The following is a 72,089-nucleotide window of genomic DNA, read 5'->3' as shown; positions in this document are numbered from 1 at the left end:
ATGCGTTCCAGCTGGAACCTGGTCAATGGCGCCCCATCTGCATGGATAAGGAAATGCCCTGCTAGGACCGGTCTGATTTTCAAATATTCCCTGACCGTGGCGACAGGGCAGTATCTGGGATCCCCTAAAGCCTGGAGCACTATTGTTGTGCCCCTACCAGCCTGGTCTGTCTTGGATCTGCGAATGCGGAGTACCAGGGCGTCTGTCGCGCAGAAATCCAGCATATCCAATGCTGCCCCAGTCCTATCTGTCTTAGCTTTAGCTACGAGCTTGCTCACCCTAAAGGCGCCAAAGAAAGCCAGCAGAAGGCAGTAGAGAAAAGCCGAGCCTCGAAAGGGGAATTGGTGACTAGCAGTAGGGATTCTATCATGCGCTGCAATACGGGGAATTCTATTGCCGATCTGCTGCAGCCGACTTCGTCTCCTCACGTGCCCACCCTCTCAGTGCTGCCCTCACCCTGAAGGAACAAGTGGGGTCATCACCCCCATTGAGTCTGGTGTCATGCTTAAGGGCCGCAAGGTGGCCACACACCCAGGAATGGGTCTTGCCAGTCTCCTTGGCCCAAACCACAACATTCTCGACCTGTTCCTGAAGTCCCAATGACGCCGCTTCTAAAGACTCTGTCACTGTTCTGAAAGTGGACAGTTGGGAGGCATATTTCCTACGGGTAGCAGGGGCCAAGGAACGCTCGCCCATCTTCTTCAATCGCTCCCCCACCAAAGGAGTCGCCATAGTGATGCCGGGAATGGTGTCATCGCCGCCCTCGCCCGCGGCCAGGCCTCTCGGAAACGGAGCCACTGAAAGCGAGAGAGAGCGTCAGCTGCCACATTCTTTACACCTTCAATATGTTGCGCCCTAAACTCTGTGTTATTCTGCAGACCCGCCCTGACTAATTCTCTCAGTAGACTCAAAACAAGGGGGCATGTGGCTGATAGCCCATTGATAGCCTGAACTACGGCCATGTTGTCTGACCAAAACACTACCTTTCTGTTGCCCAGCCCCCTTGGCGTTAAATGCAATGCCGCAACTATGGGAAAGAGCTCAAGGACAGTTATATTTGCTGTGATCCCCTTCTTCCGCCATGGATTGGGCCTGCGCATCACACACCACTATTCTCCAAAGTTAACACCAAAACCTTCCCTACCTGATGCATCTGAGAAAAGACAAAGGGGCATATTAACAAGCTGAAGTATCACCGCTTTCTCTGCACAATTCGCCGAGAAAGCGGCGATACTTCCAGCGCGCTATTAACAAGGGCATTGCAATGCCTGCCACAAGCCCACTTTGCATGTCAGCGAGAAACATCGCTAATGACATGCAAAGTGGGCGTTCCCACGTCCAACCACATGTAAAATGTGGTTGGAGGTGGGAACACCCTATTACCAAGGCAGGCGTTGGGAGGAAAAGACCTGCGATAAACTTGTTTATCGCAGGTCTCCCAACGCCTGCTCTGACCAGGCGTTAGGCATTGTTAACATGGGGTTGTGGATCATACAGCTGAATCCACCCCTCATATTAACAAGGCACACATTAGCGCGTGAAAACAACGCTTGTTTTCACACGCTAATGTTCACTATCGCAGGATTTACTATCGCCTATGTGTTGCGCGTTGATGATAACGCGCTAACAAGGCGAAAAAATTCAGCAATAGCCGGCGATAGTGAATTGTGCGATGTGCGTTTTCCAACGCACATCTTGTTAATATGCCCCAAAGTTCTTGGCTGCATTCCAAGGGGGCCCTCCAAATCACCGTACCGTTGAAATTCTCCAGAAATTCGTCCCACATTTTAAGGTCTGCTTTCAGACCAGGACCCAGGTGCACCAGGTGGTGTTTTTTGCTTATGTTGGCTGTGGCTTTAGCTAACCTGCGGGAGAAAATTCTGCTAGCTGGTATGACCCGTGCCGCAAAGTTCAGCTTTCCCTAAAGACTCTGCACAACCCCCAAGGTCGCCTTGTCCCTGCCCAATAGAGACCGAATGTCCCGCTTCAAATCGCCGACCTTATCGGTAAGGAGCCTGGATTCACCCTTGATGGTGTCCAGCTCAATGCCCAAAAAAGTCAGGACCTGCGCTGGACCCTCGGTCTTCCCCGGGGCAAGGGGCACTCCAAGGTGTTGCGCCATCGTCTCAAAGGCCCGAAGACCCTCTGTGCACTCCTGAGTCCCTACCCTGCCGAAAAACAGAAAATCATCCAGGTAGTGTGTCACTTGGGATATGCCATGCAAGGTGGATAGTACCCACTGAAGGAAGGAGCTGAAGGCCTCAAAAAACGCGCAGGAGACGGCACAACCCATCGGCATGCAGCGGTCAAAGAAGAATTCGCCACCCCACCTAAAACCTAGCAGGTGTTGACTGGCTGGATGTACGGGCAGGAGACGGAACGCGGATTCAATGTCGGCCTTTGCCAACCACGCCCCCTTGCCAGTCCTCCTTACCATGTCTATAGCCATATCAAGTGAACAGTAAGACACAGAGCAAGCCCCCTCGTCCAGCCAGTGGTTCACAGAGTTGCCCTCGGGATAGAATAGGTGGTGTATCAAGCGGTATGCCCCTGGCTGCTTTTTTGGCACAACTCCTAACGGTGAGACCAGGAAGTGCTCAAGGGGGGGAGGAGAAAGGGCCCGCAATCCTCCCTAGGGCCACCTCCTTCCTGATCTTCTCACTGACTACTAGCGGGAGTTCTTTTGCTGATTTGAGGTTTAAAGCATCCCTGCAACCCAGTGGTCCCTTGTATGGTATCCTGAAACCGTCTACGAAACCCTCAGCTAGTAGCACTTTTTCCTTCAAGAGTGGCTATAACCTTATTAGTGGTAGGAAGTTCTGCATGATAATGGGGGAAGGACCCTTGCTGTACACATGGGGCTGATCCTGCCTGTCGAGAATGGGTGGGGCCCTGTTGTCTGTGATCATTGTGGTCCGGCCATTACTGACACCCTCATTGGTGTGGAGCGTCTAATCTGTGGGCCTGGGAGGCGGGGGGCAAGCCTTGGCTGGTTGTGCAGGCAACTGCTGCATGCTGTGCACCGCATTTGCTGCAGCTGTGGGTGAACTTGCACGCCCTACCCCAGGTGCACACTCCTCCATTGAACAGTCTGCATGTCCTAGAATTGAAATGTGTAGGTCCCGCCTTTTGGACCCTCCCACGGCCCCCTCGAAAGGACTGCTTGAACGGCCGCCGAGAGAATTGCTCCCATTTCTTGCTGTCTGTCTCACCCTGTGCTTTGTATGATGTGTCTTTCTTGCCGCTGACTGTTCTGCACATGTGCTTGATCCAGAGTTGTGTTTCTTTCTGGTCCCAACCTAAATCAGGGCATATGGCCATTGTCTTCCGAAAATCCTGATCATAGAGGAACCAACCCATCCCCCCTGACTGTCTTGCTTCCTGCTGGATGGTGCTAGCGTATTCCATCAAGGCCTCACTCTGGCCAGGGTTTTTCTGTACTATCACTGCCGCTAAGATGTTGAAAGCCTCTGTCCAATTCTCTATTGTTTTCTCGGGCCAACGCTGATACCTGGTCTTCTTCTCATCATCCTTCCCCCCATATTTCTAGTGTCCGCCCCCGCAGTACCATACATCAGTAATGTCAAAATATCGATGTACTCTCGTCTCCATATACCTTCTTTCGCTGCCTGAGGTACCTGCTATGCTAGTGAACAACGGCCTGAGGCCAAGGGTGCCTGGGTGACTGCCGATCTTGGTACCCCTCCTCCGGCTGCCTTTGCTATCTCAACCTGGACCGGGGAGGCCCCGGATGGGCCGGGCTCTACCACCTCATCTGAAGCATTTGTGCCTATTGCGCCGGCGCCGGGGGGTGTTGTTGCACTGGGCAGGGCGGGCACCAACCCCGGTGCCACAGTAGGGTTTGTTACGCAAGTGCTGGGGGCGGGGTCGCGCCGCTGAGCTGGTCAGGCAGCCCTACTGCTGGGGTTGCGGGAGCGGTGGATACTGGGACCAACATGCTGGAGGCTGTGGGCCCTGCCCCAGGGGTCAATGCAGCCGGAGCCCCCTGTTGGGCCCACACCTGCAGCACCGATGTCGGGGCCGCTGGTGCAGGGGCGAGTGGCAGTACTTGTGGTACCGCCGTCACATCATCCAAACGTTTCTGAAAGAGTGCCATTAGTCCCAGCATTTCGTCCATAGCCTTACCCATTCGGGCCGGTCAGTTAGGCCAGCGGCCGATTCCTGCACCACTGCTGGTGCCCTTGCTGGTTCGGGAGCCAGTGCTGCAGGGGCGGCAGGGTAGGTTTCGTCTTGGCTCGCGGTGCCTCGGCCGGGAAGTCTTTGCGGGTGTGTTTCCGGTTGCGTTTGGACCTCCGCGACCCTCCAGTTGAAGGTCCAGCCACGTCATCCGGTGTGGGGGCGACTACGACTCCGGAGTCCTCCTGCCTACGCGCCTCAATAAAACCTTGGGCCCACGCTGGTCCTTTCGCCTGAGCCAAGGCCAAGAATTCGGCCCACAAACCCTCCTGTGGTAGCGGGGTTCCGGGGGGGTCCATACTTGTGGCTTCTACCGCTGCGGGTCCCTATGGGTGAAAAAGTACGTGAGCTGGTGCACTTCCTAGAATTGACAGTCGCATGGTTGCCCTGGGTTCCCGCAACCGGCCCCCCCACCACAATGATACGCCGTGTCCCTTTGTCGCCCTAACACGTCATATACCTGTTCTCACTCGCGGTTGTTGACTGTATCCGGGCCGGCCAGTCCTTTCCAACCTTCGGAACACGACCTGAAATGACAATGCAAGGTTAACAAAGCCCGCTCCCATCTTGCCTGAACAGCCATACCCGCCAAACCCCCTTTGAGGCCTGCCCGGTCCCGACCCGCTTGACATAGCTTCGGCACACACTCAAGCCCAGGACAAACATTACGTAGGCAATGGTGGCACTTGAGTTAGTGTCTTAAGCAAACATATCGTCGCCCCACTCATTTCACTTAATTTAATAAAAACCCTGACCTCATTCTTAGTTTTGGGTACCGCAACCTGCTCCCCAGTAAGAAATCGCCTTGGAAGAGCAGGCTGGCGGACGGTGTCAAACTAGTGACCATTGTCTGATCGAAGGTATGTGCAATAGCTGGGATCTAAAAATTAAGATTTATTATCTCCGCCCTAGCAAGGCGCTATGTTCTTAAATGGCAGACCACGTCTAACCGCACTGCGTGAACCAGAAGAAAACGCTAGGATAGCAAAGGCAAAAGCCTGACCACGGGTGCTACATGCAACCGCCCACCATTGCAAAACCCATGAGCGATGGCCGCCCTATTTTGCAGCTAGGTCAAATGAGTTAAGCAACAATCGCTGCACAGCCTGGGACAGCAATACCTGCTTACATGCATGTCTTGGGATCGTATTTCCAACCGTGCTGGTGTAGGCCCTGCTATAACTGAATGCGCCCCAATATCCTTGCCCATCGCTGGGGGGGGGCCTAAACAAACGTCACCTATCCAGCAACATTCGGAAAGCGCGTAACCTTAGTTTTAGCCTAAGCTAAGTCCCGCGGTTATGGTGTACCGGGAGAAGCGATTACAACATCAACCCGAAGACAGCTTGAATACTAATGGCAAAGACACATTCCTTATATTTCTGTGTTTATTTCGGGCTTTCTGTTGCGCTGGATCCCGGGGGCATAGAAGTGCTAAGCGCAAACACAAGGAGATAAATAGATGACTGCCTGGAAGATATGAACATCTAATAAATGGAGGCAATGGGGGTCTGGGATCAGGGGGGCTAAACATACCCCTTCTTTGACATATGCACCCACATGCATCTTTGTAAGAATTTGCGATTCTTTATTTGCAAAAAATAGCGAATCGCAAATAAAGAATCGCAAAATGCAATGCATCATTTTTTTTGCGATTCGGTAAAAATCGCAATTTTTACCGAATCGCAAGAAATATGCGATTTTTTAAGTGCGAATTCGCAATTTGCGATTTCGCAATTTCATGCATTTCAATGACGACACACCCAGGAAGCCAGGAGACTGATTATACACACCTGAAGCCTAGTTCAAACTGCAGGAGTGGCTTTTGGCAGTTGGAGCTCTGCTTGCAGCAAGAGGAGTAGTGTTTTTGGTGTGCTCTTGAAGTGGAAATGGCTACTGAAAGTGCTGTAGAAGACCTGCATGCCAGAAAAAGGAAAATAAAGTTTAGTGACCAGGAGCTGGCGATTTTAATAGAAGAGGTCACTTTGAGGCATGATCAGCTTTTTGGCAAAGATTCCCTTAAGGTCCCTGAAGGAGTGAAGAGAAGACTGTGGCTGGCAATACAATCAAAAGTTAATGCTGTGGGGGTTGCCCACAGAAACATCACCGATCTCCAGAAACGCTGGTATGATTTACGCAGTCATGCCAAAGAAAAAATTGCTAACAGGATTAAAAGTGCAAAAAAACTGGTAGTGGCACCCCAAAGGATAGACCAAATACCCCCCCGGAGGACATGGTTGAGGGGACCCTTGTCACTGAAGCAGTCATTGGAGTGATTGACATAGACACCTCTGAGCATGCTGGCACATCTCAAGGTAAGTGTGTTATATTCATCATTTTTTTTTAATATGTGTTAATGTGTAGCTGCCTATTTTTATCTTCAAGTAAGGATTTAAACAATCCCCAGCATGTAACCTTAAGTACACATAAAGAGGGTGGTGAAATAGTCATTGTATGGCAATGAAGCAATGCATTATGGGAGATGTAGTTTTTTCACCATATGAAATGGTACATTCTGAGAAATATGATTTCCAAAAGCAAAATTAAACATTACAATTGTCAGTGAACGTTTGGAAGCATAATGGATGTTTATTTGAAATCAAATGTACATTTTGTCAATAGACCCACATTTTCAAAAATAGGACAGTAAACATTACATACATTTTTTTATTCATAGAAAATGAAAAGGAAGGTGAAACAATTGATCTGGACAACACTATCAATATTGAATTGCAGAACACAGCAGCACAAAATGATATGACTTCCTCACCCACAGTGCAAAGACAAAAAACAAGGAAAAGAGTGCAGCAACTACAAGACTCATACACCGAAGAAGAGCCCAATGCACATGCACATAAGCAGCAGACTGTTGAAATCACTGCAAATCAAAAGACAGAGATAAGTTGCCGTTCTAGAATACAACAATTCTATTGAAGAAGGGCACGTTCTGCAAACCAGAGATCATCCTCACAAGATGAGTGCCATGCCAATGTAGTAGAGATGAAGCTGCTCAAAGTCCAAAGGCTGCAAGGGAAAGATATAAGGGTAATGAAGGGCAAACTCAATCATATCAGTCAAGACATCAGTGCCATGAGTAACAGTCTAAGTCAATTGACAAAGGTAATTGAAACTGCACATATGGCGTCATGTAATAAACTGGACCGCATGGCAACAGCCATGGAAACCATGTGTGAATCAATACAGGCACAGAACATTGCCAATTGCAATAGGCACTTGAGATTAATGTCTAGCATGCACACTTACACCAGAGCATTAAATCGTTTGACCAATAGCAATGCTCAAATAATTAAACATGAGGGCCCGATTCACAGAATGAATTTAAGACTAAATCCTAAACGTACTACTATTTGATATTCACAGAATGCACTTACTACTTTCGGGATTCACAGAGTGAACTTACTACTTTCGGGATTCACAGAATGAACTTAATACTTTCGGGATTCACAGAATAGATTTAAGACTACTAACTTTACGTCCACGCTCGGGCTGTAAATTCCGGCCTGAAGGCGGAGCTTACGGCTTGGGGGTGGAGCTTATGGCCCGGAGGCGGAGCTTGCGGCTTGGAGGCGGAGCTTCCGGCTCAGAGGTGGGTATTTAGCCATGGCAGAAATCTCCACCTCTGGGCCACAAGCTCCGCCTCCGGGCCGGAAGCTCTGCCTCCTGACCGAAAGCTCCGCCCCCAAGCCGTAAGCTCCGCCTCCAGGCCGGAATTTACGCCCCGAGTGCGGACGTAAAGGTAGTAGTCTTAAATCTTTTCTGTGAATACCGAAAGTAGTAAGTTCATTCTGTGAATCCCGAAAGTAGTAAGTTCACTTCTGTGAATACCAAATAGTAGTAAGTTTAGGATTTAGTCTTAAGTTCATTCTGTGAATCGGGCCCACAGTGTGCATGCAGAAGGAATTAAGTAAATGTTGTAGTAAGCTTTCTGAAGGAATGATGTCCCTCAAAAGTACTGAGGATGTCATGCATCCAGACATAAGTGTGCTTCAGTCAGTACAAGGGGGCAATAGTGATGAGAGTGTTAAACCCAGTTGTAATTCAAAACCTACTCAAGTAGTTGAACGCCGCAGCTCAAGACATCTTGAACAGTAAAGAAATACATCTATGGGTGTGAGCAATGTACAAAGCAAAGCTTTAGGTGTGCGAGGAATAAAATAAAGTTTTTCAAAATAAATTGACTGCCTTCTGAAGGATTGACAAAATGAAAATACTGCTCAGAGACTGGAGAAAGTCAAAGCAAAATATTTCTATCATTTAAACTTGACATGCATTAATGTGTCCTGTGTTTCTCCTTACTTCATTGTATGTTTCAAAATAAATGTTACTAACATTTGCTCAAAATTGACATGCTTCTTACCTTTTTTTAAAGTAATGTGCAGTAATTTCTGCCCTTCTTCTCCTTCCTTCTGCTGCATCTGGTCCATGAAGTCTTGCATGGGGATGTTGTGGCTGGTTGTCAATGTTTGGTAGTATATCCTCAAAATCCAGTTCTAAGCCTCTCCTAGTGGCTATGTTGTGCAGCATGGCACATGTTGCAACTATTTTACAGCACACCTCAGGACGATATTGCAATGCTCCACCAGTTTTATGCAGTATGCGAAACCTAGACTTCATGACACCAAAGGTCCTCTCTATCACATTGCGGGTGGATATATGGGCATGGTTGTAGTGCTGTTCTTTGCGGGTTGCTGGAGTAAGATATGGTGTGAGTATATATGACCTCACAGCATATGCACTATCACCTATGGGGTAGGAAAATGGTAGACATTCAGTTAACATATCATGCCACTGCATGGTACACAATGAAATTAATGCAAAAATGACAGTATTTACCAAGCAAATATCCATCTCCAAATTCTCCTGAAAGCAGTCGAGCATGGATGGCACTATGTTTGAAAATGTAGGAGTCATGGGCACTCCCAGGGTAACTTGCAACTAAATCTGTGATGATTGATTTTGAATTACAAATTACTTGGATGTTTAAACAATGATAACTTTTTCTGTTGCGAAAAATTTACTCATTCACAGTTGGGGGACTAATGGGAACATGTGTGCCATCTACACAGCCTATGACATGTGGAAAATTAGCCATGTTATAGAAGTCTAACTTTGTTTCCAGCAAGTCCTGCTGTGTTTTTGGAAAAAAAATGTGATGCCGTATCCTTTGCAGCATTGCATTTAGAAAATCATTAAAACATCTAGATAGTGCACTCTGTGAAACCCCCCCAGCAACAGCTATGACTCCCTGGAAGGACCCCGAGGCCAGAAGTTGTAGAGAACATAACACCGGCACATGGGTGGGTATGGCTAGGGTCCTACGTGTTTGTCTATGCAAAATAGGGTCTAATTCAGCAATGAGATCTAAAATGGAGTCAGCATTAAGCCTATACTTATCATATATTTCAGCCTGTATCTGACCAAACAAAGTGATGCGCAATCTGAATATTCTTTCATTAAGGATCATTCTCCTCCTTCCTGCTGCTCTCAAACTCCACCTACGTGCCAGGACAATGACTGCTGCCATTCCACAAAGAGTTCTTGTTCAACTGTGGAACCCCTTAAATACCCTCCAAATTGGTTTCACATGTTTTACAATAAAAGAAAATACCACCTGCTCTCAGTACTTCTAAATTTAAGATTTCTTAAATGCGATTTCTTAGAGAATCGCAATTTGCGATTTTTGATGCATGCACTCTTTTTGATAAAATATAGCGATTCCTTAAATTTGCGATTTTTTAAGGAATCACTAATACAATTGCGATTTCTAAATCTGCGAAAAATGTATTTCAACATGATGCATCTCAAAAAAGTAAATTGCATTCGCAAACGGCCGAATTTTGCGATTCGCACCGTTTGCGAATGCAATTCTGTTTGATGCATGTGGGTGATGGTGTTGAGATATTGAGAGGAAAAGCTGGCAAAATTATAGACAATGTCATAGTAGGAACCTATTGTCACCTGTCCAATTTATCTCAGCAGGCTTCACCAGCCCAAATACATGAAGGGCCAGATGTAACAAAATCAGAAATACCGACTCTTAATTACCGAATTTTACCGATTCGGTAATTAAGAGTAGGTATTTCTAATGTAGGTACCAATTCGGTAAATTTTACTGAATCCGTAAAAATCGGTATTTCAACAATTCTATTGAAGAAGGGCACGTTCTGCAAACCAGAGATCAATCAATCAACCAATCAATCAGTGACACTTATAAAGCGCGCTACATACCCGTAGGGTCTCAAGGCGCTGGGGGGGGGGGGTGCCGCTACTGCTCGAACAGCCAGGTCTTCAGCTTCTTCCTGAAGGAGAGGTGGTCTTGGGTCAGGCGCAGGTCGGGCGGGAGGGAGTTCCAGGTCTTGGCGGCCAGGTAGGAGAAGGACCTTCCTCCTGTAGTCGCTCTTCGGATGCGGGGGACGGCGGCGAGGGCGTGGTTGGCTGATCGGAGGTGGCGTTTGGGAGCGTAGAAGTTGACTCGGCTGTTGAGGTAGCTCGGGCCTTGGTCGTGTAGGGCTTTGTGTGCGTGGGTGAGGAGGCGGAAGGTGATTCTCTTGTTGATGGGGAGCCAGTGCAGGTCTCTCAGATGTCCGGAGATGTGGCTGGATCGTGGGATGTCGAGGATGAGTCTGGCTGAGGCGTTTTGGATCCGCTGGAGTCTCTTCTGGAGCTTGGCGGTGGTCCCGGCGTAGAGGGCGTTGCCGTAGTCCAGTCGGCTGGTGACGAGGGCCTGGGTGACGGTCTTCCTGGTCTCTGTGGGGATCCACCAGAAGATCTTCCGTAGCATGCGTAGGATGTTGAAGCACGCCGAGGAGACGCTGCTGACTTGCCTGGTCATGGAGAGGGAGGAGTCCAGGATGAAGCCCAGGTTTCGTGCATGGTCTGTCGGTTTGGGTGCGGTGCCCAGGGCGGGAGGCCACCAGGAGTCGTCCCAGGCGGAGGGCGAGGAGCCCAGGATGAGGACCTCCGTCTTGTCCGAGTTCAGTTTCAGGCGGCTGGTCGTCATCCACTCGGCTACCTCTTTCATCCCTTCGTGTAGGTTGGCTCTGGCGGCGGCGGGGTTGTTGGTCAGGGAGAGGATCAGCTGGGTGTCGTCGGCGTAGGAGATGATGCTGAGGTGGTGTTTGCGTACGATGGCCGCGAGGGGGCTCATGTAGACGTTGAAGAGGGTGGGGCTCAGGGATGATCCTTGGGGGACGCCGCAGATGACTTCGGAGGCCTCTGACTTGTAAGGTGGTAGGCGGACTCGCTGTGTTCTTCCGTCGAGGAAGGAGATGATCCATTCCAGCGCCTTGTCCTGGATTCCGATGTTGCTGAGGCGCCGTATTAGGGTGCGGTGGCAGACCGTGTCGAATGCCGCGGAGAGGTCTAGGAGGATGAGGGCCGCTGTTTCTCCATTGTCCATCAGGGCTCGGATGTCATCGGTGGCGGCGATGAGGGCGGTCTCGGTGCTGTGTTTGGCTCGGAAGCCGGACTGTGAGGGGTCGAGGGATCCGTTCGTCTCGAGGAAGGCGGCCATCTGCTTGTTGACGGTCTTCTCGATGACTTTGGCTGGAAACGGGAAAAGCGAGATGGGGCGGTAATTCTTGAGGTCGGTGGGGTCCGCTGTTGGTTTCTTGAGTAGAGCGTTGAGTTCGGCGTGTTTCCAGCTCTCGGGGAAGATGGCGGTGTCGAAGGATGTGTTGATGATGTCTCGCAGGTGGGGTGCGATGACAGCGTCGGCCTTGTTGAAGATGTGGTGAGGGCAGGGGTCGGTTGGTGATCCGGAGTGGATTGAGTTCATCGTGCGGATGGTGTCTTCTGTGCTGATCGGGGTCCAGGCGTGGAGGGTGGTGGTGGCGGGGGGTGGCTGGTCGGTCGTGGTGTGCGTTGGTTGGTTGTTGAAACTGCTGTGTATGTCTGTGATCTTGTTGTGGAAGTAGGCGGCGAGGGAGTTGCAGAGGTCTTGCGATGGGGTGATGTCGTTGTTTCCTGCGTTGGGGTTGGAAAGCTCTTTCACGATGTTGAAGAGTTCCTTGCTGTTGTGTGCGTTGTTGTCCAACCGGTCCTTGAATGCTGTTCTCTTGGCGGCGCGGATCAGCTGGTGGTGTTTCCGGGTGGCAAGTTTGTAGGAGGTCCTGTTGTCCGGTGTCGGATCCCTTTTCCAGACTTTCTCGAGGGCTCGGCAGTTCTTCTTGGAGCTCTTGAGTTCGTCGGTGAACCATGGGGCCTTCTTGCTGCCGGGTCTGCTAGGCGGGGTCCTCAGCGGGGCGAGTTCGTCCGCGCAGTTGCTGATCCACTTCGTGATGTTATCGGCGGCCTGGCTGGGGTTCGCTGAGCTGGCAGGAGGGTGTTGGCTCAGGGAGGTGGCGAGCTGGTCTGCTGTGATCTTGTTCCAGCTTCTGCGGGCGGTGTGTTGCTGGTGTTGGTGGGTCGTCGTTCTCTTGAAGGTGAAGTGGACGCAGCTGTGGTCCGTCCATTGAAGCTCTGTGGCGTGGCTGAAGTCGATGTCTGTGCTGGATGAGAAGACGGCGTCGAGTGTGTGTCCGGCGAGGTGGGTGGGGGTGGACACCAGTTGCTTGAGTCCCAGGTTGGCGAGGTTGTCGAGCAGGGTGCTGGTGTTGTGGTCGTTGTTGTTCTCCAGATGGAAGTTGAGGTCTCCCAGGAGGATGTAGTCAGCGGAGGGGAGGGCGTGCGGGCTGACGAAGTCGGCGATGTCCTCGCTGAATTGTGTGCGTGGTCCCGGGGGTCGGTAGATCAGGGTGCCTCTGAGGGTGGTGTTCGGGTTGGTGTGGATCTGGAAATGCAGGTGTTCGGCGCTGGTCAGGGTGTTGTCGGTGCTGGTCGTGAGACGGATGGTGTTCCTGTGGATGATAGCGATGCCTCCTCCCATCTGGTTGGCGTTTCGGTCCCTCCGGACGATCTTGTAGCCCTCTGGGATGGCGATGGCGATGTCGGGAGCTGAAGAGGCGTTCATCCAGGTCTCCGTGAGGAAGGCAACGTCAGGGGCTGTGGCGTCTAGAAGGTTCCAGAGTTCGATGGCGTGTCTGTGGACGGAGCGGGTGTTGAGCAGGATGCACTTGAGGTGGGTGCTGCTGGAGTTCGACTTGGCGGGTGCTGGTGCAGGGCTGGTCCGGATGCAGGAGAACTTGCAGGCGTGGCAGCTGAACGGTCCGTGGGTGCGTCTTGGAGTGGCTTGGTGGCATTCAGGGAGTCGGCCGGTGTTGAGAGCGATGAGGGTGGCGGCTGAGTACGTCAGGCGGGTCGGTCGGGCTCTTCGGGGGCCAGGGGTCCTGGCGCTGGTCGCGATCCGGTCGCGGACGGGCGCAGACGGGCTTACCTTTGGCGCGCCTTCGGCGCACAAACGGCGCGCCCGCTGCGCGTGACCGCTGCGCGTTCGCACGGTCGCCATTTAAGGCGAAGTGCGCGGGTGGGCGGGGCAGCTGGGAGGCGGGAGCGGGGAGGGTTACAGAAGAAAAAGGGGCGGGGACAAGCGGCGGTGGCGGGAAGGGAGGGCGGGGGGCGGCGCGGTAGGCGGACAACAAGGAAGGAGAGCAGGCACGTTAAATTCCAAACAAGCACAAATTAGCGGTGAAAACGGGAAAAAAAAAACAGAGTAGAACACAGAAAAAAAAAAAAAAAGGTAAGCACAAATAACTGACAAAACAGGGCAAAAAGCACTCGCAGCGGCGGCAGCCGGCAAACGAGGCAGAAACGAGGCGGCAGCGAGGCAGAGGGCAGGCAAGGGGCACACGCAGCAGCTGGTGGCCGTGCGGCGCGGGGGTGTCCCACAAGTGGGTCACACTCACCTGCGTCGCACGGTCGCCATTTAAGGCCAAGTGCGCGGGTGGGCGGGGCAGCTGGGAGGCGGGAGCGGGGAGGGTTACAGAAGAAAAAGGGGCGGGGACAAGCGGCGGTGGCGGGAAGGGAGGGCGGGGGGCGGCGCGGTAGGCGGACAACAAGGAAGGAGAGCAGGCACGTTAAATTCCAAACAAGCACAAATTAGCGGTGAAAACGGGAAAAAAAACATCCTCACAAGATGAGTGCCATGCCAATGTAGTAGAGATGAAGCTGCTCAAAGTCCAAAGGCTGCAAGGGAAAGATATAAGGGTAATGAAGGGCAAACTCAATCATATCAGTCAAGACATCAGTGCCATGAGTAACAGTCTAAGTCAATTGACAAAGGTAATTGAAACTGCACATATGGCGTCATGTAATAAACTGGACCGCATGGCAACAGCCATGGAAACCATGTGTGAATCAATACAGGCACAGAACATTGCCAATTGCAATAGGCACTTGAGATTAATGTCTAGCATGCACACTTACACCAGAGCATTAAATCGTTTGACCAATAGCAATGCTCAAATAATTAAACATGAGGGCCCGATTCACAGAATGAATTTAAGACTAAATCCTAAACGTACTACTATTTGATATTCACAGAATGCACTTACTACTTTCGGGATTCACAGAGTGAACTTACTACTTTCGGGATTCACAGAATGAACTTAATACTTTCGGGATTCACAGAATAGATTTAAGACTACTAACTTTACGTCCACGCTCGGGCTGTAAATTCCGGCCTGAAGGCGGAGCTTACGGCTTGGGGGTGGAGCTTATGGCCCGGAGGCGGAGCTTGCGGCTTGGAGGCGGAGCTTCCGGCTCAGAGGTGGGTATTTAGCCATGGCAGAAATCTCCACCTCTGGGCCACAAGCTCCGCCTCCGGGCCGGAAGCTCTGCCTCCTGACCGAAAGCTCCGCCCCCAAGCCGTAAGCTCCGCCTCCAGGCCGGAATTTACGCCCCGAGTGCGGACGTAAAGGTAGTAGTCTTAAATCTTTTCTGTGAATACCGAAAGTAGTAAGTTCATTCTGTGAATCCCGAAAGTAGTAAGTTCACTTCTGTGAATACCAAATAGTAGTAAGTTTAGGATTTAGTCTTAAGTTCATTCTGTGAATCGGGCCCACAGTGTGCATGCAGAAGGAATTAAGTAAATGTTGTAGTAAGCTTTCTGAAGGAATGATGTCCCTCAAAAGTACTGAGGATGTCATGCATCCAGACATAAGTGTGCTTCAGTCAGTACAAGGGGGCAATAGTGATGAGAGTGTTAAACCCAGTTGTAATTCAAAACCTACTCAAGTAGTTGAACGCCGCAGCTCAAGACATCTTGAACAGTAAAGAAATACATCTATGGGTGTGAGCAATGTACAAAGCAAAGCTTTAGGTGTGCGAGGAATAAAATAAAGTTTTTCAAAATAAATTGACTGCCTTCTGAAGGATTGACAAAATGAAAATACTGCTCAGAGACTGGAGAAAGTCAAAGCTAAATATTTCTATCATTTAAACTTGACATGCATTAATGTGTCCTGTGTTTCTCCTTACTTCATTGTATGTTTCAAAATAAATGTTACTAACATTTGCTCAAAATTGACATGCTTCTTACCTTTTTTTAAAGTAATGTGCAGTAATTTCAGCCCTTCTTCTCCTTCCTTCTGCTGCATCTGGTCCATGAAGTCTTGCATGGGGATGTTGTGGCTGGTTGTCAATGTTTGGTAGTATATCCTCAAAATCCAGTTCTAAGCCTCTCCTAGTGGCTATGTTGTGCAGCATGGCACATGTTGCAACTATTTTACAGCACACCTCAGGACGATATTGCAATGCTCCACCAGTTTTATGCAGTATGCGAAACCTAGACTTCATGACACCAAAGGTCCTCTCTATCACATTGCGGGTGGATATATGGGCATGGTTGTAGTGCTGTTCTTTGCGGGTTGCTGGAGTAAGATATGGTGTGAGTATATATGACCTCACAGCATATGCACTATCACCTATGGGGTAGGAAAATGGTAGACATTCAGTTAACATATCATGCCACTGCATGGTACACAATGAAATTAATGCAAAAATGACAGTATTTACCAAGCAAATATCCATCTCCAAATTCTCCTGAAAGCAGTCGAGCATGGATGGCACTATGTTTGAAAATGTAGGAGTCATGGGCACTCCCAGGGTAACTTGCAACTAAATCTGTGATGATTGATTTTGAATTACAAATTACTTGGATGTTTAAACAATGATAACTTTTTCTGTTGCGAAAAATTTACTCATTCACAGTTGGGGGACAAATGGGAACATGTGTGCCATCTACACAGCCTATGACATGTGGAAAATTAGCCATGTTATAGAAGTCTAACTTTGTTTCCAGCAAGTCCTGCTGTGTTTTTGGAAAAAAAATGTGATGCCGTATCCTTTGCAGCATTGCATTTAGAAAATCATTAAAACATCTAGATAGTGCACTCTGTGAAACCCCCCCAGCAACAGCTATGACTCCCTGGAAGGACCCCGAGGCCAGAAGTTGTAGAGAACATAACACCGGCACATGGGTGGGTATGGCTAGGGTCCTACGTGTTTGTCTATGCAAAATAGGGTCTAATTCAGCAATGAGATCTAAAATGGAGTCAGCATTAAGCCTATACTTATCATATATTTCAGCCTGTATCTGACCAAACAAAGTGATGCGCAATCTGAATATTCTTTCATTAAGGATCATTCTCCTCCTTCCTGCTGCTCTCAAACTCCACCTACGTGCCAGGACAATGACTGCTGCCATTCCACAAAGAGTTCTTGTTCAACTGTGGAACCCCTTAAATACCCTCCAAATTGGTTTCACATGTTTTACAATAAAAAAAAATACCACCTGCTCTCAGTACTTCTAAATTTAAGATTTCTTAAATGCGATTTCTTAGAGAATCGCAATTTGCGATTTTTGATGCATGCACTCTTTTTGATAAAATATAGCGATTCCTTAAATTTGCGATTTTTTAAGGAATCACTAATACAATTGCGATTTCTAAATCTGCGAAAAATGTATTTCAACATGATGCATCTCAAAAAAGTAAATTGCATTCGCAAACGGCCGAATTTTGCGATTCGCACCGTTTGCGAATGCAATTCTGTTTGATGCATGTGGGTGATGGTGTTGAGATATTGAGAGGAAAAGCTGGCAAAATTATAGACAATGTCATAGTAGGAACCTATTGTCACCTGTCCAATTTATCTCAGCAGGCTTCACCAGCCCAAATACATGAAGGGCCAGATGTAACAAAATCAGAAATACCGACTCTTAATTACCGAATTTTACCGATTCGGTAATTAAGAGTAGGTATTTCTAATGTAGGTACCAATTCGGTAAATTTTACTGAATCCGTAAAAATCGGTATTTACCGATTCGGTAAATACCGAATCAGTATTTGCTATTGAATCCTATGGGCCTTGAAGCCCATAGGATTCAATATCAAATACCGATTCAGTATTTACCGAATCGGTAAATACCGAATTTTGCAAGGGTGCAGGGGGTGTCACTTTGACACCCTCTGGCACCCCTGTTTTAGGCTTGTGTGCCATGTGGCACACATACATGCCCTAAGGGTATGTATGTGTGCCACATGGCACAGGTGTACATGCACAGATGTGCATGTACACCTCTGAATTGGTATATTACCATGCAATTGTATTGCATGGTAAAATACCGATTTTCAAAGCCCTGTGTCAATGTTAAAATTGGCACCTACATACCAAACATTCATTTTCGGTAATTTTACCGATCGGTATATTTACCGATTCGGTAAAATATACAGAATCGGTAACTTTACCGATTCTGTAATTTTACCGAATCGGTAAAATTACCGATTCGGTAAAATTACCGAAAATTCATGTTTTTTATCCCCCCTACATCTCCATGGTCATTTACCGGTCGGTAAAGGCCGAATTCGGCCGTTACCGGCCGGTAAATGGCCAAAATCTCCCACCTACATCTGGCCCCAAGAGTTTGGCTTTAGGAGAAAGAATATAAGTAGCCTTGGAGTGTATTTGAAATTGTGTTACATGTTAAAAAATGATACAAGATCTATGCTTTATACAATTGTGCAGGAGGCAATAAGTGAGCCAAATTGCATGTAATAAAGCCAATGGGGATGTGTAACAGACACTGTTAGCAATTCCTAATGGGGTCGCAAATTGCATGCCTCATGATTATTATTGAGGCAAGCGCAATTTACGACCCCATTTGGAATGGCTACCAGTCCCAGGCATGGTGGCCTGTTGGGGTCAGCAGACCACCATGTCTGGGACTGCTTTTAAATAAAGCAGTTTTTTTTTTTTTTAAATGCGGCCCATTGTTTTCCTTAAAGGAAAATGGGAAGCATTTAAAAAAGAAAAATGAAGCTTTTCCGTTTCATTTTTTTAAGGGCAGGCAGTGGTCCCCGGGACTACTGCCTGCTCTTTAAAATATTTTCTCATATACTCAAAAAGGGGAGCTTGCAGTAGGTGGTAAACTGCGAGTGTTTTGCGGCCCCAAATGCGGTCGCAAAACAATTGTACATGGCATAGTGACTCGCTATTAGAAAGGGAGGTCCCTTCCTAATAGTGGGAGTTGCAAATGCTGATTTACGGGTCAGTGATTCGCAAAATAGCATTTGAACATGCCATTACCCTTTTTTGCGGTCGCAAACAGGATGATCTCCTGTTTGCGGCCACAAAAAGGGGCGTACATCTGGTCCTTCATCTTTAATGGATAGAGAGGTTTTATCTAACAGAGACCATGCTTGGATGGTAATCGCTTCATGTGACTCCTTAGAATTTCTGAATTAGGGTCACGCACAGTGTATGAGGCTTATCTACAATAAGCTAGTTTGATTTTGCAAAAAGGATTTTTCTGATATGTGTGATTGAATGTGGCTTTAACTTCAATTATTATTTAGTATTAGGATGAGAAAGGATTCTATCAAAGGCTCGTTGCACTTTATTGATTATTTTTCACAAATTGTTGTTTAACCTCCAATAGTGTTAGAAGTATTCTTAAGGTGCAATGGCACTAAATAAGTGCTATAAGCTTTCTGAAATGTAAAAATTGTAGATCGGTGTCCTCGTTATTAGCTCTCACCTCGAAGCTTATGATAAGAATTCTGAGGGTTACTAGCTGTTCGAAAATGGTTTTAAAAGGCTATTTATTGATAATTTGCTATTCAGTGATTAAATTGTGTTATATTGTAAATTTAATTAACTGAACAATAAAGTATTCATGCATTATAAGTGAGGTCTCAGAGATCCTACAGATTGTGCTCTCCAGCTACAATCCTACAAAGGAAGGCCCATATAAAGGACTGCAGACAGACATTCAGTGTCACCTTTGGAAAAAAGCACAAGCAAGAACCGTTTCATATATTATGGATGCACTCAGACATTTTTGTCTTTCGAAAACTACAGTATAGAGGGGAAGGGGAAATTCCCAGGATGCTGGCCTGGCTCTTTTTTGAGACCACCTCTAAAAGTTTGGAGTGTCTGTACTGTGTGTTAGGATCAGGGATGGTGGGATGCCTCAAGTAGTAAATGCAAGTTTTTCCTAGTGCACCTATTCGCACTCTGAACTTGAGTTGTGTAGCAATGACAATGGGGTCATCATTTGTCAACATAGAAAATGAAAGAGATAAGATGCTAATAAGGAGGACTCTGTAAAGATGTCGTCTTAAACCATACTGGGCCTAAAGTTCTAAACATAACTCTCACGTCCTTTGTTAGCCAGTCTGAGGTAATGGCCAGTCTGTGTCCGGCTGGGAACAACCCTGACACGTGCCGGTTGCAGCTAGTCCAAAGTGGAGCTTAATTAAAAATATGATAGAAACCAACGTAGTCAAAGTTAAAGCCTATGGAAAAAATATCTGTTCATTTCCAAACAAAAAGGGATACAACTAAAGCATCAAATTTCATCGTTGGTGACCTGCGTCACTAGAGCACAAGAAGGCTGTTGCAACGCAGAAAAGAAGCTTTATAGCCCTGTGCTCAAAGCGAAACACAGCTTTTCTTTGAAATTCAATCAGAGACCATTGTGCTGTGCTGGGGAGAACATTGCGTATCGAATAATGTACTGCTTGACATTGTGATCTCTGAACAACACAGCTATGCATATAAATGTATTGACAATGCAAGATGAACGAGGAAGACACAACAGAAAAATGTAGAATTTTTTGCAATGCACTTCGATTTATCAAAACCACAGAAGAGAACAATAATAATTGTACAGTGTCATCGACTTTTGAACTAGAAAGGCAACGCGGCAAAGGACAAAAAGATCTTTTGCACTGTGACATTCGTACTCAGTACACTAGAAATAAAGTTTTGGAAGAGCATTGCACTGGAGGACGAATCCTGACATGGAGAAGAGGAGCAAATCAAATAGTTAATTTTATTCATTCCAGGTTGGTATGGATGGCATTTTACCAATCTAAAACTAATACTGTGCCACGAGTTGTTAAAGGCTTTTGTCATGATTAGGTCTCACCTGACAGCGTGCATGTGCTGTTGCTGTGAGGGCTTCAGTATACAGTAAAGGGCTTGGAACCCACCCATTACTTACCTTTTGCTGGCATGTCATTCTTTTTTAGCTGCCTCCAAACTGGCCATCATATGGCTCGTGTCACTTCCTCTTCTTTCAGCGGTGCATGGACCAAAGAAAAAAGTGATTTAATTTGATTTGTGTCCTTCTGCTGTCTGTCAACTCCTCGCGCTGTGATTAAGGGTACCTTTTTTTCTGGTTATTATTTCCACTTCCATGCCATGCTTTTGGGTTGATATTATATGCCGTACTGCAGGCTTGTTTGATGTTGCCTTAAATTGTTTTGGAGTTTGCTTTTACAGCACCAAACAAATGGCACAGACTAGTAAAGCAGTTGGTGACTTGATTTACAGTTTGGCGCTTCCTTTTAAAGCACCAAACTAAAGGTATGGAATATTAAAGTAGGCCTTGTGAATACTTGTGGCTGTTGGCTGCGCCTCTTCCCTGGGCATACAAAGTTTATATCTCTTTAAAATGTGTACACTAGTCTGAAATCAGAGTCCCCTAGTCTTTGCAGACAAGCAGTCCACTCACATGCTTCAGGCCAGGCTGCCACTTAGCAACATAAGCATTATGGACATGTCTGTGCCTCTTCAAACAAAAAATACGTGTTTTTTTAAAGGGCCTCAATGTTGGGCAGCGCAGCAGTATATCTATTCCTCCTTAAAACCCGTGTCCTCATTCTCATACTCATTCCAACTCTTCTCTGTGCATACAAATTATGTGTCTGATTAATGTGCTTCAGTTTTGTGCAGTTTAGCTACTACTCAATTTCTCCTTAAACCTGTGCCAAAGTCCTAATTCTCATATGTATTCCACCGAAAGCACTTTAACGGTGTTCTATATTCGCGTTCACTTAGATGCAAATCTACCTCACTCCATTCCACTCCATTCTACTCCAATCTACCCTACCCAATCCACTCCACTTCAATATACTCCATTCCACTCAATCTACCCAATCTTAACCACTCCAATCTATACCACTCTACTCTAATTTGCCCCACTCTACTCCAATCTACCTCACTTTACCTCAATCCACTCCATTCCACTTCAATCTACCCTAATCTAACCCACTCCACTTCAATTTACCACACTCCACTCCAATTTACCAATCTACCCACTCCACTCCAATATACCCCACACTACTCCAATCTATCCCATTTTATCACACTTCACTCTAATCTACCTCCATCCACTCCACCCCAATCTGCCGTACTCAATTCCATCTACCCCACTCCAATTTACCCCACTCCACTCAAATCTACCTGACTCACTTCAACCTACCCCACTCCACTGAAGAACCGGGTTTTAGAACCCAGCGGCGCCAAGGGCATGCCCAAAGTCTTCGGGTTCACCTGTCTTAGAATACAGAGACACGGGATACTTCTCGGTGGGGTCAAAGATCGAATTTATATGCTGCAACCAGGAACAGAAGTCCACGAAGTACAACACAAGTATATTCGTCGTAGACTGCTCAAATTCGTATGGCGAGACATCATCTTTTATGCCAAAAATCCCATTCCGATCAAACACCCATTATTTACAATTTGTCCAATCATAGGCATTATTGCAAAAGGTATCACATGACGACAAACCCACTTTTCAGTTGTCCAGCCCACCATTAATTACACGGGAAAGCCCAACATTCTTTCTCGAACAGGTCGAACAAACCCATAATAAAAGACCACAACCCATATCATAAAAGAGCCATAAAGGAAGAAACAGAAACAGATAAGAAGCAGGATAAGGGGTGTGTGTGTACATACCAAACTTAACAATGTCCTGTGCTCTGATCCTTAATCTTGATCAGCTACCGGGCAAGGAACTGGCTTAGCAAGGTCAACTTCAGGCAACGAGGTCAGCTCACTCGGGTCATTTAGAAGTCAGCACTAACTCGAGCTAACGTGTACGTGTACTAAAGACTCGTTCGGCAGCAGTCATCGGCCTATGTGAGGCAACCACAAAATGGCTGCCATGCACAAAATGGAACCCGAGGGTTCAGAACGAAATCCCTAAATACGTAGTGAATCCATCGGTCTAACATGACGAAAACACTCCTACTTGCCGTACTCACTAGTTACGGTTCGCTACTATCAAATTCGTAACGAAAACATGACATTTATAAAACAGGTTCAGAATTCACGGAACCTCACCACTCCGCTCCAATCTACCCCCAGTCCACTCCAATCTACGCCTTTTGCTGCCCCTATCCCCCCTCTGGAGGTGGGAGTTCCTCGTACTCAATTTTGAGCCCCACTCTTTTTAATATATATATGTCCCCCTTAGCGACTCTGGGCGAGGATCATGGAGCAAAAACTGTATTGTATTCGGACGATATGAAGCTGCTCTTCAACTTCGATAAAGATGCTGATTTTAAAGGAGATGTGATTAATTTCTGTTTATCAGAAGTGTTCTCCTGGCTCCAGTCTAATCAGCTCAAATGCAAACCTGAAAAACAGAGCTTATCTTCTCCGGTCACCCCCCCAGTAACGCGTGGCGAAAATGGCCAGTAGACATGTTCGCTCCCATATCCTCTGTAAAGACAATGAAACATTTAGGAGTGAAGTTGGACGAGAATCTTTCCATGCAGGCACAGATTCAGGCAGTTGTTGGATCCTGCTTCGGCATGTTGAAAATGCTAAAGCAGTTTCTGCCCCTCCTGCCTATTACACATAGGAGGACGGTAGTCCAAGCACTGATAGTCTCCAGGCTGGACTACGTAAATGTACTGTACCTAGGGCTGCCGGAATATCTCCTGGCACGGCTGCAGGTGGCACAGAATGCAGCAGCCAGAGCAATACTCATGCTTGGCCCAAGATCACAGATGTCTTCACAGTTGAAATCCCTACATTGGCTGCCAGTTCGCAAGAGGATCCATTTTAAAGCTATGATCCTGGCTTTCAAGTCTCTCCACAGTGTAGGTGCCATGTAAATTAGGAAGAGAGTCCAGTTCTACTGCCCACACCAAACACTAAGGTCTTCAAAGCTTCAGTTGGCATGCACTCCCAAATATCACCGAGCACGGATAGGGGGACGCTCCTTTCAGGTACAGGCGGCTCAACTATGGAACATTCTGCCACTGGAGCTAAGACTGATGCAGGACCTTCTTGCATTTAGGAAGTCATTAAAAACCTGGTTATTCCAGCAATAATATTCAACCTGGTTTCAATAGCACATGGCTTTCAGCGCCGGTACACTATATTGAGTAGGTTTACGATTTACAAATACTCATTTAACATAACATAACACACGCAAAACCATAGAAATTCAGAAGTTATAGTTCTAATTATCTCAAGTAACTATAACTTGTGCCCTATGCTAACTATAACTCACTCCCTCACCATGCACTGCTAATTACCCTACATATTACATAACTCATAACTTCTTCTATGATATCACTGATAACATCACTGCAACATTTGCTGTAAAATTGATGAGAAACCTATGCGTGGCGAGTTATAGTTACCGTAAGGCATGAGATATAATTACTTTAGATTACTCTAATTTCTGGCTACACACTCATTTAGTACACCAGAACTTCCTCCTCTAGCATTCTGTTATTCGCCGTCCAAAACTGTTACAAACAACCTAATAGCAGAAACTTCTGAAGGTAAAGAAGCTAATGACAGAAGGAAGCAGACCCAAATCCCCTATCTCTGGGTAGAGGATATGTGTGGAATACAAGAGTTTACCATGAATCTTGCAAGCACCATTAAACTTCAATTCTAAAAAACCACTGGCATTGCCAATTCGAACGGCTTGTATTTGGAGCCATGCAAAAACAACACAAATAAATAACTGTTTTTTATACAGTGGATCTGTGAGGTAAATAATTTAATGCTCATTGATTCACCGTAAGGCGTGAAATACTCCTTCATGCATTACGATGCAATGAAGTGGAATAACACCAAATAGCCAATGACCTTTGAGGAGAGTAATAATCCCCTCGGTGGAGCCAAAGGCCACTTTATGTACATGTCAATATATTGCTAACAATAGATAGTGCAGATATCTGCAGTCAAGCCAGATTTAAATGGGGAGGGGATTCGTGCCACACAGTATTTGTGAGTTGGAAAGTTTTTTTATTCTTGCTTAATTACACAAAACTGGACGCCATTCCAGAACAGACAGAGTGTTAAGTAGGAGGAGAATAGGCACATTCTGGAAATAGACTCACCTTGCTCGTTTTATTTTGCGATAAGCCAGCATGATTGTTTTCATAGTCCATTTTATAGGATTTGTGGTTGTAAATCATACAACGTCACGTCTGTGTACTGCATCATAGCAGAGTGGCTGGATCGGGCATTTCGTATAAGGGATTCAGCCCCAGAGGAGAGAGAGTGTACCACGTGCAGCGCTCCCAGAGTCCCCCTTTGCAATGCTGTCACACAAAACAATTATCACTTATCCTTATGTAAACAAACTGGTCTGTGGCCTATATTATGGCTACAGATCAGGATGCTTACAAGAGGATAATTCGGTTGATAACTGTGTTGCTTGTAAGCTTTGCAAAGCGGATCATATTGAGCAGGGCCCCTGCTGCTGCTATTGCCCTGAGTGCTACATTCCCTGCCGAGTGTCATGCATAAAAGCACAATGCTCATCAGGGAATGTTTGCAGTGCGACGCGTCACACCCCAACAGCTGAATTCTCTGTCACGCAGGAAACATTTTGTGTAAAATCCCTGCAAAAGTGCATAAGAATAAACACAATGCAGTTACGTTCTCACAATAAATTTACGAACATGCATATATTTTTTACGCGGATCAAGTGGTTACGGAAACTAAGCACGCTATAAGTGACAGGAATTGACAGAATGCAAATAAATCCAATGTTTCCAATGAGTAAATATTTAGGTCATGGGAATTATACAATGTTATTGTGTGCTCAGTAACGTGCTGATCTTATCAGGTCGATCAAAGCCCCACAGTTGCTCTAGGGGTTAATATTACATTTGGGTAAATCAGTCTACCCCTGCTGACTACTACAGCAAAAGGGGAAGGAAAAACTCATATTTTCAATAACCAGCGGGGTTACATCAGCGCATTGATTGTGCAAACGTTGCATGAACACACGCCAATATGTGAGTATCACCTGCACCAAACACTGAGAACACACAAGCGTGAAAGAAGTATAACAAGTTTAATTGCATACGAAAAGAACCATTTGCAACTTCTCCTTATTGTCCAGTACAGCAGATCAAACTACATCCAGAAGTTGAACATAACCCTAATCCTGATGCCCACCAAAGGACTCTGCACAAGGAATGCAAACCTATCAGGGTATTCAAGCAATGATCTGCCATACATTTTTAAAGATCAGTGGTGGCTGGTAGGCCGGGGGGTTGGATTACAAAAAAAATAATAATGAAAAAATTAACTTACCTTTTCCTTCGCCGCTGCACGTCTCTCCTCCATCCTCTTCCGCACGATCTGCAAGAAGCACCGGAGGCACTTAGGCTTCCCGACTATCCCAGCCAATCACTACGCTGCTCGGTCGGAGCGTCCTGTTTGGACGCTTAGGCAGTGCCTGGGGAGGCTGGGCATGTTCTCCACGCGGCTGTGCATCACAGCCCTATGGTGAACATGCCACGTGTGCATGACGGTTTGGTCGGCCCAAGGTGGCTGCCCAAACCGTCATGCTCACTTAGAGGAGTGTAAACCACTGCTCACTCCGCTTGGTGTCACGGAGCCCAGCCCCGCCCCCACCTGGTTCTAAGCTCTGCATAGAATAATAAAATAATAATGTTATGTTATCATTTTCTTTTCATTTTGTGCACTTCTAAATAAGCAGTGGGACGACACTCCTCCGCCTTAGTGCAGGAGCCGCCACTGGTAAAGATGTTGGGCTGGTAGTATTCAGTATTCTTTTATAGTATTAAGGAGAAAGCAGGTACCCACATGAAGGAAGTTCTGAGACAGACAGTGTCTTTGGACCCACTAACCTTGTAACTCAATACTGTCACTGTCACACAGCTCTCTCATAAACTGATCATGTTTTGAATACTCCTTGCTATTAAAAAGGACTTTAACGTCCATGCCCTCACTGCTAGGGTCAGACCCTTTTCACCTGAAGTTGGATTTTTTACTTCCCTCAGATGCTCTTTCATCCTATATCTTTACTTTCCAGGATGTCCCAATCTGTGTATGACTGGTCGCCTCACAGAAAGTGAGAGATGTGCAATTACTCTACATTTTTGTATTGTTTATTTTTATTTGATTTTTACCAAGAGTCAGAATAATCAATACAATCACTTACATATACAGAATGTCTCCAGTCAATATAGATGCCATAAAATAATATGCTAGAAAATTGAAGTTTAATTAAAAAATTCATCAATCGGCTATAACCAATGCCAATGACACCGGATTTTTCCCACTTTTTTCATCTGAATGAGGACCCCGAACTTTAGCAGTAGCAATTTCACATTCATAGGTTTGATGGAATATTGTCCAAAATTCAGACACCTTAAGAGGTATAGGATCAGTCCATACCGTAGAGCGGCACAAAGGCGAGCACTAACGATTATAATCATAATTATTGCTCTCAGTCTGGGAGCCAGTCTATCTCTATTACCCATTATGATTTTCTTATCACTCAGGTTGATTTTAATTGCAGTATGCACTTTAATCAATCCGAACAAGCTGTCCCAATCACCTTTAAGCTTACAGCACTTAATAAATATGCCTACTACGTCTTCTGCATAGAGCTGGCACTTGGGACAGTATGAGCACTCTGAAGCCCCGTCGTACCCTATTTTGAAATGTGATCTGGTGTATAATATAACATCCAGATTGTCTTAATTTGCTGTCATTTGTGTCTGGTAGAGTTTATTGACTGATCTAGGGTAGCTAATGCCTCCTTTAGCTCAGCAGCTGTAACTGCCGTCATTAGGCGCCATTTTAAAGCAAATTGAGCACTATCGCCAGGAACAAAGACCATGTACTTCTGATAAATCATACTTATACTAACCATATTCGCTTCTTGTCCAGAAAAATAACAAGAAAGAAGGTCAGTTATTGCTGTGTCGTTCCTATACTTTAGGCCATTAACAAAATAGTTGTTCCGACTTGCGGAGTAATGGTATGTGAAATCACAACCTGGTCATTGTAACAACCGCGTTATGATTCCCTGCGGGGAGAAATACAGCGGGATAATCACATACATTCATCCCAAAGTAGCTGTACCCGCCAGACCCAAAGATCGCCCTACGTTTTTGTGAAATATATTGGGAAATAAAGGGTTGCTTGTACACATTTCTCGCCAAATTCGCACCATATACCTTACTACTTTGAACCTCACCTGCTTAAAGTAGTTTGGGTCCATCAGTTTGTGCATAGAAAATCGTAAGTCGATAACTTGTGCTACTTGGTACCCATATTTAGTTGACCCAGCCTTATCTCCATATATACAAAAAAGGAGCACAGAGGGTGAAAGAGACCACAGGTTTCCCTCCACTCACAAATCATAAACACATGAAACCCCGTTCTCTAAGGCAACTTATTTAAAATGAAGTGTATCAATCTCTTTGGTTTTCTACTCTGCGAAGTGTACATATCACTAAAGGTTTTTATATAAAAGTGTATCTACAACAAACCCCCTTATTCTTTATTTCTTGTGTGGTAGTTTGCAACACTCTTTTGCCTATCATTTAAAAGGACCCCTTTTCCACTGACAGTCCTCCAGAAGGCAAAAGGTGACTGAAGTGTAGTTTTTACAATTATCAATATATTCAGTACACAAAAAGACTTTTAACTAAGCACCAGATACTAGTGAAAAAGTGCGAAAGGACAAAATGACCCCTCATGGGCCAACCACCAACGGAGTAACTAGTAGGTACTCACCAGATAAGCCCACTATTCTCATCATGGGTGGTCATTTTGTCCCAAAGGAAAAGTGTCCAAACAAAGAGAAAAAAAATAGTAAACTGTGTAATTGCAGTAGAGTGACATATAAATACACTCCACGTTTGTGACGAAAAGTGATTAAAATTGGCAGACACACTTTTATCGCAATTACTTTATTATTCACTAAGTGTCATCTGGCAAATTAAAAGTAGGGTGGTTTCTATCCATGCACATCAATACCACATGCCAACATGTTTCTTTGCCTCGAAATTTATGGCAAATTCTTTAGGGCCAGACACCTCGTCACAGCACAAGTGTTGGACACACCACTCTAGTAGACTGTCAATTGAAAAAGAGCAAAACACTGTGTTTGAAGCTGCATACTCCCAAAGGGATCTATATTCTAAACTCAAGATCATAATAGTTACCCTTAATCAGCGTATGTCTTTCATACCAGCTTGTGAGGTGACAATGTAGTAGTACAAGCTCCTCGTGTGAGTCCTCCTTTTTGATTGACCCTTCAGTTGTAGTATCAATCTAAACTCATGCCCCAAACATGGAATAAGAGTATTTTTAAAAAACACGTATACTGAGCTGTTACAAGCTTTCATATACTACATATCGTTGCACCACACAACCTCAGTATATCAACTCTGATCATGCCCATAATTCGAGATTCAAAATCTAGCATTCCTTTACTGCGTTCTAATTTTCACACAAGAATGGAAATCCACCTTTTCCACTACATTACATATTATTAAGCATTCTCCACACCGACGAAACATAAAACACTTATGTACACTGCTTACGCCTCTACCTTCACAGATAAATCTCAAGGTCTTAATCTAGATGCTTTTTGCGTGTTGTGTGAGACTACGGTCCATATCTCTAGCTCAAACTCAATAGCAGCGTACTCGGGAGCATAGGCTCTCACCCATTCCCGGCCCCCCTACTCCTCACCGGCTGGGGCCTCACGGAGCGCGGCGTCTCATCCTGTGTCTTCCTGCCACTTCTGAGAGTGTTTAAACACACTTCGAGCAGCGGTCACGTGTGCACGTGGCTAGCGTATTTTGTGGCCGTCATCTTAGAATGGGTAAATATTTACTTTTACGTTCTCGTCCTTTTTCCAACAGTTAAAAATTAATAATTAAAAGCTACGGTACATACAAATTGACCGCAGCCATGACATTAGATCTCAAGGCAAATCCTACTTATTACAATGATATTATAGATAAGTTGAGAAATAATTACCTATCAGATTATATATTCAAATACAGTCCAACTTTATTAAGCAGCAGGGGTGTTATTAGCAGGAGTATTGTTACTAAAAGACTCTGCTTACACATTACTTGGCATCAATTTTATATATGGCCAAAATGCCTCGACAAAAAATGTAAAAATAGATGGCCATTGCCTCACTCGTACTTATTGCAATGATGTTATGGATAGGTTAAAGAATATTCACTTATCAAATTATATATTCTATTACAGTCCAACTTTATTAGACAGCAAGAGTGATATTAACAAGAGTATTTTTGCCAAAGACTCTGCTTACACATTACTTGGCATACATTTTTACATGGCAAAAATGCCTTGGCAGACAACGTAAAAGTAGATGACCATTGCCTCACTCACTATGGCTGTCTGTGCACCATAGCTTTATCGAGATATATCATTCAAGTACATTTTCTCACTGTGTAAGTCATTTATATCTGTTCCCCCTGTGGAACTCCAATTTAGGAACACACACATTTTTAGAGGAGCACTCGGCAGAGGCACCCTCACTGATACCAAAGGCGAAAACAGGGGCAATCATGTGTGGTTGTTACTAATGCTAATTCCTGGGCACAGACATCCTTATCTCCAACCAATAAACTTTGAATACCGCCAGTAAATGATGCCCAAAAAAATAACTTCAAATCTGGTAGCCTAAATCTGCCCTGAGTATAGGGTAGCTCCAGGAAGTGGATAGCACGCCTAGTTCTCCTATAGCCCCATATAAAACTGCTAATTGCCCCATCCAATCATTTAAAAAAAAGAATCTGGAACTCAAAGTAGAATTCAGCTAAATAAATACAGAAACCAGGGGAGTATGTTCATTTTCACAATATTACATCTACCCAAGTTGCTCAACAGGAGTTTATCCATTGTTGCAGTTTCGCTACGACTCTTTTCAAAAGAGAGTCGTAGTTTAGTGGGATGATCTTCTCCACGCGGCTGCACAGACGTATTCAAGATAAGTAGAAGTATCTGCTACCCATATCACAGAGGTGTTTGACTTAAAATTTAAAATAGCCTGCAATTCCGCTGCATTTTGGCATAACCTTCCACTCTCTGATCCCATTCTGGAAGATCCATCTGGCCATCGCATCCTCTACTATTACTTCTTGACTATGCTGGGTCTGTCTGAAGCTGGGAATGACATTTCCAGGTTTGGCGTCTGCTTTGTCTGGGATGCTAGTGTTTCTAAGGTCTCTGTCATGGTCTGTGACTTGTCTGAGATCCTACTAATTTCATTGCTCACAGTGAAACGCCAAATGTGTTTCAGCGCGCGCAATGACATTTGTTTTATTTACTTATTTCTTTAAATTACTCCCGTCGGCCGTGAGCCGGAGTTTACTACCCCCCACCATGCCCCTCCCCCGCCCGCCTCACAGTCCCTCCACGAGCCGCTACTGAAATCACAGACTGGCAAAATAGTGTTTGCGACTCGCTATTATGAATGGGACGTGCCAAGGGCATCCCAGGGACCACTGCCTGCCCTTAAAAATAAAATTAAACAGTTTTGTTTTTCTTTTTTAAATGCATCCCGTTTTCCTTTAGGGAAAATGGGCTGCATTTAAAAAAGAAAAACTGCTTTATTGAAAAAGCAGTCACAGACATGGTGGTCTCCTGACACTAGCAGGCCACCATCCCTATGAGTGCTAGCCATTCCCATTGGGGTCACAAATTGTGCTTGCCTCATGAATATGCATAAGGCATGCAATTTGCGACCCCATTGGGAATCGCAAACAGTGTTGTACATTGTATTTTGCAACGCAATGTGCGAGTCACAAAATGTAAGCGTCATACATCTGGCCCTTGTTTTCTAGATTGTTTTTCATGGAACTCTCAGGGCTTAATTTATGAGGCCCTACCAGAACTTTTGCGCCACTGGAAAATCGTTTTTTTGGAGTTCAAGTGGCACAATGTGCCCCCGGCATTTCTATAAGGCCACCTAAAGCCACTTTACGTGGCTTTTCCTGGCCTTATAAATATGTGCCCCTTTCAGTCAGAATACTGGGTGAAAGGGGCATTCCATGGGTGTTGCTGGGGGCATTCCCAGCATCATCCATGGCTTTTTGACGCAGCCCTAGATTTACGAAAAATCGTAAGTCTGTGGCAGCGCCAATAAGGTATGCCTCCCCAAGGGAGGCGGAAGGGAGGCACAATTAGGAGATATATCTTTATTTCTGCCTGTTTTTCCACTTTCTATGTGTGCTGAATTCTGCAGCACACATAGAAAGGGGAAAAAGCCTCTTTTGATGGTTTTTGTGCAGAAAGGTTTCCCTTCCTGCACAAAAATAATCATCCCTGCCATGCAGCCCCCTTGCACCATGGTGCAAAGGTGCCTGCATTGGCGCATGGCATGGCAGCCCATTGTGCGCCTGCATAGAGGAAAGGACGTAATGCGCCTTATCTAATAGATATGGCGAATTCCTGCCCTTTTCTTTTGCCGGGTAGCACAGCAGCAAGGCTTGCTGCCCTGCCCTACGGCAAAACACCCATAAATGAGGCCCTCAGTTCTTCACCTTCTTTTGAACCCCTTGACTGAGAACCAATTAAAAGTGTCTTTATGATGATATCATGTTCCATTGCTTTTATGACATAATTGCTGCTTTTTGATGTCACCTGTTCCGTTAAGTGTAATTAATTAGAAATTTACACACAATATTCATGTCTTTGATAATAACTAGAGTCTTGGAAAATCTCGATTTATTTTGTTACCACTTCTTTTCCATCAACTCAATGAGGGCAAAATGTTAAAAAAAAGGATGTCAACATCAATCCACTTTGCAAGTCGCAAGGATTTTTAAACATAACTCACGAGAAAACGCACGTCCATTCTATGCAGCAACTAGCACCTCTGTGCAAATGTCACCGGTTTCCACAGAAAAGCTCTGGTAGAACTAAAGATAGGAAAAATTGCAAATTCTTTGAAACATTGCCCACATTATTACCAAGAAACGGATGATTTTTGTATAATGCACACTTCACACAACCTTTCTAAAACTCTTTTAGGAATGAACTGCGTAACCTCATGATGTACAAGTAAAAGTGTGTCCAGTATGAATCTACGGATAATGTTTGTCTAGAATAACTATATACCTCTCAGTTTGATCAAAAATATCGAGTCCATCTTTTAGCCTTACAATACTGCTTTATTACGGCTTATTTCAAATATACATTGTATTCTGGTTATTTAATGATTCCCCTGTAGAAATCTGGATTTGTCTTAAAAAAAAAACCTTTGTCATACTAGTCTCACTTTATGCTTTGATTTTTTTCCACTATGAAGCACACAACACTTACTCGTACGTTCTTTTACAGAAAATGTGGCGTAGTGACTAGAGCTACAGATTTTGGCACTAAAATGTGTAATGTCTGAATCGTATGTAAAGCACTTCAGCACCATCGAATCAAGTTCGCGCTGTAAGAAACTGCAAAAAAAGTTTTGGTTCAGCATCACACATATTTTTTTTAAAGAGCATGCCAGGATGAGTACTAGTACGCATGTATCAAATAATATTTGTTTTCTAAAAGAAAAGAAAAGAAAATGAAGTACACTCACCCTGCCCACCGTTTGTCACTTCATGCTACATATACAAACTAGTTGCCATTTTTAGCAAGTTATTTTTTGGCCCAGTCACTTTTAGTGTGAATTTTGTACAGTGAGTGTGGGGTTGTGCTTGCACTGTTTATAATACATAGTCTCTGCATTGTGTTCAAGCCTGACGTGCCTGCAATGTGTGTGGGCTGATCCTTTCCAGAGAGGGGGGATTCCATGGAACTGTGCAGCGTTAACATATATTGACACAGGGGGCTGCTGGCCATGTGCGGCTCCAGCCTCCCCCGCGTTGTAGTGTAGGTGTGAAATGAGCTATGGTCACAACACTCACATCTGATAAAGCTCAATTATTTCTAAGGTCAAATGTTAAAGTTCACTTGTTGTAAGAACGCGCATGCAAAGATATTTGTAGGGCTGAGTCCACAAATGTAAAAATGCCTTCGGCTGTGAATGAAGGAGGTGGGAGGGGGTAATTTCCCCTTACGATTGCGATTAGAATTTCCTCAGGCTGACATGTAGTGTTGATCTGTCTTATTTAAATCCCCTCGACAGTTTCCACATTTTTTTAAGTGTATTTATTGCCTGCTGTCTCCGGGCTATTTTCCGTGGGCTCAGTTTGCTCCCTCTTTGCATGTTTAGCCCACACATACTGAAGTCATGATTTAGAATATGTCACATCCTGCACACCTTATTTCTGTAACAAACCTTATTACACCTGCATAAAATCCTAATGCACTTACCCTAGGACGGGAGGAATATATCGTCGCGTTTGTGAAGGGGTACCAATCTCGAAACTATAAATCTAGTCCTATGTAATCATTATCTATCGATAGGCATTGAGCCACTCTGTACATCAGCAGGTTATTCTGAGGGCTCCAGCAGCTCTGAGGGGTGTTTTCTGAATCTCAGCCTAACAGAGAGAGCAAAAACCCACACCACTTCCCACCACCCTGCACGACTCTCATCCCAAAGGATGAAGTTTATAATGTCATAATGCAGGTAGTGTGAATAGTCGTACAAGAATAGTGAGTGCGTTCTGACATTAGCGAAGATACAGAGAGCCTGCACCTTTGGTGTTGACAATATCTTTATCCAATGTTCACATCTAATAATCTAATACATGTATATTAGAAATAGAAAGAAGAACTTGGATGGCCGAAAGAATGTCTGTGTATAGGAGATTTGGAGAAGGAGGTGAAAGGACAAGCTGGACAAACAGAGAGGTTAGGGACATTTTTGAATGGAGGTGAGAAAATGAATTGGGCGTGGGAGTGAGGACAATTTCCACAGATAAAGATGAGAAAGTGCGAAAGTATACATGGATGCTTTAGGGAAACTGTCAAAGAACAAGAGATAGAGGTTAAGGTGAGTGGTACACTGAAAGTTAAGAAGGTCAAAAAGAAAACAGGTAGTTGAGAGCATGAAAGGGAAACTATGAGAAGATGAGTTGAGAATATGACAGACAGAGGAGTAGAAGGAGAAATTGACACAATACATTCTGTCATTGAATTGCTGCACTAAACTTAGGGCTTGATTCACATTGTGGCAGTATAGATACTCTGATGCAATGGCGACAAAGTATCTAAACCACCAAGATAATGGTCCGCCCTCCAAATTTAGATGCAGGCTGGCTTTAGGTTTAATCATAGTGGAGTCTTCTCTGTCCCCACCATGAACCCCTCCGACGGCCCTGCAGTGTAAGGGCTGTCAGAGGCAGACCTCTAATTCCGTCTACCTAATTTAGATGGTCAGAATTAGAGGTCAGTTTTCACTGCCCATTACTGTCAGGAAAACCCTGGCGGCAAGGGGCAGTGAAAACTGCTAAATGCAACCTTCGCCATGGGAGACGACTCCCATGCCAAGGGGAGTATTTCTTTCTTTCTTTTCAAAAAGGAAATCCCACTCCAGGATTTTCTGTCCGACAATAAAAGAGCCACCATCCTAGGCAAACCATGCTGAGGCCTTCCTGTAACTAGCGCCAGTTTTGCCTGTAAAGTGTTGGCACTCTATTGATGTGGCCCTTAAGCCTGGCAGATGTGAGAAGTGTGGCTTCATCTTGTTGTGCCCGACTGCAGGGTCCGCAGATGAGAAGGCAAATATGTTTGCTCCCAAGATGGCTCATGATCATTCTGCAGACTGATGCTTCCTGTCCAGACATAAACATGAAATATTTAATTTTATTGTAGATCACCAAACAGTTCCTATTGGAAATATGACTTATGGATACTTTGGCACTAGTTATTCTGAGCACTATCCCAGTTGGTTATGGGATAGTTAGACCTGATTGTGTGTCCCAAAGAGGAGGTGGAATCGCTATTATCTTTAAACAAACGATCCAGTGCACATTCTCAGAGGCAGATAGTGTTGATGCTGAGGTGGCCATGTTCAGTAATTGTTTGCTGGCAGGCAATTTAATAAACCACCCACCCGGTCCAGCCACCAGTTTTATTTATCTTTGGCTGTCCTTTTGCCTTCCTATTTATTACGCTTCACCAACCTGTTGATTTTAGATGATCTGAATCTAAATTTTGACGATGAAACCTGCAGTTTAGCCTGCACACTTATTGAGGACCAAGAGACTTTGCAGATCTCGAAGTGAGCTTATGCCCCTTCCAATATCCTAGGGGCATAACCTGGATCTGTTTTTTCCAACTCCAGGGTGATGAGAATTAAGGACCCTTTTCCAGTCATGCGGTCTGACCATTTTGTTATACCATTGCAACTATCACTAACAAGGCCTTTACCCAAACACAAAGAAGGTGCTCAATGTAAAACACAGAAAAGGTCAAGGGTCTCGCCTAAGGCTTTGACCGATTCTCTTTCGCTCACCGGACACAGTGAAGGGGAATCGCTCAAATAGCTTTCTGTTAGTGAGGGTATTGATGTAGAGACCCAGTGCTTAAAGGACTGGATAACTGAGGCTCTGGATAGAATTGCTCCTCTGTCACAGTGGCGCGTGAGCCACGCTTAACCACTGCAGATTTGTTTAGTGCTGAGGAAGTGATGCAAATGCCTAGAGTGCCTATGGCAGAAACAGCTTAGTGTCAATAGTAAAGCTAACTACAGGTCGGAGCTTAAGAACTATCATAAGTTAATACTTTCTATGCGTAGGCAAATTTATGTGCAGAAGATTGGTCAGGCATAAAATTCCTCAATAGAATTCTTCTCTATTGTCAAATCTTTTTCATCCCTGGATCGTGTGTCCACTTGTAGTAATCCATCTCTTGAGAGCTGCAACATGATGGTCCACTTCTTTTTAAACAAAATTTTGAAAATGTATGATTCCTTTCCTCAGGCTAGCAGAGACATCCTGTGCCAGGAGGGCTGGTTCAATGTTTCAGCCATAGAGAACGGTCTTCAGAGGTTTATTTCTCCTTCCTCAGAGGAGTTGCGGATGCTGCTCAGTAAGTTAAAATCTGGGTCATCTATGGATCTGGCTCCACCCAGAATTCTGGTACAGGGTATGGAGTCGGTATTGCCTTACCTGAGTAACATAATTGTTACCTCTCTTGCCACGGGCCAACTGCCAGCAAGTGAAAGCATGCTATGAATGAATGAAGGAACATTTGTAAAGCGTGTGGTTACCCAAGAGCATCCAAGCGCGAACCACTCCTTATAAAACCTTTGTTCGAGCCAATACTACTCGCAAATCTCATGCCAATCTCTCTACAGCCTTTCTTTTCGAAAGTAGTGGAGAAGCATATCAACACACAACTGACAAGCTTCATGGAGGTTAACAACTTGCTGCATATGACTCAATCGGGGTTCCCGGCTCAACACTCCATGAAGTCAGCTTTATTTCTTGCATCTGAGTCCCTTAGGGTTCACGCAGATCTAGGTAAAACAAATTCATTAATAATGCTAGACATCAGCGCGGCATTTGACATTGTGTCCCATGGTCTTCTGGTAGAACGGCTATGGAACGGAGGTATTGGAGGTATCACCTTGAGGTGGCTAGCCTCTATCCTCCAGACTCGCACCTTTCAGGTGGCCTAAAAGAATCAGGGGGTGCCTCAGGGCTCCATGCAGAACCCTACTTTGATCAATCTCTATATGCGCCCCTGGCAGAGGTCATCAAGCAACACAGTGTTACCATTGTGTTTTATACCGATGACACGCTGCTCATTGTCACCCTTTCGCAGGATGAGGGAGGTGCTACAGAGCAATTTAGATTGTGCCTGTTGGAATTGTCAGACTGGATGGATAGGAGCTGCCTCAAGCGCAATGTTAATAAAATGGAGGTCCTTATTGTTGCGGAAATTCCCTCTGTTTGGTCCTCCATCTGGTGGCCAGATGCTTTGTGCCCCATTCAAGCCCCCAGGTCTAAAGTTAAAAACATGGGGGTTTGGTTAGATTCTAGCTTGGCTTTGGATAGCCAGATCGCCTGTGTGGCTGGGAAATTTTTTGCTACGCTTACGATTCTGAGGAAGATCATTGATCTTCTCCCTGTACCTGCCAGGAAAACCATTGTGCAGTCGCTAGTAACATCCCACTTGGACGATTGTAACATACTCTGCACTGGGGCTTTGTTGGGCAGACTTAAAAAGATACAGAGAGTCCAAAATGGCAGTGTTATTGCTAAGTATACCTTGACCCGCACCTTCTGCCCGGTTTTAGCCAAGTTGCATTGGCTCCCTTTGAGTAAAATATTCTTCTTCGAAGATCTATGCTCCTGGCAAAAAGCTTTTAATGGCAATGGCCCCAGCTATTTGTCTTCTTTGGTGAGACTGTACCAGGCTGACTGGAGCCTGAGGTCAGCTGGTACCATGTTGGTGGTATTCTCATGGTGAGAAGAACCCGGATGGATGGCTTTTCCTTTGGGATTTGACCCTCGAAATTATGAAACATGTTATCATTCTATCTTAGGTCTGAGTATTTGGAAACTAGCTTTCATAAAAAGTTGAAAAAGTAGCTGTTTCAGTCACTATAATGTGGACTGCCAAATACCGATATCTGCTCTCCAGTGCGAGGTTGGAACTTTAATTTAATCTGTTTCATGTTTTGTCAGGCTAGTATTGTGTAGCTCATACAGGGCATTCTCTAGTGTGGAGACACTCCATTTGGATCAACCAAGTGCTGTATAAAGCCTATTATTATTATTATTATTGACAACAACCACCATGGCGGTGGTTCCTGATAATGCTTTAGAAATGACTGCCAGCTTGGCAGTCAGTTCTGAATTTGGCAGGCGAAGTAGTCTCAGCCTGGCAGATGTTAAGTCCTCCACCAGGTCAATATATATTACTCCATCCCCCCAAAGCATAAAGCGGGTCCTAAATATCTGGTTCATGTATTGCAAGAAAATATAGACTGACTTGCTGAGTTCTATGAACTGAACCAATGATAACCTTCACAGATCATCACTATTCTTCCTTCTGATAAAAGTAACATCTTGTCATATTTCCTCTTTCCAAAGAACTACGGGTTACGATTTATGCACTAGACCTTGTCCTGTCCTTTCCCCTAACCAGATATTATTCTACCCTCTCCATGTGCTAAACACAATGCTGTCTTGTGCAAAAAGCCACCCTTTTCCTTTTGGAAATGTGTCTAATGTTCTAAGGCAATTGGTAATGTTCTGATTAGGCACATTATTGTTTCCAGTCTTGAACACCAACCAATGCTCTGTGCAGTACACTCAATATCTATCTGTTGTGTCAAGTGCAGTACAGGCTTTGGTCTGCCAGTAAAAGCCCATGGTCCAGCAGACTTTGACACTCACATCTCTCCAAACTTTTAGTTTCTCTTGCTACAACCAGCAACCTCTGCTCTCACACTGATGTTATATGCCATTGCAGTTGGAATGGTGAGTGTAGAATTAGAGGGTGAATGATCTGTTCTGGGGTTGGTAAGGCATTCACCTGACACTAACACTTCATTTACTGCACAAGTGATCTCTTGTGCATTTGGAACCTGCGCTATTTGAATTTGACTGCTTCGAAAACTCACAGATTGCCAGGTTTTCTATTACCTATAGACATATAGGTTATTTGGTCTTTGGTTGCATCGACCTCTAATCATGAATGACATGACATTATTGTAGATATAATTGTACTGTTTGCTATGGCAATCATTGTGTGCTTCATTCACAGGAAAAGAACAGCACACAGGATGCCTGCATAAATACTCTTGATGTATGCTAGTCCCTTAGCAAACCTCCCTCCTATGACTTTCAGAATCGGTAAGCACACACTATTGCTTGCTTTACACCTCATTTTGATTCACAAGAGGGATTTTTGAGATGTTTTTATGACTTTTTTAGGTATTATGGTATCTGCAAGCTCTCTATGAATAATGTTATTCCATCTTCTAAGTGCCTGAGTGTAGCCTTTACTTAACTTCCAGTTCAAATGTTTATCTTAATTGTTACCAGCAAATTCTGTGTGACGTTTTTATTGGAAGGGTCCAACAATGCTTCAGCTTACTAACAATGCAGTAGGACCTAAATGAGCCCCATCATAAAATTTGCTGTATGGAGACAATGGGACCAATTTTTAATTTGGTGGACAAACTAAATGCAGTCAGAGTGGTGGAGGACTTTATGTTACCCACCCTACCATTACTCTGCCAAACAAATTGAGTGTATTGCCGGCCCAGCAGTGAAATCCATTGATTTCTATGAACTGCTCTAACAGCGGTTCATACAAAGCAACTGAAGAGTTGGGAGTGCATCCGGAAGGTTAAACAAAACTTGATAGCCTTGCATTTTTCAAAAACAAATTGTAAAATTTGGAGTTTTCTCCTTCATATAAGGTGCCATTTTTATTTACATTGTCCCTCACCATCAGGTTTTATCTGACCGTAAGGGTTAGCAAAAAAAAAAGCAGTGTGACCGCCCAGTTGAAACTGGATGGATGATTAGATGGCTTACTTCAGATGGCCCATACTCTGTCAGTGCACTGGAGGAGTAATTTGGTGAATGTGCCCGAGTGGGCTTGGTCATCGACACACTGTTGGTCCATCCTAAATCCAGTGGAAGGACAGCGAGTTTGGCAGGGAGGGTACTCCATCACAATTGCCACGGAGTATGTTCTCCTCAAAATTCTAAATTAGGCCCTATGGCACAAAAATCTTTTGGTAGCAAATGTAACAGGATATCATGTACAGTGGTGGCTCGCTGAGGGTGTACTGCTTGGCGGTGGACGGGGAGGGCCTAGGTGGGGGGTATTGGACTCGGACATACTACGGAGAGAACTCAGAGTAAGGCTTACTCTGAGTCCTGTCCGTCGTATGTCAGAGTCCACTAATCCCCCGACCCTGTTCCTCCCCCGCCTCACCACCCCGCAGCACTCCCTCGGCGAGCCGCCACTTATCATGTATTGTGGAAATATATTGTAGAACACACTGTCTGGGTATGGAATCCGGATAACAAACACAAAAGACGATGAGCTACGAAAACGATCATAATAAGAGGTTATTGGACCAAAGTTCTCGGATTTAGACATCATAAATAATAATGTGCTTTGATCAGCCTTACCTTTTGACAGGTAATCTAGGAACGTTGATACTAATAAGCATAAGAATGATTTTATTGCAAAAAAAATTGCTGAAATTACTTAGAAATGTAATTGGCAATCAGACACCAAGATCAGTCTGTGAAAATCTCAAAGTCACAATTCACACCATTGTTGAAAAAGTGTTTTTAGACAGTGTGTTAAGTGCATATTATACAAAAGTTTCGTTTTTTTGGTACTTATGTTAACCATACTGCGAACAATTTCTCAATTTTCTAACTTTAGACTCTGGCAAAGCTTTACTCTGAAAACAATATTTGCTCAGAAGTGCTAGTTGCTGCAGAGAATGGATGTGTCTTTTTCTTGCGAGTTAAAGTTAAAACTTCTCCTTACGACTTGCTATTTAAATGGATGTTTACATCTTTTTTCTTGCAACATTTTAAAACTCGAGAATCCACGTTCAGAGAACTTTGTAAATCACAGTTAGTATATGCTCCACTTTTAAGATGTTTGCGTAGGAAAAGCTTTTACCTTCATTCACCCCTATTAGCTGAATAAAAAAGCAATAGGAATGGGAAAACGCTAACAAACACTTACCGGATTCCAGTTCAAAGGGCTAATGTAAAAATATTCAAAAGTACGTAAATACCTACTGTATGACCCCTCCCTGTGCATAGTGTATATCATTTTACAAATGTGTATTTTCTTCTTCAAAGAGGTAATTTTGACTTTATATCAGCAAAGTAACAAGTGTAATTGGCTTGATACCCGTAAGTATCATTCGCGGTGGAAAATACATTGCGTTTTTAAATCAAGTGATTGAAACAACAGTAGAACGCCAGATGTTTTTTGTGCCCAATCAGACCTACAAAATTGGGCAGAATCGTCAAAATTACAAAGGCAATGAAAGGACCTGATTTCATCTGTATATGATTTTAATCAAGCTTGCCACACTGCTAAAAGACATGTCATCTGAACAATGCCTTCCCTCTAAGAAGTCTAGACAAGAATTGCATCAGCCAACCAACGCCTGTTGCCCTAACAACAGATACAGCAGAGCTCACAGCGAAACATTCCTTAATTTGATTCTATTTCAGTACACATTTTTTAAACATTACAGAGACAATAACTGGAAAATGAATATATTCATTGTCTTTTAGCCATATGCTAATTCTTGTTGTATGTGACCACATAACTTGAAGGATAAGGGGGCCTCTTAACTTTGATATTCCTTTTTTGCTCCTTTTCAAAGGTATACAGAAAACAGTGGCATTGCAACATAATTTGGCTAAGTGAAAAGCAGGAACAATAGTTGCAAGAAGGGTTATTAAGTTTCAGGAAAAAATATTTACAGCTGGTTTTAGAAAATGTGCTGTAAAATTGTGCTTGTGGGGAGGGTTGGAAAGCTCGGCAGTAAAAACAGTTAAGGGGTTTAAAAACAATCAATAGACAACTTTTTCAAGGATCAGGTATGGTCAAACATCTGCAGGAACATAAATCTAGTTTATTGTTTAGTACACACACACACTCACACCTATCTATGTATGTTTACATCTCCAGAAGCCCTGTACATTTGGGAAACATAGTAAATATAATTATACTGGTTGGACTGATACGACCGATGACCAAGAATAATTATCTGTCCCAGGTGTAACATTCAGAATTTCCTTCACTTACATTTCAGATTCGCACATTTAGACCTGAGACAGGACTTGACTACAACAGGGCTGGGTTAAGTTTATTTAACTAACACAAAATCCATTGAATTTCAGCAAAATCTTGAATTTACAGACCTGTCAGATTTTTGTGAAATGTACAATTGGTATATCTTTTGTAAATTAACGTTTGTGTCTGGTGCTGAATGGGCAACAACAATCATAGGAAACTGACTATATATGGGATAAAGTACTCTCTGCAGTACTTTATAAATGTATTGCAAGTGACCAAGGCATTCTGTGACCATACTGCGGAATGAGGCCGAAGGCTAAGTTCTTTTATAAGGTTATGGAACTCCAAGGTGGCTTGCAATATCATTTTAATGTTTGAGCGGAAGTACATTACTTCTTATGCTACATGGTCACACCATCTGCTTTGTCATAAACATCTCAGTGCACTGGTCTTTCACATCAAAGGGAGGGCATGCTTGCAAACATGAAGAATACAAGTAGAATCACCATTGGAATATTAAACACACCAAAAAAGCTGTTACATATTTGTTGCAAAAAAGATTAGAATCGTTTTAATACAGGTAAAATTTTACAAAGAAAGCACTGTAGCTTGCAATGTGTAGAAAGACACGAAATGATTCCATCTTTTTATAAATACCTAAGGCATGCAAAAAATTAACATGCTGCAATAAATATCTCCTTTCTACTTCGCACTGTTCATCTAGAAAAACAGAGAAGAATGAAAAGCCAAGTTTTGTTTCCATTTTTTTCAAGTGCAGCTTGCATTATGCTCTTTGGCCTACCTTTCAACTCAGCTGCTGGCTACAGCAGCAGGAATTGTGACATCAGATCTCAACTTTAATAAGCTATTATAGTTTAGCATCTATGTCATTTCTTTATTACAGGCTCTAGGTATATCAAAAGTCGCCTGCTATAAAGACATTAGAGACAAGTTTTTATAAAAGGATTGTAGACCTCATGTATTGTAATAGTGATAGTTCTGTTCATGAATAACAATTGAATGTTAGCTATGCAAGATCTGCAATCACACACTCCAACAATGCATGTGATCTCAAAACGGTCAACAAACTAGACATTCTACTATCATAAAATCATGGTTCAACTAAATGTCTTTCTATCTTTGAGCCCATATATCCGATTGGCTGCACTTTAAGCCACATCAACAGGCAATATTGCAGAAAATAACTCCAATTCATCAAGGGCCTACAAAGCTACAGGAGCTACACAAATAGCCAATGCATTCCACAAAATAATTGCCTGCTACTACACAACCAGTCCCATCAAAACCATCAAGGGACAGTTCTCTACACTTCCTGCTCAACAGTTTCTTATTGGCAAATGCCATTTAGTCAAATGTATTTTTATGATCCCGAGGGATATCAGAGCGCTTTACAGTTGTGGGGAAAGGAAGGTAACAGTTGCAGTACATGTGTCAAATGGGAATCCAGACAAAATCATATATCAAAAAAGAACTCACAGGACAAGAACGGTTATATGTACATGGGATCAGCAGAATAATAAGAACATAACTGGTACATATTGAGATGGAATAGCAAGCAGCGCAAGGGCTTAAAGGTCTAAGTCCAATGCATTAGAGCAGACGATCGAACAACCTATTAAGGTAAGAACTTGTTCATAAGGAATCTTTTTACTTCCAATTTGAGATTCAACGTAATAACATTTTATAAATAAATAAAATAAATAATAAAATCTACGAGGGCCACAACTGCAAAGTCTAATCCAATAGCCCATACACAACAAAGGGTTCTGCTTCAGTCCACCGTTAAATTATTGCCTGAAAGCCAGTAAAACTACATCAGTGGTAGTTATCTGAGAACACTACTACATACATCCTTCTCCTTCACACACCCTCATGCCTGCATCAACAAAAATTCCAAATATATCTACTTTCGGGGAAAAGTGAAACATCAGCTCACATAAATTCAATCTTGGCACCTCCCACACTTCAATTCAATCTTGTCTTTATTCGATAACTTTTCAATCATAAAAGACACATATAAGTACATTATATAAAACCAAGTGTGCCACACTTTATAGAATACAATTATTATTAAAAAAATTAACTCGTTATATTAAAAAAAAACAAGTAAAATGTACATTCATTGCAAAGCATAATTATGTCAGGAGGGAGCCACATAAAAAGAAGAAACAATATTCCCAGATAGCCATCAGAGAAAAAAAACATCAAGCACAATCCTCTTCATTAATGCAAAATGGAGCCTGCATTATCTTTCAAACTACTCCTTCTAAGGGCCCATGAACAGCTTAAGAATGTTCCCATTTCTATGACTACAGGTTCCCTTGTTTCTGTCTTTCAGATACGCAATGCTGTTTGGGATGATCTTATACCAATATTGCGGCAGATTGGATTAATCCATTTATTACGGGGACCTTTATACACAGGGCACACAAACAACACATGGAGTATGGACTCATTCTGAGATGTACACACAGTGCATTTTTTATCACCAACTCCCCATTTTGCCGTAAAGGTTTTCAAGGGGAGGGTACCCACTCTAAATTGGTGATACAGTTTCCTGTCACCAGGTCTCGTAATTACATCCCAAAAGGCCTTCAACCTACATTCATACTTTTGATCTAAAAAGAGGCCGGTCAAGGATGCACTATCCACCAGTGACAGGGACTTAAGACAAACCATGTCCCAATAAAGAGATTTAAAATCATTTTTAGATGGCAACTGATTCCCTTCTGGGTCTTCCCACAAGTGCCTAAACCCCATGTCGACAAACATGCCCTTAATTTTGGTTCAGCCAAGTAATGTTTGAAGACATATCAGCTTCTCTGATATGCTTAACTGCTTTGGCATATGGTACTAACTCAGTGTTTGTCCAAAGTCGTCTTCAATACGCAAGGGGTCTAAAGCCTGCTGCCTCCTCAATAGAAACACAACCCAGATCTAAACGTTGGGGTTTGAGGGGGAACGATTGGGGAAGGCCAGTCAAAGATCTCAGAAACTTGTTTTGGGCCAGGACTAAGGGGCCTTGGTTATCGAAGCCCCAGAGTTCTGCACCATAAATTATGGAGGCCCTGATTTTCCCACTATATATGGCAATTGCTGGACCTACCGGTTTAGTATAGGACAGCCGGTACTCTTTTAAAAGGGCCCCTGCTAATTGATTATGCCTGAGGGCTAGTAAATCTATCTGAAGCTTCCAATTCATCCTCTTGCCCCTCGTTACGCCCAGGTACGTACAGGTGGCAGTTTGATCCAACAGTGCGTTATTCATTTCAACTCTGCCTTTCACTTTTTTGTGTTTGTGCAGCACCATGAACTTAGTCTTATCAACATTAACTATAAGCTCATGGTCATTACAAAATAAAGTGAATCTATTGAGGGCTCGTTGCAGACCTGATTGTGTTTTGGATAAAATTAGGGTGTCGTCTGCAAACATTAAAAGTGGAACCCTCACGCCAGCAAGAGTAGGAGCATCAGTTGGATATTCAGAGTAGTACGAGATAACATTATTTATAAACAGAGAAAAGAGGGTGAGGGCCAAAACACAACCATGCCGTACCCCCTTGGTCACAGGAAACCGAACTCTCCCTGTTGGACCCACCGAACCTGAGCATAATTAGACTCATGAAGTTTAATGATGAAATTTAAAATCGCAGGGGGCATCCCTACTTTCTTAAGTGAATCCCACAACTTAGAGCGGTCACCAGATCAAATGCTGACTTTAGATCTAAAATGCAGCGTAGAGAGTCCCCCTGTTAAAACCACAGTATTCCAATAAATCATCATGAATCTAAAAACTTGGTCGATAGTGCTGACATGAGGGCGGAAGCCAGCTTGGAAAGTCGATGGAATTTCTTGGTCATCTATCCAAGTATTTACCCTACTCAGCACAAGTCTAGCCACAATCATTTGCATTGCATCTATGAGACTTATAGGCCTGTAGTTATTTGGGCTGCCACAATCCCCTTTTTTGTAGATAAGTATAATCTCTGCCCGCGCCAGGATTCTGGCAAGAGAGCACCTCCTGCTAGTCCATTGACCATATGATGTATATATTTGAGCCAGTTTTTCTTGTCACATTTAAAAGTGTCCGCTTGGATACAGTTGGACCCGCAGCCCTACCTGCTGCCACGCTATTCAGTGCTCTCTCAATTTCCCCTATATCAAAGGTTAACACAGTGTCACACATTACTTGTGGGTAAGGGCTTGACTACTATTTGTTGAGGCAAACTGGGTCTAATAATGCATGACCCATGCTTCAAGAGTGACATTATTAGTTGGTAAGGGCCCTGTATCACCACTGGCCCATTTCACTGTTTGCCAGAACCGCACCCAATTTCTCTGATTACTTGCATTTAATAAATCCTGCCATCTTTTCTCATCGAAGGTCTTCTTTGCCCTTCGCTGGGTTTCCGTATATGCAACCTTATCTTCCCTAACTTCTTGCGGCAAACCTGACCTAATAGCTTGGGAGAGGTGACTAAAAGCAACCCTGCATGCCCCATCATACCATTTTGCAGATTTCTGCATGACCTGCTTAGAGCTCCTTTAAATTTTTGTTAAAAAAGGTTTTCAATTTTATGAATAGCTCCTCATGAACCTTTGTAAGGGCAGGAAGAGAAGCCTCATGCAAATCAAGCTGTGAGAGAACTAATAGAGTACCTTCAAGGGTTAACTTTTATCAGGTCCATAGTCCCCTCAGCCCTCATCCTCTGAGACCAGTGCCCACTTTAATCTACGGCAATCATTGGACATAGTCACTTCAGCTGTGGCTATTTTAATACCTGCCCTTGCCGTAGAATGACCAATTGTTTTAAGAGTTAAAATTAAGGGGTCATGATCCCACTCCAGTCTACTCTGGACATTCATATCCTCTAGTCTTACCCACAGTTCCAAATTGATAAAAGTATGAGTACCCTCACAGTCTGGTTTCGATCTTCCGTTTACAGCCCTCAGGCCTAATTACAGAGATAAACTTTTCAGCTGGAGGACTGCCTCTGACCACTTGTTAATCGGGGTGAGATCGAGCAGTGGTATACCCCAGGTCGCATCCTCATCCCTGGACAGGCTTCCATCTTCTATGCCCAAGGGCTCAAAAGTACAGTTAAAATCACCCGCTACTACTAGATCGTTTGCCCCTTCAATGGTTTGATGAATAGATCAAGTTTAGAGATAGTAGGAGAGGCTTTTCCTCCTGCTAGCCCTCTTGCATAAACATTGGCAAATATGAGATCTAGCCCATGTTGAAAACGAATTTTGATAGCCACGATGTCAAAGTCATCTATTAATAGCTCTTCCACCTGGCAACATGCCTGCTGTCTAACTCAGATAAGCAAACCCCCAGATGGTCTCTCTTTATGACAGGGAATACCAAAAGCCAAATACCCAGGACGAAAGATCGTGTTCAATGACCATGTCTCCTCGAACATAATGATGTCTTGATTCTCTATAAAGCCCGACCATTCACTAGAGATAATTTTTGTTTGAAGACCAGCAATGTTCCATGATATTATATTTAATAAGGGGGGAGCAATGGTAACCTCTCTATCTGAAAAATACCTAATCAGACTGCTCTCTGGGGAAGGTGGTAAAGCTCGCTAGGGACTCATATCATTCACAGGAGAGGAAACAGGTCGGGCAGCAGTATTCACTAACATGAGCAAGTTTGTGGTTGGGGTTGGTAGTCAATCACAGGCATCTAAACCAGAAAGAGGAGCAAATCTATTAACTAAATTTAAGTCAACTGGTCTGTGTAGTATTCTGTGGGTTACCCTTGAGTGGTGCAATGCACGTGGAATCGCCCAACCCATCAAGGTGTGGCGGAGTCTATAAAAGAACCTTAGGGGCAGAAGAGAGATTTTTCTTGTATGATCCTCCAAATTAGTGCTACCTAGGTGGTCCAAAAGAAATGTTACAACAATCTCGTTATTAAAATTAGCAACTATACAGTCCCCTCTCCCATCCTTTGTAGAATGACCTATCCATGATGATCGTCTGGCCATAATCATCTGGTTACAGATATCCCAATTCCCTACCCCAGGCTCCTTCATTTGTGTTGTAAGCCAGTGCATGGTTTTAGCCATCATCTGATCGTGTTTTTCTATCTAACCATCCTGTAAAACTGGGACATTGCTCAGACCCACCACCAAAGGGGCTGCGGCCTGGGGAAGGTGTAAGACTCTTGAGCCCTCTAACGCTGGGGTATTGTCTAGTCCCTCGTGCATCCGGGGGTACTCTCGGCCATGTGGCCTTGGTATGGAGCTAACCCGATTTATTGGTACACAAGTAGTTGACTGTTGTACAATTTCACCTACTAGCCGTATGGATGGTCTACTTTCCTCCCCTCTCTGATCACCCTGGTTGGCTAGACCAGAATCACTAAGCACATTCCCTATTTCACCCACTTCTCTTCCCACATTTGTTATCCCAGTCAGTAAAGTCTCTGTAGTACTGTGATTTGTCGTGACCTTTAGTTGAAAGTTATTTTTCTCCCCTCAATCTTAGTCAATCTGTGGATAATAGGAGTTAAGGATGTTACAATTAAATCCCCCAATTTGTTCCACATAGCCTCATTTGCTTCAGCAGAGGAGCCACCCGTAATCCCTAAGGTCAGGATTCCAGACATACTGAGGGCCAAATCCCCAGTCGCTACCATTGATGAAGTAGTACTTCCACCATTAGTGTTTGTCCTTTGGGTCTTCGCCTGTTTCTGTCTCTGAGGCCCTCCTCCCCACTTTCTTTTAAGCAGTGGAACGGGATTGGAGCAGGAACTTTGCTTTTACGTCGGGGTGCTGACCTTGTAGCAATACGTGGATGTGGGCTGCTTTGGGTAGGTGCTGCATCCGTCTGTACCAACTCAGCATGATGGGATATATTATCAGTAACCAGCGACGCAGAGGTTTCCAATGGCTCATTACAAAACTGACCAGCACCACTTGCCTTATCAGGGGAGTCAGCGTCTATTACCAAAGAATGTTCAGGAGTACGTGCAGAAGCTATAACGCCCAAAGATGATCGTTTAGAAAATTGAGTATCAAGAGATAGACGGCGCTCGGTCAGCGCTATCTCATGGCCAAGGACCGAGCTGGCTCTAATTAACCCCTTAAGTGCTGCTGACGGCCAACGGTCGTCAGCAGCGCTACCTCCCCAGTGCTGCGCACGACCATTGGACGTCCATTCAGCACTGGTTCCAATGGACAGTGCAGCACTGGGGAGGGATGTTTACACGCAGCTAAGGTATTAAAAACTGGTCCAAAGTCCCCACCACACTTCCTGAGGGCGGCCCAAATCTCCCTTTACCCTCTCACAGGTACACCCTCAGGTGAAAATTTAGATGGAATGAGGAGTAGAATTAAAACATAAACACAGCAGACTTCCTCTGTGTACTCCACTAATTAACAACAGTATGCTGACGAGGACTAACCTTATGAGGTGAGAAGTCTCAAAGGGTGGGCCCGGCCCGGACTCGTCCGGTCTCTAACGGGCTCCAATGGGCCCACCTTTGGCCCGGGTTTCGCCCAGCGCTCGCCTGCGTGCATCCGGCGAAGCGGGAGCGGCAAGCTGTGAAATAGGGTGTGACAGGCTCAGGTGCGGGCAATCAGCAGTACACCCTCTGGGACTTACAGTCCTTCTCTGACACACAGCAACCTTCTCCAAACACGAAGCGACTCCCGCGAAGCAGGAGCTGCGAGCTATGAAATACGGTGTGACAGGCTCAGGTGCGGAATCAGCAGCAGGCCCCCTGGGACTTGCAGTCCTTCTCTGACACACAGCAACCTCCTCAGAACACGAAGCACCTCCCACACACTTTACAAGGCTATCCCAGAAATGATTGCTCAAGCAGTTGAAACCTACGCCTCCTCCACGGAAACAGAATCATACTACGCAACAACCCTGCGCCTAGCCAATAACATATCCAATTAAAGCTGCGAACAGCTTTAAGATCCTTGGTGCAAAACACAGTCTCAGCAATAGAGGCTAACCTCAAGCATCCTTCCTCACACCACAAAGCCATTTCTCAAACAAAACATGAGAATGTCATGAAAAAATTAGAGAAGCACTTAACAGTCCGAAAAAATTCTTCAAAAAGGTGCAAATATTTGCTGTTCCAAAATGCACAAAAGTATTCAACCCCTCCTTCCAGTGTCAACAGCCTTGCTATCTCCAAAGAAATCAGTGGAGACATCACCTGTCACAACACAGACATTAAACCTACACTTACTACTATAACATCTTAAGGGAAAAACATCACATACACCGTACCTAGGAAATAGCTACCCCTTGTTGAGATTCTCAGACCCAGCAAAAACATAAGAGACCCCTTCCACACAATCAGTCTATGCAGAAAGGTTGGCATAGACTTTGGCAGCGTTTGGCAGGATGAGCCCCAAATGTCATTAAAGACTCACTGATTAGCCCTCCTCACAAATGTCTCATTAGACCAGCATATCCAATATAATTCTCGATCACACGCCTCAGGCAGAATACTGACAGCCTTAAAAAGAGGTCACAGACCAACTTCAACATCTATGATCTACAAGCCTGAGCAATGTCTGGGTTTTTGAGCATGCTCACATTGCTAGACCTTTCCTCTGCCCTTGATAGAGTAGATCACATCATCCTTTTACACCATCACCAGAAAGTGGCCAAAGTCTCACAAATGTTTGTCCAATAATTCAGATCCTTTATATCTAATCAAATCTAGAGCAGAAGACAGGGAGAACAACTCTTCAGTGACATCTCATGCCAGATAAATGAGGACCCCCACCCTTACCCCTCGAAATATGCACTTGAAAACCCTTATGAAGTTACCCAGTGACTCCTACCTTTCACTTTCATCATAGAGGGATGTTGCATTCAGCAATAATGATTTGCAACTTGACCCAAGGATAAAGCTATGGAATCATGGAAGAGCTAATGAGCCACAAAATTAAAGGGGCATAAATGGGAAAAAGTTTTTCCTGCCCCACACCTCTTCATGAGGGTAAACTTGTTATACCTCCACCAGCTTCATTGGGGAAAAAATGTAATCATACCCCAAGTAAGAAACATGGGGATACGGTAGGATGCTGACCTCAATTGTTTTCACCCAGTTAGGAGATGTTGTAAAATTCTACCCGTACCAGGTGACAGTCTTTAAAAGTCTCTACCATACCTCTATGCCAGTGGGCAATATGCTAGCAGGTAGATGAGAAACCCCAAAGCACTGCTTATTGACTCTTATTCCCTCTACTAATATGTTCTCACTAGTGATTTTTTTAAAAAAGTGTGCATTTTAAACAGGTTTACATCACTTATGGGGGTGTATAAAGTAGCCTATTGGGTGAAGCCAAGCATCAATGTGTAGCTGGGATCGTCACGGAGCTAGCTGTAGTGGTATCCTGTATATGTTTATATTGTTGTTGTATTTGATTGTTTGTATTACATGAATTACATGTTTTACAAACATGGGGGAATGTGTGATCTTCAAATAAATAGTGTCATTTGCAACAGTTTTTTTATTGTTGGTGTACTTTGTGACTAGTTTTGTCTGTGGCTCTGATGTGGTACTATATTATGATTCTGTCAGTTGTGCCAGTTATTTGCTTTGTGCTTTATTGTCGTTAGAAAATGTTTTTTCTGTTTCATTTTTGTCTTGTCTATACAGTAATATTGTATATGTTGTTCACAGCCATGACGAAGTTCAAGTGGGATACTTTGAACGAAACGAATTGGCTGGATGTTTTATGAATATGGATTTCATATAAGGAATTAACTTTAAACATGAAAGAAGAGCAAAAACGAAATTAAAAGGAATATTTATAAAGAGATTTGAATGATCATTTGGATAAGAGGACCTTCCAGTGCACCATTTCATTTCAAGTATAATTATTAACACATGCATCATATTTTAATGACTGTCTGTCACTACTTACTTCATTGAGCTCACCAAACCCTGTCCGTGGGTCTTCTGGAAAGGTTCTAACATGGACTATCCTTCTCCAGGTATACAGCCACAACATGACTTCTCTACATCCATTGCCTGCTGCAGGAACACAAGGCATCTTTGTAATACTTATTGATTCAGCTGATGGCCACCACAACGATTGCTTGGGCCTAAATAACAACTGTAACCAAATTCATCCTGTTGACGCAAGGACAGCTGTATCAAGAAGGATATTTTTGGTCAATTACAATGCAATTATGTGTTGCATTTCGCACACTGTACAATTAGATACATATAGTCTGGTTGAGTATGCAGAAATCCTTAAACTTTTTCCAATAAAAATAAATTAGGCGATCTACAAATGTTTTGTTTTTTTCTTTAAATTTACCCTACGTACTAAATTCTGGACAACGTTTTCATTTGTTCTAATTGTGGTGAAATTATAATGTAAATCCCCCCCATTTTACATTATTTAATGTCATTCATAACAATATTAAGCACCGGACACAGTATAAATCTGAATAAATTAGGTTAGACTGTAAACTGACACTCAATCATGCTCTACCATAATTTTGTGACTGATCCTTAGAGGAGATATAAGTTAACTGATTTGATGCTACTCCTAACCACAAGAACAATATTATACCGTTTTCCAATTTTGAGGTTTTAAAGCTACCACTGATGGGAAAAGGGCATTGTAATTGATCACAATTAAGCAGGTCTGCATGATATGTGTAGTGTCTGGTATCCATATGTGCTGTTGCATTTGTTTCAATAATACTTTTGTTTTTGATGCTGACAAGGCTCTCGTTTGTGCCCCTTGAAAAGATATAGCTCTATTTTGTGCCATTGCTTATCGTCTTTCAGCCTGTAGTGTCCCTTCTATTATCTTACATGTTCCTCAATGAGGTGTGGATGGATCTGGAACCTCTAGACCACCCTCTCATGTGGTATACACTCAGCGGTATCTAATATGTAATATGGAAATATTTTATGAGGTAGTTTGAATGCTAATCCCATGCAGTGCGAGAATTTTGTCCATTTTGTCCATTGTTGATCTAATCATCAACAACGCGTTTCATGGCAGAAATATGCATTGTTATAGTTATACACTGTGGGGCATATTTACTAGAGAAGTGGAGGAGCGTGGCGTTAGCCACCGTAGCTTAAAGCCATGCTCCGCCACTTCAGAAACGCAGGGCTGCACCATATATACAACAATATGGTGCAGCCCTGCCTTTCCCCCTGCGCTGGTGCTAAATTTAGCAGCCTAGTGCCAATGCAGGCACAGTTTCACCATAGTGCAAGGGTGTCTGCGTTGAGGGGAAGAGTGTTTATGTGCAGGAAGGTGTCCCTTCTGCACACAAACAATCTTTAAATGGCATATTGAAACTTCTAAGTGTGCTGCTCAATGCAGCACGCATAGTAGTTGCAAATTGTCATTATTTCATTGATTGTTTATGTGCAGGAAGGGACACGTTCCAGCACGATGCAGCACACATAGAAACAGCAAAAACGAGGACATTGCACCTGTTTATGACCAGGTTTTCCCTGGTCTTAATTTTGGCGCTGCCCCATATTTCCGGCGTCCTTGTAAATATAGGGTAGCATCAAAATCAATGGGTGTTGTGGTGGAACGCCCACCGTAAGACCATTTGCACACCCCTTTCACACTAAGTATAGAGTGAAAGGGGGCCTTATTTACAAGGCAGCGTTAAGCCATGTTAAGTGGCTTAAAACTGACCTGTAAATAAGGCGAAGCACATATCGCCACAGAAACGTCACTGTGGTGATAGCGGCATGTAAATATGCCCCTCAGGTCATACAATTGCACATATGTAGTGTGCCTTTAGTAACTTTTCTCATCCATTAATGCAATGTTTATGGCATCTCCATTTTCTCCTAAGACATAGCCATACCTTCAAAGAGTCCTGAAATAGATGGAGCTTCCAGTCATTTCCTGGCCTATATTTCAAGAGTGGTGACAAAGGGGAAAAGAAAAAGGATGGAGGTCAGGGGGTTAGCTAAGTGGTGGTACTAATGTTAGAGGCACGCGGGACTACTTTGTGGAATGCAGTCTCTATAAGAAAGGAGAAGGGATTCATAAAGTTAAATGGGATGAGTGTAGTTAAGATTAATCTTTATAAGGTTTGGCATACGCCCAATCGAAAAACCAACGAGTACAGCATTGAGTCTAGGCCTCCTCTGAGGCCTAGATTTACTACATTGTTGTATGGGTGTTCTCACTTTGCAAGGTGGCACAAAGCGGTATAAATGCAAGCACCAATAGACTTTTACACACACAAGATTTCTGCCCCAGAGGTTAACGTGAATGCAACACCAAATGCACTTTGACTTTGGTTCATGGTGCTCAAACTCACCCTATAATGTCTGTAAAATGGCATGGACAGGAAGTCCTAAAAAAGGCACAAACGAGGGTCAAACAATATATTGAACGATATTTCTATGCAGCCAGCAAAATTGAGCATTTGAGGTGGCTTCCCCGTGTGCGGTTGTCATCATGTTAAAATTTGTCCCTGAACGTGTTCCCAGAGTATACATTTTACCCGACACACAGCCGTCTCACCATTGCGCTATGCTTAGCGTTGTGCTGTATTTTTTTTTTTGCATGAAATCTTCCAATTACATTATTGCCATGTGACTCTATAAATATGGTGCTACGCAACTTTTCACGATCCTTGCAGTGCAGTGCTATGGATTTTCACACAGCAGTGCACTTTGTGACGTTAAATTAACCTGGGCCTGGCTGTTATCTGGCCTAATTTAAAACATAGATTTACCGGATATATTTACACCATACGATATTTTGATTGATAAGCAAAACTATATCTGCCCAGCAAATAAATATGGGGAATATTACTAGTTCTGTAACAACCCAAAATTAAAGCAATAGGCACCATTATTTGTCAATAAAAAGGGCATGGCTTGGCACCCGGGAGGAATGGCGGCGCCTGAGTTTTCCTGCTGATTTCTTTCAAATGGAGGTTGGTTTCCATCGTCGGAACATCCCAGCTCTGTTCCACGGCACCTGACAACTTCTATTGTTGCTTCTACAAGGAGAATTTACTTGCGGCGTTTCAGGGGACTCTGGCGGTGATTGCGACCGCCATTTTGTGGGAGCCGGCGCGCTGATTTTTCCTCAAGCTTAGAGGCTGGCTGTCTCCGTGTCCTCTCATCAATGGCCGCATGACGTCTGGAGCCCCTTTCCATATCTCAGCAGCTCGACGCCTTATGAAGTGAGTTCTGGACTTTCATTATTTCAGCGCGGCCGCCATTTCATGTAGGCTATTGTGCCGCGCATTTTCAGTTAGTGCCTTACCACATTACTCCAATGTTAGCTCCCTCAATTTTGGTTTGAAGCACTCCTCATGGCCTTTTTCTTTAACTGACGTCATGCTATTTTGCTTCGACCACCTGCCTGCATATGTAGCAGATTACTTGCTACGTTTGCATTGCCGTGACCATTAATTTGTCACTCTCAAATGCCTCTTCATACGCCATGAGGATAACTTGTTAAAAGAAGTTTGCTCTTGCGGGGGCATATGTCTGGTTGCGTAACCTTTCACTTATTGACGACCTTTTCCTGCTAAAGTGCTTTTTGGCGCATTGGTATATTTTTTTGCCTAACCAAAATCTCTGAACTGGCCAGCTAGTGTTTTATCCTTCATGTTCTTTGGTGCATGGTCGTTCCTTATTCCTCATGAGGCTTTGGTAGTAATCTTCTTTTGTCATAAGTGATGATGCTGGTATCCTATGTAATTAATTTAATACATTTTTGGTAACTTGCACGCTTTTTTTTTTCCTGGCTGGCTTTGCTATATCCCATTACACTGATTCCAACTCCAATTACATGGTCATTGAAGAGCTACTCATCTTCCTCAAACCTCACAGCTCATGGCCTGTATCTCTAAATAGAGGCTGCTGTCCTTCCACAATCTAGGCTTCTTGAGTATATTGTGCAAGTTCTCTTCTGGCTAAGTGCCCATCGACCATTTTCTTCAATTACTGCAACTGGTTTTGTCATAGACTTGTTTGGACGATTTTTTCATCTTACAAAGCTTCCTCTCACCTTTTTGTATGGACAGCAAGTGCTATGCAACTCCCTCTTTTCTTATTTGCTTCTTTTTATGAGGCGATTTATATCTATGTCGCGCTCATCCTCCAAATCAACATAAAAGGTGGCCTTCGTGAAGAATTCCAAAGTATTTTCTGCTTTGTCTAAATTGGAGGATTCTCTCGCCTCTTCTGGTTCCGCCATTGCCATGGATCCTCCTCCACCATCATCAGAGAAATCCACCACCAAGAGACTAAAAAAAGATCCTCCTTCACCACCCAAACAGTCTGCACCTGTTTCCATGGAGCTTTTATTGGAGGAGATTCGATCTTTCCGCCCCTTTTTAGAAGAGATTAGGACCTTGCATCCCTTCATGGAGGAAACGAATATCAAGCTTCAGGCCCTTAATGATAGCTGGTCACAAATCGAAACAAGAGTTTCCACGGTTGAACAGTCAGTTGCTTCTTTCCAAGAAACTACCACCAAAGTTCTTCATCTAACTTCACAGGTGGACACACTCCAAGGTCAGGTGGAGGAGTTGGAATACTGGAATAGACGTAACAATCTTCGTATTTACGGCCTGGCAGAAGGTCTTGAGGGTGCAGACCCTATCACTTTCTTCAAGTCCTTTCTTCCCATGTTGCTCCACTTACCAGAAGGCACAAATCTTAACATTCAGCGTGCTCATCGTTTGGGTCGCCCTCCTACTTCCACCTCCTCATCGCAACGTCCTCGAGGTGTTATTCTTTACTTTCTGGAGTACACTGATCTTTTGAAGGTTCTCACAACTGCTAAAGCTTCTCCCAAATTGACGTGGTCAGGTTCTTCCCTGTTCTTCGCTCAGGATTATGCTAAAGCTACTGCAAACCGCCGGAAGGCCTTCGTTGGCATGAGAGATGACCTTCGTTCCATGGGCGCCCGTTATGGCTTATATCATCTTTGCATGTTCAAAGTCCCCTACAATAACAAAACGACTACTTATGAGTGCCCAGAGAGACTGCAGAGCTTCATCAATGCACATAAAACCACTGCCATGGATTCCTCTGGTCCTTCTTCATCTCGCCCTGGCTGAGTTCTCATTTTGTTTATCTCTGCATTGTTCATGTCTGTTCGTGTTTTCGTTTACTCTTCTATCTTGAACTTTATTCCTTTTTGCATATACAGTTGTTGATTCTTTGTTCTCTCTTGTTGTAGATTTGTAACTTCACCTCTCATCTCCCCCTCTTGCTTTCACAGGATTCCCTCCTCGTCTGATGATGTTTCCCCGGTATGCTGCCTAGCCGTCCTCTGTGTGTTGCTTACCTCTATGGCTCCCTCCCCCCGACTCTTCCTCGTCTCCTCCTCTTGTGGGTATGTTCATCCGCTGTTTTTTCTACTTCCTTTGTTTCCCTATGGTTTTTTGCTCTTTGTGTGTGCTTCAACTCCCTTGCTTGTGCTGTTATCATGACTTCTTCTTTCCAGGTTACCTTCTTCTGTACTTCCTTTTTCTTCTTCTCTTGTTCTTCATGCATTTCTCACTATCTTTCATTTTTCTCTTCCTATATGCACACTTTTCTTCTCTCTTTTATTTCTTTTCCCTCTCCCCCTTCTTTTTCCTTAATATACCTTTTTTCTCTCTTCATTTGCTTTTATTCAGGGGTTTTTATCTTGATTTCATTTATTACAAAGTCATTGCTTCACTGGATATATTATGTCCTTGAATATTACCTCTTGGAATGTTAAAGGTATCAACTCACCAATTAAACATCAACGCATCCTATCTCATTTAGCCAAATTGAACATTGACATTGCGTTTCTTCAGGAGACTCACCTTTCTGATGTGGAATCTGCTAAGCTTAAAAGAGGTTGGGTGGGTGATGTTTTTTATCACAGGGTGATGGTAAACGAAATGGTGTTGCAATTCTTTGTAGTAGGTCTCTCCCTTTCACTGTTATTTCTGATACTAATGGCAGATGGGTTCATGTCAGACTATCGCTTAGAGGTGTTCCAATCTCTCTCCTCAATGTTTATGGCCCCACTATTGGTGAACCCCTTTTTTGGGCTGAGTTTTCTCCACGTATCACCCAATTCATGGATGATAATTTCATTCTTGCAGGAGACTGTAATCAACCTCTTGATCCATTTATAGATAGGAAATCTAATGCTACTTTTGTCCCTAATAAGCCACACAAATTTTTTACCCAGGCTATATCCCAACATAAACTTGTTGATGCTTGGCGACTTTGCAACCCGACCTTACAGGAATTTACCTTTTACTCGCCATACCATCACTCCCAATCACGGATTGACTACATTTTTGTCTCCCATGATCTTGCTCAATCGCTTACTGCAGCAGAAATTGGCCCGATTCTGCTTTCGGATCATGCCCCTGTTATAATTAGCCTTGATGTGCTCCCTAAAATTGATGGGCCCAGAAGATGGCGCTTTAATAATACCCTCCTTTTAGATCCTACATTTTCTACTTCCTTTACTGCATTTTTTGATGAATTTTTCCTATTCAATGAAGTTTTGCCCACTCTGAAACATACTGTTTGGGATGCTTTCAAGGCAGCCTCACGTGACTTCATTATTAATTTTGTAGCAAAGAAACGCAGATCCGCGCGTCAATCCACTAAAACTCTCCTCACCAATATTAAGCGATTGGAGCACGCCTATTTTACCTCACATTCCAAGGATAGTCTGACAGCCCTGGTTGCTGCTAAGCTCAAATATAATGAAAAATCTACTAAAGATGCTTCCTTATATTTACTTAAATCAAGTGCTAAATTCTATGGTGGTAGGCATAAAGCTGGGAAAATCCTTGACAATTACCTGAAGGTAAAGCATAATAAGATGAATATTGAATCTGTTTATGACTCCGATGCACATTTACATCACAAAGATGCTGACATCCTTACCACATTCTCCCGTTCTATGAGACCTTATACACATCTGACACCGAACCCTCTCCCCATTCTCTCACCCATTTCTTCTCAACTATTCAACCTCCTTCGCACTTCCCTCTTGATTTGACTTCCTTGGATACTGACATCTCACAAACAGAGTTACTCAGCGCACTCCAGCATCTTAAACTCAACAAAGCTCCTGGCCCAGACGGTTTTACTGTCGAGTTTTACCTTCATTTCTCCAAATTACTGATCCCAAAACTGCTCTCTCTTATCCATTCCTCTGCTGATTTAGGTGTCTCCTCGGGTTCCTTTTCAGATGTGCACATTTGCTTAATACCCAAACCTGGCAAAGATGTACAATATTGCAAGAACTACAGACCTATTTCCCTTGTTAATATTGACTACAAAATTTTCGCAAAGTCTTTGGCGATAAGACTAGATCATCTTCTACCTGACCTCTTAGGGGAAGAGCAGTCTGGCTTTGTAAAAGGTCGCTACATCACAGACAATACCAGGCTTTTGTTTAATTTTCTATCTAAATCATCCCACTTCCAACATTCCCTTGCCGCCATAGCCCTGGACGCTGAGAAGGCATTTGACAGGGTTGAATTGCCTTATCTCTTTGGCACCCTCAGTTGGTTCGGGTTTGGCCCTAAATTTACTTCTCTGGTCTCCTTATTATATTCTCATCCACGTGCTGCAGTTTATGCTAATGGTCAAATCTCTCCCTACTTTGACCTCGGCAGAGGAGTCCGTCAGGGATGTCCCCTTTCACCCTTTCTTTTTAACCTTGCTTTAGAACCCTTCCTATCCAGGCTACGCCAAAATGCTGACATCCATGGCTTTCAGACCACGGATTCCTCTATTAAACTTGCTGCATACGCAGATGATATTCTACTCTTCATCTCTAATCCCACGGTTTCTATTGATGTAAATATATAATTTACCGTCGTAATTTCTATGCAGGTAAGTACTTAATCAATAATAACTCAATCGGAAAGAAAGAAGACAGAGTCCGTGGTGTTAGAGTTCTTAGGGGTTTTATTCCTTAAAAAGGAATGGTCAAGACCAGGATATCATGTTCTTCCCACCACAGGGGTGGAAGAAGGGATAGAGCAATGTTTTATTAACAATACATAGCTTATATACTTAATTTACATCATAGGAAGTAATAGAGTAGGCGTAACAGCTGAGAGTAGACAAGATAACAGCATCCACGTGTTTCTAGTGCGTAATCAGAAGGCGTGGACTAGGCGTAACTGAAGGTGTGTGCTAGAAACGTCACAGATAGGTGTCACAAAGGGGTGGCACTAAGCAGAAAGTTGCAATGTCAGCAGAAATCAGAGGCTTGGATGCGCGTGCAGCTGCATGACGCGTGATTGACGTGAAACTGGAGGGTGCAGGGGGCTTGACATTTGTACTGACGGAAAGAGACAGAAGTCTGGCATGTCAGATCAACTTGTGCTTCTATCATATCTGATATCTGGTGTTTTAGGAACTGAGCTATCTGGGCGGAAAGGTCTCTGGGGCAGAAGCTATTCTATACTGACTGTGAGTGCGTGTATAAGCGCCTGAGTGTCTGCATGAGAAGCGTGGGGGCATGGGCCTTCCATGGGAGCATGGTAACAGAAGCTATGAATTACTTGCACGGAGACAGGCCGGCCCTTTGGCTCTGCAGCTGGGGAATGTTTACTGAAGCTAGTAGGCAGGAATGTATTTTCGAGGAGCGAAACAGATAACTCGAAGGTTGAAGTCAGTCTTGGTAGGCAGCAGGCTGAGCTAAGCGCGGTGGGCCGCGCTAGAAGTAAGTCAGAGTTCACGGGTACAGAGGCAGCCTGGGCTGAGGCTTTCAGAGTCAGGAGGAAGAAAAAGGCTCGATGGCAGAGATTCTGGGCCTACTTTGCCAGAGCTGAAAAACATGTAGAGTACACTACAAAAAGACATTGGCATAGTATACTTAGGAACGGACTATCCAACCCATTCAGGGTGGGTCTGAAAGAGGACATGTTAACGTTGGACGCAAATGTATTTGCGTCTTCATAGCTGGCACAGGAGGGAAGTTACATGCACTTTAACTCGTACATGGAGACGGTGGGGTACACGCTAGGGAACACAACTTGACCAAAATTTACATTTCCTCATTCCCTCCTTGTTCCCTACGGACCCTTCATGATATATCGATCATCATAAATTGTAACATAATTTGTTCGTCTCTCTTCCGTTGTCTGTTTGAGAGAAAACTGGAATGTTCAATGCATGAAGTGGCACATAGTCCACATATCGCCGGCCCACACTGCAGGCACAGGCAGCAGCTTAATACTATGACAAGGCCAAAGCCTAGGAAGGATAGGATCTTCCATCCCCAAGCGGTTAACGTTGTCCAGAACCAACCGGACCAAGTCCAGGTGCCTGGATTCTGATGTATCTGATTTGCAATTTTATGCAGACGTGTAATAGCTTGATATACAGATGGCGCGTTTTGTGGAATGAAAACACAGCAACTTGACCCGATGACCTTACAGGCTCCACCTCTATCTGCCAAGATGACGTCAATAACAAGACGATTCTGAAGGACAACAACCCGCATGGCAGATTGCTCCTCTGTTAGGTTACCTAAGGCGGAGGCAGTTTCACGTACTACAGCTTCAAGGGTTCTAGTTAATCTACGTATTAATTTACTGTTTTGGACGGGACCTAAAAAGAAAAAGAATCCTTTATTAAAATCGGTGTATTGTTCCCATGCCGTTTCTGTATAGTCGACAAGCGGGAGATCTCTTCGGAGTCTATTCTTTACTAGATTTGTGTTTCTGTGGTAATCAGGAGGGGCTAGAAAAACAGGTGGCAGAAGGAATGCAATATAACAGGTACCATCCCAATCTGGAGGCAGACGTATGTATGCGGTGTGACCACAAACAAAATAAGAATGACGGGTAACTTTAAAGGATGATTTACCATGATCACTGAATTCGACCACAGTAGTACATTTACTATGACCTAAGTGTACTGAACCTTTCTTTCTGACACATAATTCACCAGTGACTGGTAGTACTGGCATAGCGGGCAGGACTGGTACAGCTTCGGATTCAACAGTAAGAATCATAAGGTTAATTGTGTAATTACTCAATCCATATACTTCATTTTCTAGATCAGTTCCTTTTCTAATAGGGAGTCCCTCCTTATCAGGGTAACAGACGTTGAGCAGGACTAAGTTCAGGTTTCCCCAAACCCAGCTCCCGTCGAGGACAGCAATATCAGAATCTAAGGAATTAATTATTTTGAACCATGCACCACAGGAGCCGTTGTGAGTGAACGGGTACGGAAAGAGGGGCAGAGCTCCCTTGTAATTCTGGTAGGGAGGGAGTCGGCCACATATCCAGCAGTTTGTAGCGTTATTAGTCTGATGGGAGTGGTGTAACATACTAATGAATGTGTTGTTGCGCAGCGCAAGTCTGTAAGAAAGTTCATGTGGAGGTAACTCGCTAAAAGAGTGTTCAGCAGAAACGTTGTAAGCAGATTGTTCACGCTTGAAAATAGGGCAATAGATTGGAAGAAGTACACTTGCAACGATGATCAGAATACTTAGAAAAAACATGATTAACAATGTCACTATACAGTGACTACGCAGTGATTTGCAGTATGTACGTTTCTTAAATTCTCTCTCTCTCTCTATCTCGATCTAGGGGATACATGTCAGAAACTATTTAACCGATTCACCTAGGGGAGGACTTAAACAATTAAACTGTCTGACTTGCTAGATCGAAGCTTGAGTCTGTACTCCTCTTGGGGAGTTTTCTCTCGTTCAGAAACTTCAAAGTCACTGGGCTCGATACAGTCTTTGGAAGGGGTGGACGAGCCTGGGTCGGATTTCAGTCCATTGCATAATTTAACATGGCTCATGTGGATCCACCCCTTTCGGCCCTCAACTTTCACCGCTGTCCTCGTAGTAAGTAGAACGGTCTTCGGCGATTTCCAGCGGGGCTCCAGCGGACTTTTCCTGTCAAAGTTCCTTATGAGAATCAGGTCACCTGGACGGACATCATGCGGCTTTACATCAGTGTTGTCAGGGAAGGCTGCGGCAACCTGTGAACGACATGATTGGAGTGCAGACATCAAGGAGGCAAGGTAATCTGTCAACATATTACAATCAACATCAGTAATTTTCTTAGGAATGGGCGTCCCCCACATATTCGGTGGTCTACCAAAAACCACTTCGTACGGGGATAGTCCCGATCTCGAATGGGCAACCATTCTCATATAGAACAGTGTCACTGGCAGGGCGACTATCCAGTCGACCCCTTTCTCTTGACATATTTTAGCAAGACGTGTCTTTAGTGTCTGATTATGCCTTTCTACAAGGCCTGCGGCTTCGGGATGTCGGACACAATGGAATTTCCATTGATACCCTAGCAGCAAGGAAACCTGCTTCATTAATTCGGATGAGAATGGCTGACCGTTATCTGAGTACACGACACGAGGCATGCCGTACCGTGGGAAGAATTCACGAACCAACTGCTTGGCAGTGGTCGGAGCAGTGTAATCTGGGACTGGGTAGGCTTCGGTCCAACGGGACAGTGCACAAACAACTACGAGGACATATTTAAAACCTCGACAACGGTCCATCTGGATATAATCCATCTGGAGGACTTCAAAAGGATGATCGGGAGGATGAAATCCACCTTGCTCTACAGGGACGCTTTTACCTGGATTGAACTGACAACAGATCATGCAAGTACGCACTTTCTGTTTTGCTGCTGCTCGTAAGTGTTTATTGCTCCAGAGATTCTGTAAACTGTCTAACATTGCTTTTTCTCCTAGGTGTGCTGGACTATGTGCTGTATTAATTATGACTTGAACCATAGAGTCAGGGAGAAACCATGTAGATTTTCCCTTCGTCATCCAACCTTGATCTGTCGGGATCCCTCCTAGTTCAATCCATTTCTTTATTTCATCTGGGGTAGCATGTGTCTGAATATCGATAACATCTAGTGCGGGATCCCTAACGGTCATACAGTTTGTCGGTCCTATTGTCTTTGTCGTGTCAGTTGTCTGAGTGTGAGTCAATGCTGTATGTTTTGCTGTCTGGTCTGCCAGGTCGTTACCCTGGGAAACAGAATCTGTAACTTTAGTATGTGCCTTACACTTCATGACTGATATGCCTGAGGGCAGATGTATTGCTTCTAACAGTGCTTGAATGAGGGGACCGTGTTGTATCTTGGCACCATGAGAGGTCAAGAAACCTCGTTCTTGCCATAACATTCCGAAGTCGTGTACGACTCCGAACGCATAACGGGAATCAGTGTATATGTTAACATTTCTGTTCTTGGCTAGTATACAGGCTCGGGTCAGAGCGATGAGCTCTGCTGCTTGAGCAGACAGTGTGTCAATACGATGTGTTTCTTTGACTTCAGTTTCAGTGGTCACTGCATATGCGGCCACTAACTCTCCTGTACTCGTTCTCATACATGAACCATCCACATAAAGTGTCAGGTCTGGATTTGTCAGTGGGACATCTGTTAAGTCTCGTCGGGGCTTTGTTACTGCATTAATGATTTCTATACAATCATGCGGGGCTGGATCTGTCATATTTGTAGGTAACAGTGTTGCGGGGTTCAGAATGCTGCAGCGTCTGATTTCTATGTGTGGCTGGAATAACGTTAACTCATAACCTGTCAGTCGTGCTATAGTCAAGTGTTGAGTCTGGGTTCTATTTAAAAGAACCTCCACAGAATGTGGAACTTGTACGGTTAACTGATGGCCTAAAACAATTGAATCGCTCTGTCTGATTGCTAGTGCTGTTGCTGCTACTGACTTCAAGCACGCAGGGAGTGCCTGGGCTACTGAATCCAATGTACTTGAAAAATAAGCGCAAGGCTTATGTGAACCTGCTTGGTCTTGAGTGAGGACAGACAATGCTGTACCATCACGTTCTGTAACAAAAAGTGTAAACGGTTTGCTGTAACATGGTGTCGCTAAAACTGGTGCTCGACATAATGCTTTCTTTAATTCCTCAAAGGCTTGTGTATGTTCCTGAGTCCAAGGAAGGACAGTCGAAGTCGCTGCCTCCTGCGTTGTTAACTGAATCAGTGGTTTAGCTAGGAATGCATACTGAGGAATCCATTGTCTGCAGTACGAGGTGAGGCCTATGAAGGCCCGCACTTCTTTTTGTGTCTGGGGTTGTGGCATATTTGCAATTAACTGAATGCGATCGGGAGTGAGCTGTCTCCCCACTTTGGACAGCAAGTGACCCAAGTACACAACTTGCTGAACACAGAATTGTAGCTTCGAAGGAGACACCTTGCGTCCCTTGTCTGCCAGAAAATGTAAAACTGTCAGTGATGCTTGTTCACATTCGGGCTCACTTCGTGCGGTGATCAGCAGATCATCGACGTATTGCAGTAAAGCGGTGTTAACTGGCATTGTGATACAATCAAGTTGTCTTTTCAGTGCTTGACTATAGATGCTGGGGCTTTCTGTGAATCCTTGAGGTGCGCGTGAAAATTTGAAACTGCGTCCATTTAAACTGAATCCGAAGAGATATTGGCTCTCTGGATCAATAGGTACGCTGAAGAAGGCGTTCTTGAGGTCGATTACAGTGAAGAACGTTGCTTCTGAATCAATAGCAGTCAATAAGGATGAGATGTCGGGAACCACAGGGTACTGTGGAATAATGCATTTGTTCAGTTCTCTTAGATCAATCACCAGCCGATATACTGGCGGTGCATTGGGATCAGTACGTTTAAGAATCGGAATGATGGGTGAATTACAGATATTGGAGTCGGTCTCTACGACCACTCCCTGGGTAATGAGCTCTTCAATGATTTCCAATAAAGCCACTACAGCATCGGGTGGTAATTTGTATTGTCTGATTCGTGGTAAAACTACACCTTCTTTAATTGTAACACGGTATGGGGTAATGTGCATACAACCTACATCAGTTGGGCCTTTTGCCCACAGGTGGTCTGGTACATTTTTCAATCTGTCATCAAACTCACGCAACATATAATGACCCTTGAAATCCCGCAGAAAGAGTCTAACTCCCTCCGGAGAACAGCAAATTATGGCTCCTAGAGCCTTCAATGTTTTAATTCCTAACAGATTTTCTGGACATGATTTCGTAAGTAACAAGTCTGTAACACGTGATAATGGACCCACAGCCAGGGGGACTGGTTCAGATACTTCATTTACAATGGGCTGTCCTGAAAAACCAAGGGAAACATTCTGTGAGCCTGAGAGGGGTGCCCCTGGGACTTCATTATGACTGATTGTTGTGCGGCTTGCCCCTGTGTCAATTAAAAACTTTCTGTCTTTTCCCAATACTTGACTGTGTACATAAGGACCCTCTTGATCTACAGGAATCTCAATAAGAGGCAAGCCAAACTCCCTCTCTAGGCTGTTTCATGTATATCGTGGATAATCGGGGTAAGCGGACTGGGCATACTGGTACATCTGCTGTGAAACTTGCTGAGACGCGGCAATGGGCTGCGGCTGTGATACCGCTACTGTCTGTGTTGTAGGTGAAGAAGCATGCGTAGGCTGTGTATTCTGCATGGGCTGCATATTCGGTGAAGACTGATGCTGGTTGTGGTCTTGTCTAGACGGATGCGGTCTTTCTTTAGTTTTACCTGTTGCTATGTTATGTTTCAGAACGGGGCATTCATGTACGTAGTGACCTGGCTGCTTCAATAGTTGCATGTCCCTTTAACGGGAGCTGCGGCGTGACCTGTCTGGGTCGTACCCTTTCTATTCCCGTCGGTATGGACCGACTGGGCTACTAACATTTTTCTTTTTGAGTCTTTCATACCTTTTTGTTCCTGATCCTGTTCTTCTCTAATTCTGTTCTGATGGTATTGTAACATTTGTAACATCTGTGATGGCGTGTTTGCTTGCCATGTACTCTCAACCTTGTATACACGATTCTTAACTGCTAACAGGGAATTCTCAACTAACTTGGATACAAAAAGATGCGGGTACGACTCGCTACTTGGTTTAAGACCACTATTAATAATGAAACATTTCTCGAATCTTGAATAGAAGTCACTAGTATCTTCGTCGGGTTTCTGTTTACATGCTGAGATTGCATCCCAGTCTTCTTTTCTAGTTGTCAATAATCTTGGCAGAACCTGTACTATCAGACCTGGCAGTGCTTTCGTTTTCTCCCCAAGGCCTACCCCTGGGACCCGTTTGTTCTCTTCATCTTCTATTTCTGCCCATGCAATCTTTGTGTCTCCCACCTCCCATTCTTTTTCCTTTAATTTCTCGTAGATGCCCGTGGGCAGTAATACCTTTAACATTTTCATGATATCGTCATACGTATAATCTCCCATCAGTAACATATCTTTAAGCTCTCTGTGAAAGCCTGCAGGATCTTTATCATGGCAGGGTACTAGTTTCTTCATTTCTAACAGTTCTAACTTAGTCAGTGGCGTGTGTACATACACGCGTTTCAAGGTACGATCTTCACCCATAACTGGATGTACTTCTCGTAAGGGGTTCTGACTTTCAATGCCATGCCGACGTTCCATATGATACATTTTCCTTTCTGGGGGCGGGGCGGGAGCATATTCGGAGCTTATGAAAGTGTCATATCCATGGCGTTGTTCTAGAATCATTTGAATTAATTTGGTACTTAAACCTCTCCATCTATCCATGAGTAGTGCTTCTAATATTTCGGGTAAGGGACCTGGTTCAGAATGCTGATTTCTGTACTTTATAAGGAGGTGCTGAATCATGTATACACCTGCTAATTTCTGCTCGTCTGGGGAGAGGTTCAGAAATGTCTGCGCTACAGTGTCATCATTATATATGTCTGAAATTTTCGGCCCATGACATGGCTGACCGGGCTAGTTCTTGTTCATCCATAGAATTTAGTACATGGTACCCTACTCGATCTCGAAGCCTTTTATCAGTTTCCTGGAACTGATGTTCAGCAGAATTCGGGTTTGTTAAGGCACAGAAAAGAACTCTCTTGCTTTCTGGACGGATGCCTTTCCTAAGGTAATTTCCTTTACCTACATATGCTATAGTGTCTACGGTTTCTTCTGGTACTTCATGTTCTTCTTCCCCCTCGGAGGAAGCCTTTTCTTTCTCTTTTAGGTGTATTTCTATCACTGCTTTTCTAATTTTCTTGTACATACTGGCTATGCAAGTCCCCTTGTCGTGTTTTCCTTCAGATATATTTTGACCCCACTTGTTTAGTGCATCTAATTCACTCTGATCGGTCCCAGGCCTATCTCGTTCTCTTATTAGGCAGTTTATGAAAAAACGTAGTATCTGTGCTTGAACGTCAACTTTCTGATGCTCCATGGCATCCTTAATACTGTCGGGGTCCTTCCCAGTCTGAACAAACTCATATATTCTATCTAGGCGCTCCTTCATTCCTGCATAGCACAGCAGGAAATCAGTAGCAGATCTTAACCGTAGTGATGCCATCACCATTATATCGTCTTTGCCGGGTACTGGATCATATCTGCAAACTGAAAGGTTTTCTTTAAACATGTCAAGACGGGTGATTTGAACGAAAAAGGATTTCGCAAGTCCCCGAGCGGTAACCTGCGTGTCGGTGGCGGGGTGTGAAGACACCCGGTCGCACCCCCTGAGGCGGAAGCTTGAGCATTATTTCTTTGTGGAGTCTGTACCTGAACTTGAATTTGTCTTTTAGTAGGATCAGGTAGAAGTGGTTTCGGTAGATCAACTTTAGGTACGGGAAGTGGTGGAGCTGGTGGAACAGGGGAGACCTGTCGTGATACTGGCAGAATATGGTTTTGGGGCGGGTTACCACGCCCGTCCCCGTCGTAAGGCAGGGCGCGAACAGGCAGGTTGGTGTAAGCGGGTGCTACATCCTCTAGATAGGAATTCAGGAATATGTCTTTAGTGGTCCTATGAGTTACTTTAGTTGGAACTAATGGTGGCGGCAGGTCTTTCGGTATTTCTGAAATGGCCTCAGGTGAACCCTCGGCCGCTAGATACATACCGTTTACGAGATTATTTCGTGCGCGGTCTATTTGTTCTGATTTTACTCGGATCCCCTCGGTAACTAATTCGCTTTCTTGGGCTTTCTCTGATTCTTTAAGTCTGTCTTCTCTACGTAGTGCTCTTTCAGCACGCTTATGTGATTCCTTACGCCAAAACTCTATGGCGTCTTTCTGAGATTGTCTGGCTTTCTTTTTCCATAGTGCTTCCTCTACCTTCATGATGCACTCGGCATCCCATGTTCCGGTAACGGGCCATCTGTGCCTTTCGTCTAGGTGTTTCGTATAGTCAGCCCATAAATCGAGATATAATATGGCATCTATGCCATGCTTATGGTACATAAAGTTACCTGGGGTGTCCCTAGGGCGGATAGGAATTTCTTCCTCTAGTATCCCTTTCCTAGTTCCGATCTGCTTTAACTTGTTGAAAAACGGCATCTTGTTTACTCGGTACTGAACGCTCGATCCTCACTACTTAATACTGAATGCAGCTAGTTATACAAGAACACATTAATGCACATTAGGAAACAATCACACTCATACCACGACATTAATCACATGAAAAGACATTTTGAAACATATATGACTACCCCCTATATCAGATGTACTGCTAAACAGTACAGATACACTGTCTAAAAACAGTGCAGACCGGACTTGTGTACCCAAACCCGTCTAGATACGTCCCAGCAATGGTACTCACCGGGAAGCACGGAAACAGAAGACCTCGGAAAACTCGACTAGACTCGACACTTCGGAAAACTTCGGAAAAACTTCGGAAAACCTCGGAAAACTTTGGAAAACTGGTGGGCCTCTTGACACCTCGGACCTTGCTTCTTTCGGCTAGGCTCTGGTCGGGATCCTCCGCACTCCTCACCGCCTCATCTGGGTACTGATCGTAATCTTCGTCACCTCCGTGGGCCAGAGGGAGATACAGGAAATCCTGCCGGTACGCGTAGTTTCCTTCTAACTGATGGCAGGGGACAGAGCTTACAACGCACCAACCGGCGCGTGAGGTGGGGGAGGGGTCCCTATTCGGGCGCCAAAATGATGTAAATATATAATTTACCGTCGTAATTTCTATGCAGGTAAGTACTTAATCAATAATAACTCAATCGGAAAGAAAGAAGACAGAGTCCGTGGTGTTAGAGTTCTTAGGGGTTTTATTCCTTAAAAAGGAATGGTCAAGACCAGGATATCATGTTCTTCCCACCACAGGGGTGGAAGAAGGGATAGAGCAATGTTTTATTAACAATACATAGCTTATATACTTAATTTACATCATAGGAAGTAATAGAGTAGGCGTAACAGCTGAGAGTAGACAAGATAACAGCATCCACGTGTTACTAGTGCGTAATCAGAAGGCGTGGACTAGGCGTAACTGAAGGTGTGTGCTAGAAACGTCACAGATAGGTGTCACAAAGGGGTGGCACTAAGCAGAAAGTTGCAATGTCAGCAGAAATCAGAGGCTTGGATGCGCGTGCAGCTGCATGACGCGTGATTGACGTGAAACTGGAGGGTGCAGGGGGCTTGACATTTGTACTGACGGAAAGAGACAGAAGTCTGGCATGTCAGATCAACTTGTGCTTCTATCATATCTGATATCTGGTGTTTTAGGAACTGAGCTATCTGGGCGGAAAGGTCTCTGGGGCAGAAGCTATTCTATACTGACTGTGAGTGCGTGTATAAGCGCCTGAGTGTCTGCATGAGAAGCGTGGGGGCATGGGCCTTCCATGGGAGCATGGTAACAGAAGCTATGAATTACTTGCACGGAGACAGGCCGGCCCTTTGGCTCTGCAGCTGGGGAATGTTTACTGAAGCTAGTAGGCAGGAATGTATTTTCGAGGAGCGAAACAGATAACTCGAAGGTTGAAGTCAGTCTTGGCAGGCAGCAGGCTGAGCTAAGCGCGGTGGGCCGCGCTAGAAGTAAGTCAGAGTTCACGGGTACAGAGGCAGCCTGGGCTGAGGCTTTCAGAGTCAGGAGGAAGAAAAAGGCTCGATGGCAGAGATTCTGGGCCTACTTTGCCAGAGCTGAAAAACATGTAGAGTACACTACAAAAAGACATTGGCATAGTATACTTAGGAACGGACTATCCAACCCATTCAGGGTGGGTCTGAAAGAGGACATGTTAACGTTGGACGCAAATGTATTTGCGTCTTCATAGCTGGCACAGGAGGGAAGTTACATGCACTTTAACTCGTACATGGAGACGGTGGGGTACACGCTAGGGAACACAACTTGACCAAAATTTACATTTCCTCACTATTCCTGCTTTCTTAGAGGAAGTGCGACAGTACTCCTTAATCTCTGGCTATAAGCTTAATAATGATAAATGTGAGATCCTCCCCCTCACAAAATTCACCTACAAACCTGACTTTAGCGCTTCTAATTTTACTTGGAGCCCCTCTCACATTAAATATTTGGGATTACATATCACCCCTTCCATACATGACACTGTTTCCCTGACCTCACAGCCCGTTGGCATCCTCTTTATTTGTCTTGGTGGGGTCGTCTAGATACCGTTAAAATGATGTTATTCCCCATTGTTCTATACATAATCTCTAATATCCCTGTCTCTATCCCAGCCAGATTTTTAAAGAAAATTAATTCAGTTTTGTCCTCCTTTTTATGGCATAAAGCTAAACCCAAAATGTCCCTTGCTAGGCTCATTCGCCCCGCTTCTGATGGAGGAGTTAATTTTCCTGACTTTCCGGCTTACCATAAGGCTTTCTTGTTGCGCCAGGCTTCCTTTTGGTTGCAAGACCCTGACTCCCCCTCCCCTCTATGGACCAAGGTTGAGCGCCTTTTCCTTTCCCCTTTTTCTTTTGCGGAAAATATT

This window comes from Lissotriton vulgaris, chromosome 1_1 (assembly GCF_964263255.1).
Source record: "Lissotriton vulgaris chromosome 1_1, aLisVul1.2, whole genome shotgun sequence".
Lineage (NCBI taxonomy): Eukaryota > Metazoa > Chordata > Amphibia > Caudata > Salamandridae > Lissotriton > Lissotriton vulgaris.
This window is presented reverse-complemented; position numbering follows the sequence as displayed.